General features: G+C 46.0%; 6 protein-coding genes across 8 annotated transcripts; 4 read left to right on the top strand and 2 right to left on the bottom strand.

The window, feature by feature from the left end:
• The first annotated feature begins 10 nt into the window (after window positions 1-10).
• Window positions 11-5,074, top strand: LOC133926413 (uncharacterized). The gene is made up of 9 exons (XM_062372347.1): window positions 11-210; window positions 1,858-2,619; window positions 2,733-2,825; window positions 2,917-3,012; window positions 3,121-3,288; window positions 3,417-3,482; window positions 4,068-4,133; window positions 4,216-4,284; window positions 4,447-5,074. Exons 2-9 carry the CDS (start codon window positions 1,966-1,968, stop codon window positions 4,681-4,683), a joined length of 1,449 nt encoding a protein of 482 aa, XP_062228331.1. The 5' UTR covers window positions 11-210; window positions 1,858-1,965; the 3' UTR covers window positions 4,684-5,074.
• Window positions 5,075-26,695: 21,621 nt separating this feature from the next.
• On the top strand, window positions 26,696-27,728 carry LOC133926411 (uncharacterized). Of its 2 annotated transcripts, XM_062372346.1 has the most exons (4): window positions 26,696-26,928; window positions 27,017-27,141; window positions 27,273-27,385; window positions 27,486-27,728. In XM_062372346.1, exons 1-3 carry the CDS (start codon window positions 26,767-26,769, stop codon window positions 27,364-27,366), a joined length of 381 nt encoding a protein of 126 aa, XP_062228330.1. In that variant the 5' UTR covers window positions 26,696-26,766; the 3' UTR covers window positions 27,367-27,385; window positions 27,486-27,728. The 2 variants fall into 2 exon arrangements, with proteins under 2 accessions (XP_062228330.1, XP_062228329.1); XM_062372345.1 differs by having other exon boundaries at window positions 26,697-26,928; window positions 27,273-27,728.
• Window positions 27,729-38,625: 10,897 nt separating this feature from the next.
• On the top strand, window positions 38,626-41,736 carry LOC133926410 (pectinesterase-like). The gene is made up of 2 exons (XM_062372344.1): window positions 38,626-39,875; window positions 40,803-41,736. The coding sequence occupies exons 1-2, from the start codon at window positions 38,750-38,752 to the stop codon at window positions 41,489-41,491; spliced, it is 1,815 nt and encodes a 604-aa protein (XP_062228328.1). The 5' UTR covers window positions 38,626-38,749; the 3' UTR covers window positions 41,492-41,736.
• A 9,722-nt stretch (window positions 41,737-51,458) lies between these two features.
• Window positions 51,459-52,865, bottom strand: LOC133927556 (uncharacterized). Its single transcript, XM_062374021.1, has 2 exons — window positions 52,446-52,865; window positions 51,459-52,315 (listed from the first exon to the last, which is right to left on the bottom strand). The coding sequence occupies exons 1-2, from the start codon at window positions 52,863-52,865 to the stop codon at window positions 52,214-52,216; spliced, it is 522 nt and encodes a 173-aa protein (XP_062230005.1). The 3' UTR covers window positions 51,459-52,213.
• Window positions 52,866-59,356: 6,491 nt separating this feature from the next.
• Window positions 59,357-63,650, top strand: LOC133926409 (ubiquitin-conjugating enzyme E2 34-like). The gene is made up of 9 exons (XM_062372343.1): window positions 59,357-59,735; window positions 59,833-59,887; window positions 61,402-61,440; window positions 61,555-61,618; window positions 61,759-61,820; window positions 61,907-61,946; window positions 62,421-62,448; window positions 62,690-62,781; window positions 63,149-63,650. The coding sequence occupies exons 1-9, from the start codon at window positions 59,679-59,681 to the stop codon at window positions 63,429-63,431; spliced, it is 720 nt and encodes a 239-aa protein (XP_062228327.1). The 5' UTR covers window positions 59,357-59,678; the 3' UTR covers window positions 63,432-63,650.
• Window positions 63,651-65,414: 1,764 nt separating this feature from the next.
• On the bottom strand, window positions 65,415-68,387 carry LOC133926408 (uncharacterized). Of its 2 annotated transcripts, XM_062372341.1 has the most exons (7): window positions 67,979-68,387; window positions 67,347-67,862; window positions 66,994-67,091; window positions 66,825-66,849; window positions 66,605-66,725; window positions 66,387-66,521; window positions 65,415-65,918 (listed from the first exon to the last, which is right to left on the bottom strand). In XM_062372341.1, the coding sequence occupies exons 2-7, from the start codon at window positions 67,816-67,818 to the stop codon at window positions 65,708-65,710; spliced, it is 1,062 nt and encodes a 353-aa protein (XP_062228325.1). In that variant the 5' UTR covers window positions 67,819-67,862; window positions 67,979-68,387; the 3' UTR covers window positions 65,415-65,707. The 2 variants fall into 2 exon arrangements, with proteins under 2 accessions (XP_062228325.1, XP_062228326.1); XM_062372342.1 differs by lacking the exon at window positions 67,979-68,387 and having other exon boundaries at window positions 67,347-67,972.
• Between the last annotated feature and the right edge of the window lie 1,410 nt (window positions 68,388-69,797).

Below are 69,797 nucleotides of genomic sequence, written 5' to 3'. Positions count from 1 at the left end.
CTGCTGTCATGCTGTGGCTCTCCTGCTAGCGCTGCGCTGCACCCCTCCCCTGGCTGAGCTGAGCATCAGCAGTCCCACGCGTCTTTTCCTCTCCGCCCCTCACCTCAGTCACCTCCGTTCTCTCCTTCCCCTTCTCCAGTCCCCGCGCCGACAGCTTCGCTACTGCACTCACCTCTCTCGCCGTCTCTGTGTTCAATCTCCGCCTCCCTGGTAAGTTCTCAGCTTGGTTCCCCCCTTTACCTTTCAGTGTAACCTTGTTGCATGCTTTTGTTTCAGAGGATATGGGTTCCTTGTTCGATCTCTTTCCCCGCTTTAGCGTGTCTTGGTGGGGTTTAGTTGTGTGGCAAAGGAGCAACAACAATGTCCAGAGATGGTCCAGATGGACGATCGTGTGAGCTTGATTGATGCGAGTGTAATGTTTGGATCGTGCTTCGTTTTCTTTGTTTCGAAAATTTCATACATGAATACGGGTGATTGCATTCCCTATGTGAAATTTTATCTTCTTGTTCATAACTTGTATTTATCTGCCTAATTTGTATCTTATACATTCTGGAGGGATAAAAGGAACGGAACTAAAAAGGAAGAAGCGATTTCTTGGTCTATAATCAGCTTAGCTGTAGAGCGCATATGATCGGCAGCTCTTGTTTGTTGTCTTGGTTTATTGGTTGACAAAAATTCTGTTTCTCGCTTGTCAGAACTCGGAAATGCAGAAAAAAATGATGTTACCTCTTTTGATTTTCTTGGTTCTTGATAGCCTAGTTATGAGTTTTATGGTGCAAATTCGGGGACTTCAAAGTGTTATTGTAGTGTTAGAGAGAAATGATTGTGGAAGTTTAGTTGTTATAATTATTGTTCTGGTTTAGCTTTTCTGACTACTGCTTAGACGAGAAAAGAGACTGTATAAGTATCTAGCAGAAATGTGAAGTACCATTTGAGCAATTGGTGGTAGCATAAGTCGGCTTAGACAATCATCATCTTGCTTCAAAGAGAGGGAAATATTCAGTGGGTTTAATTATAGTTTAAGCTCGTGTATATTCAGCTGTGCCAGTGGGAAGTAACAAAATGGAAGATAACAGTTTTAATTAATCTGGGTTTTTTTTTTATGAGTGAATGTCTGAATCAGTTGCCACTTTGTTTGAAGAGAATCAGTACTGAATTGGCTGTAGAGTAGAGCTGGAAAGTTATGTTCACTTGGCACTGTGATCAAAGAAGTATCATTTATTTAACATGATTGGTGAACTTAGGACTGCAGTTATGCTTTCAATTGTCATATAAATTTTGTTTATAATACAGAGCGGAAGCTTCTGTTCTATCTGTAGCTTTGATATTTTACTGTGATCTGTAGTTATATAAAGGAGATGCTTGATTCAACATTCAACTGCCCATCACAACTTGGCAATTTGTAAGGGAACAATTCAAATTATTGAATAATTCAGTTCCCCCCTCCATAGAAAGTTTCTATACTAGACTATATATGATGATGCATCCTGAGGAGCTTTTGTCAACTACATGCAGTAAACAATAGGGATTCAAATCATCCAGGCATATTTTAATACTGCTTACTGAAGCGGTTAACGCGTGTGCCCAAAATATGTTTCTTCAAGGCCCCTAACTTCACACAGCAATCTTATATTAGATATCATCTCTTTTCATTTGATTATATCTTTGCGTTATTGGTCCATGCATGCAATCTATGAATAGCTGACAGCTGTTCTTTGCTGCATAAGGTTTCTTCTGAGGGGCGCATCCATTAATAATGTTCTTTTGGCATCATAATTGTGCTGTCTTGGTACAAAAGGAAACATTCTGGTCATCGATTTTGTCTTCAAAATTAACTGGTTTTCTCTTTGAATGCAGGTATTACCAAATTATCAGCTGTGGACACTTTTTGTTTCGAGAAGCCACTCTTTTTAAAATTTTAACCCTGTTGGGCAGAGGTTGTGAGTGACATTTTTGGGGGTTAAAATGGACAACTCTTCTGGTTCCTACTTATCATCATGGCCTGGCAATTCTGCTTCTGAGAGCTATAGTTTTGCTGATGCTTCAGTAGAATCATATGCAGGAGAAGGAAGCATGCCACCTTCAAGCTATTTCATGAGAGCTAGATCAGATCACAATTTAAAATTCAGCGAGCATGAACATAACTCCACTATGCTCTCAGATGGATGCTTGCCATACAAGACCCAGTCTGATCTATTATCTGGTGAGTATCTATCTAAGGATAAGCTTCCTAACAGTTTTCTGGAGCTTCAACAACTGCAGAGCAATATCAATCGGCAGAGTAATTTAGTGTCCCCAGGGGTGCTTCAGGGCAATTCAACACCTGGAATATTTCAGCTGCAATTGGATACCCCTGGCCTCGCAGAACTGCCTCATACCTTATCCAGTTCAATTGATAGTAATGGCAGTGAAGCTTCTGCTTTTCTCACAGATGTACATGCTGTTTCTTCAGCTTCGACTTTGTGTTCCTCATTCGAAAATGGTTCTTCATTCATGGAACCAGTAAATCTAGAAGCTTTCAGCTTTGAAGGGGCACATAATGATGTTATGTTGAACAAAACAAGCCGTCCAAATGCGAATATCTCAGTATTTGACAATGCTGCCTTGGCATCACTACATGTAACGCTCACTACATAGACAGCTTTTTCCTCCAAAAAAAAAAAAAAAACTACAGAGATAGCTGCTACTCTATCTACTTCATTCAATCAATTTTGGTTCTTGTTTTAACACAGGATAGCAAAGAGTTTATCAGTGATAGGCTCCCTTCATTTGCTACTGTCCAGGAAACAAACCTAGCTGCCGGTGGTTTCAAGACTCAGAAGCAGGTTTTATTTTCAAGCAGTGTCACAACAATATCTGCAACTGCATCTTACTATTCATTTAGACTGTACCAGTAACTCAACTTCCATTCTGCAGGAGCAAAATGCAATGTGTAATGTTCCTATTCCTACTTTCATTGCTCGTAACCAGATGGCAGTTACCGCAACACAAGGAGCGCTGATTACTCCAAAGGTTTCTGCTTTTTCTCTTAAAAAATACATTTGTGCTCGTTCGCTGTGTTCCTTTTATGATGTCTTTCATCAGATTTTTGAAATGGGTTTCTTGTGTGCCAATGTTTAGATGCCATCGTGGACCAATGAAAATAAAAGTGAGTGTCCTGTTACTGTTAGCCATCCTTCTGATGTACAAACCGAATCAGATTCAGCTAATGGAAATGGTGTCGGCGTGAAGCCACGAGCAAGGGCTCGTCGTGGACAGGCAACTGATCCTCATAGTATTGCTGAACGGGTGAGTTTTTATTAATGAGATCAGTCCACTTTAGAACAAGTTCAACGGTTGCATAATCTTTTTGAATTTTTTGTTTTGCTATCTGTCTGTAGCATAAAATTTAACTGCAATTTCCTATTGTGCTGCAGCTTCGCAGAGAAAAAATTTCAGATAGGATGAAACATCTGCAAGACCTTGTCCCAAATTCCAATAAGGTACCTTTTATGTTTTTATTTAACTTGTCCCGTGCATTTTCAGATTGCAACCATAATCATGATTATTAGAATTGATCTCTAGCTAATAATCAAAGCTTTGTTACTTGTATGTTATAAGAACATGTGTTCTGAATTATGGTTTGGAATCTACCTGGTGAGACAATATAAGCAAGCAATTATTAATTTAGGTCCTTTTTGGAGTACATAATTTGCAGTCTTCAACTCTACAAATATAGTGGACTGAGTGCTTGATCAGTTGGGGCCAACTATAGTCATTACATGTTTTGCCATTGGTTCAGTTCCAGTGTGGTACTGTTTTAAAGAGATGGAGGTTTAGGGCCTGTTTGGATTAGAAGTATTTCATTGGAAAGTTTTTGGACCTAGTTCAAATTTGAACTAAATGCTATACATTCCAAGGAAATACCACTCTTCCAAACACCCCCTTACTGTTGATGCAGGCTGGTTTAAGACAGCCAAAGTATCATACCAAAGAATACAGCAGTTTTACCTTTCTTTAACGAGATTGATTTTGTTTAAAAATAACTCTTGAATAACATGGTGTGAAAAATATTTTTATGTGAGCAGGCAGACAAGGCATCAATGCTGGATGAAATAATTGATTATGTGAAATTTCTTCAGCTTCAGGTCAAGGTATGGCTGTAATTTTTTTTTTTTTGAAATAAGTACAGGTAGCTTCGCCAGATGATTAACATTCCCGATTACTTGGTTTCAGGTCTTGAGCATGAGCAGGCTAGGAGCTCCCGGAGCAGTTCTTCCCGGTCTCACAGAATCTCAAACTGAGGTGCCAAATCTTGTGTTTTCTACCAGTTCCCAATGAGTTGCATTTGATATAGATTTACTTCTTGATTTTTCATTGAGTTGCCTACAATTCACCTCAATGTACTGATATCCATGCGCTGACGAATTTGCTCATGTACTTGATACACTGTCACAATTCATGTAGGGCTGTAGCGGTCAGCCTCTGTCAGATCCAACCACTGCACAAGGACTGCTGAACGTATATGAATCGGAAGATACCTTGGCTTTTGAGCAAGAGGTTGTGAAGCTGATGGAAACAAGTATCACCAGTGCAATGCAGTACCTTCAGAACAAGGGCCTCTGCCTGATGCCAGTTTCTGTTGCTTCGGCCATATCCAATCAGAAAGGCATGGCTGCTGCTGCAATCCCTCCTGAAAGATGAAAACACATGCTCCTCTCATCAGCATGAGGAAACTACTCCAGATGACAGAACTCAATGGCTGAAGAATGTGCTAGACTCCACAGATTTTGTGAGAAGAAAGACACATGGTACACAAGATAGGAAGTTAATCTGAACGATTCCAGTTTTATGGCCTAATTAATCTACTAATTTGCTTCTCAGAACCTCTAGCTTTTCCATACCTGCTGCGCATCAGTTGTTATGTATTCCTTTTTTTTCCTTTCCTTTGCCGGATTGCATCAGGGTGCTCAGGGGATAGTAGCGTTTCGGAAACTTGAACTGTATCTGGTTTCTCTTTCGTGCGTACAAAATGTAAAACCTATCTGTCTGTTCGGTTTGGCTATTAAAGTTTATGGTCAGGATTACCAGTCTATCAGAAGCTTGAGCTGGTAGTTTCTGCTGGTGATCAAGCGCTAGAATGAATCTTTCAAACAATCACACTGTGGTGAACAACAAAATAGTGCGGCCAAACTGATTCTGTGCTGGTACCTGGTAGGCCTGGGACATCGTGCATGTGGGTTCCTTCCTGGCCGGTTGTCAGTTTGTTAGCTGTAGCCATCTTCGATCAGTTCCAATCATGTGGTGTTAAAGTGCTGACAGCGAATGTACGCCTTTTGTTTCTCCATGAAACTTTTCCTTGGAAATGATGGCGCTTGGATGGACGTACTATTGGAGAGCTTGCAGTGACAACCTATGTGATGCACTGGTGCTCAGAATCGATACCTGCAGACTGAATAGTGTAGTAGATGACAGTAAAGGCAGAGAGACGCTGATCATCCTACTGAAAAGCCCAGCTGATCTTGAAGGCATCCTTGTTGAGCCAGTGGCTTTACTCCTTCCGTTTGCAAATATTTGTTAACTTTTATTATTATTATTTTTACAAATACTTGACTACACGTATCCTAAGGTTTTATTTCTAATTTTACCTCTAATATACCCTACATACCAACATAGGCCCACCATAAAAAAAAGGAACGGCAGACACCCGTATTAGAAATTTCCAATATGCGTTCTAGAAATTTCATCAATGTGCTTACTCAGGGGTATTTTTGTTAATCCATTAAAAAAGATGACTGCCTTGGGGTTTGTGTCGTGATCAATATGGCCAATTAAATGGAAACGGATGGAGTATTTCAAAGGCATGTGAAGATTAAAACTAAGTAGTTTTTACTAGAGTTAGTATTAATTTTAGGGATAGCAGGTTTATATAAAGATATTAGGAAAATATGAACTAACTTCATATTTCATCGATGTATCTTTTATGCCTGAATCTGATGAAACTGTCTGATTATTCATGACATGACACGTCAACCAACATGTCCTGTCAAGAGCTTGAACAGAACGAATCATTTACACGCCTCTTGTTTCCGATGAATAAACATGATTTAGAGCATCTCCAAGAGCCCTTCTATTCCACCCTCCATCCCATCTTCTATCTATTTTCTCCAAAAAACTAACTCCAACAGACTCTTCATTCAACTAGCTATTTTGCAGCGCACGCCATTCATATCACCGGACACGCTAGATGTGGCGTGCATCTCCCTCCCACGCCATCCTGCTGTAGAGAGACCAGAGAGGCCAACAGCTAGCTTTTGCTTCAAAAAGTTATTTCTTCTCTCTCTTTCATAAATTCAAAAAGTGATTTTGTAGAGCTCCTAAAATCACAAAAAAATTTATACTAATAAAATAAATAACAAAGAATCCATTTTAACTAGTTCCCACTAAAAATATCTTACAAATTTTAAATGAAAAATCTCCAAATTTGACTATTTTTGTACTTTTCTTGAATTTTTAGGGCACAAATTTAATTCCCAAAAATTAGGTAAAATTCATTAATATTCATATAAACTAATGTACTAATTTATAAAATTATTGATAACCCTAAGTTGCATAGTATTTTTTTAAATATTGTTAGTTATAGAATATTATTAAAAAATAGGAGAGAGAATATAGAAGATGAAATATGGATGTGCTGTTGGAGTGATGAAGTAATATGGAGGGAGAATCTTTATAGATGGCAATCCATATGAGAATATAGATGATGTATTATAGATGTTCTGTTGGAGTTGCTCTTAGCTAGCATGAGAAGACATACGGATATACCTCAATCATCAGGACCGTGCCATGGAAAATAATGGATCTACTCGAATTAAGGCCAGTTATCACAATCGTTCTTGGGTTGTAGTCCAGCCTTCCGTTCCGTCGGTTACTGTGTGTGACTGTGGTGTTTTACGGAGAAAAGAAGCTTTATTCCAAGATGAAATAACGTTTCAGTTTCTACACCAAGCGGGTACACATAGCCATTATACAGAAAAAACAAAAAACAAATTTAGTATGTACAAAGCAACAACAAATCTTAAACCAAGACCTACAACTCATACTCAACACAGTAAATCGAAAGCTTGCTTGCTGCTATTTCCACGGGCTACATAGGAAGGGAAATACCAGTCTCTATTGTCTTCCACCACAGATTAAGAGGATCTTGATGACTCTTAGAAATCCGACGTCCGCCTGCAAATAGGAGACAAAAAAAAACAGGAGCACCTAAAACAACTCACAAGCATCCATATCCAAATTCTAACCCACCGCCAATTGGTCAGACCATGACCTCTTCGCAAAGCCGCACACAGCCGACTACCACTATCGAACGACGGTGGACAACCGATTAACACAACCAGCACAAAAACCATGCCAACCACAACCGATGAAGGCCTCTTCGCGCAGTCAGCCATCACCATTGAATGGTGATACTGACCAGCACGACAACTGTGGGCCTTGGTGGCATGAAGGTATGATCATCTAACACGTGAGCTTCAGTCAAGCATCCTCACTCTAAAAGTGCTCCAACGATTTGGAGGCTACTGAGGGTCTTGCCAGATCATGCGGAGGTGGAGCACCTCCCTGCGCACCGAGCGTGACACTTTCGATGCACAATCACTGGCATCTCGAATCTTCTAGTACACACATGTGCCTCGCCAGACCATGCAGAAGTGAAGCACCTCTCCGCACACCGAGCACAACGCTTTCACTACATGGTAGTCAATGCTCTTATATCACGGCACAATTACTGTATGACCCACATAAAGATCCACATGACATGCACTGAGCACACGATGGGCAGCACATCGACGATGAGGGAAAAATAAGTATGAGTTTTGGTAGCTAATTGATGTCCATGTAGGAATACTTCTCCACTGTCACTAAAAGAAGCGGTAATATCTTTTTCCCAAAGTGACCCTAGGTTTAAATTATCGTTCCCTCAGGAAAATGTGAAGATCTATGCCAAGTCATCGTGCGTACCATATCCTGCAAAATCTACTCAGTCATGTCGTAATATGGGGAGAATAATTGATTTAAATAAAATAATTGCATAATTTAAATAACAATTAGTTTAAAGGAAATAATAGCAAGAACAAAACTAGGGTTAGCAATATATATAATAAAAGAAGGGTAGGGGCACATTGCTGCCATGTAGCTAGTGTTTGATCTACAAAGACAAATACATTAATTAAATGCAACAGTAGAAGATATAAATGCTCAACGCTTGGTCGATATACCCTTATGTTCCTTGCAATCTGGGCTTCATATGTGTCTGTCGGAGGGTTAACTCCTGTCGCAGGGATCCTAAGGGACCCATTTTTAGAGATTCGGCCGGGGGATGATCCTGAATATGTTCGCCGGAGAAATAAATGGGTATAAATACGATGGCCGACGGGGTGGAATGATCTAGTGCGGAACGGAGTAAATGTGCTGGTGTTTAGACAGGTTCGAACCGCATGGAGGCGTAACACCCTACTCCTGTATGGATACTATAAATGCCCTGAGAATGTCCCTCAAGGATGTTGCTGGTTACAAGAATATTTGTCTATCCTAGAACCTGAGGCTCCTTGTTCTTCGGTCTGCGTGTATCTGTTGGCTTTGGGTGCTCTGAATCTTCTCTTCTCTTCGCTACTGACTTCCTCTGGGATTTTCCAACCCCTGAGAGATTGTCTAACTTGTTGAGCTTGCTCAGAGATTTCCAAGCTTCAGCCTGTACTGATCTTCTTAGCCTTTTTTTCTGTTCGCTGCTACCGGCTGCTTTAAATACCCGTCGGCAGTAGCATGCCCCGAACCGAAGGGCACGAGTTCCAAGGTACCATAAATGAAAAGGGCGTCATCGTAGCCTATGTGCGAAGTGACCGGGGGTGGAAAATGCGCCCCACGCCCGGTCATCCGTCACCATAAATGCACTGGCAACGGGCGCCGTGGAGAGGGCCCACCGGGCAGCCGGAGAGCGGCCCGGCGTGCCCGCCCTGTCTTGTTCTCCTGCCACAGCAGCGCGGCAGATGGAACGCCTTGGCCCTTACGACGTTATCCCGAGACGGGCCGGATGGCACGGGATGGGACCCGTGCATTTAATGACCCCACGCCCTTCTGCCAGAATGTCGCAGGAACTGACACCAAGCGTGGCGGGAGCAGTTGGGGGTGACAGGCCACGCGCGCTCTTTAAATACGGCCTTGGGCCTTTGACTGGCTGGCACCTCATCAGTGGGCCCCTGTGGGGGCTATTTGTCAGGAGGGCTTCCTGGGTCGTCGGGGAACTGAGTGCTCGGGGGTCACTGTTCACCTCCCCGAGCACTCTCTCCCGAAAATGCCCTTTCTTGATCCTTAGGGAACCGAGTGCTCGGGGGGTACTGTTCACCTCCCCGAGCACTCTCTCCCGGCCACACTTGTACGGACCTTCTGGGAACCGAGTGCTCGGGGGCCGCTGCTCGCAGCCCCGAGCACTCTCTCCCGGAACTTCTTTCAGTGGGTCCTCGGGGTACTTGGATGCCCAGGGGGCCACCGCTCGCGGCCCGGGGCACACTTCTCCCGGTACTTAGCTTTCCTGATCGTCGGGGAACTCGGGTACTCGGGGGTCACCGTATACCTCCCCGAGCACTTTCTTCCCAGCACTTAGACTTCGCAGATCATCGGGGAACTTAGGTACTCAGGGACCACTAACTGTGGCCCCAAGCGCCCTCTCCCGGGACTTAATCCTTTTTACCTCACGGAGGAAACTCCGCGGAATGGCGCCACGTGGTGAATTGCTGGCCTGGCCTCGGGGTTCAGGGACCCCTGGTTCCTGATTCACCAACAGCAGCCCCCAGGCCCATTGGCAGGCGATGGCCCAGAGACTGCGGATGGGCCCTTCATCGTCAACGAGGCCCAGGCCAGTACTGACACCACGCGGCGCGCTCTTAGATACTGGCCCTTCCAGTCCAGGCTTCTGACATGGCCCAACGGGGAGCCGAACGGACGCGCGTCCAACCGACTCCCGAGGCGCGTGGTAACGGGATGAGCGGCGCGTGATAACGGGACGGGAGGCGCGTGATAACGAGGCAGGCGGCACGCGTGGCAACCGCTCAAATCGAGGAAAATACGCCTGGTAACTGCTGACACCGCACGACCCGAGGGAGATTCGCCTGGCGGTTGCGCTGGCTGAGGAAACCGTCCCGTCGAGTGCGCCGCGGCAAGCGACGTTTGAATTTCCCTGGAGTATAAAAGGAGGAGGGGAGCGAACCGCGCCCCCCTTTACGCCATCTTTGCGAACAAGCCTTCGTCTTCCTTGCGCTCCTGAGCCCTAAACCTTCCTTAGGCGATCAGAGCACCCCTCTTTCTCCTCCATCCAGATCATCCCCCACCCTGACAAGATGTCGAGAGCAGGAGGAAGCTGCTGCGACAAGACTCCTGACAGCGTGCTGCCGGAGTCCCGTCTTGTGAACGAGGAGGCGGCGGACAAGGTGCGGAAGCTGATGGTGCCCGAGGGCCAGCGGGGGGCCTCGGTGGTGACGCCGGCGAACTTCCCGCCGGCGACGGACCGGCCAGGGTGCATCGTCCTCTTTACTTCCTTCGTGACGGCCGGGCTGGTGCTGCCGTTTTCGACATTCTTCCTTCAGATCCGCGGTTCGCGTCGCCAACGAGAACGAGTGGCGCGTGCTGGAGGAGGAGCGGGAGGCCCTGGAGGGCATTTGCACGGAGGTCGTGCGGGAGCAGGAAGAAGCCGCCCGCCTGGCTGAGGCATCGCAGCAGCAGGCTGCCGAGGCACTCGCCAGGGAGAGGCAGGTGCAGGCGCAGGAAGAGGCGGTCCTGGCCCGCAAGAGGACAGCGGAGGCCTCCCAGGCTGACTTGGCCCGCTAGAAAGGTGAGGCTGACCAGATCCGCGCCGAACTCCAGCGTCGGGAGGAGGAGCTCCAGCGCAGGGAGGAGGACATCGCGATCCGAGAGACCGACGTCGGCGGATCTAGAAGCCCGGGAGGAACTGCTGATCCTCCGGGAGATGGAGGCTGCCGAGGCGGTGGTGGCCTCAACCGCTCGGGAGGAGCGGGCCGCCAAGTGGGAGTCAGAGCTGACCACCCGCGAGCAGGCCCTCTCTGCCCTTGCAGAGCTGGTGAAGCAGGCTGAAGCCCAGGCGCCCGGTGCTGCCTCGGCTGGCGCGGCCGGGGGACAGAGCCTCGACGGGCGGCTGTAGAGCGTGATGGAGGAGCTCGAGACCGCCAAGACCGAACGGGCCAACGTGAAGCTGATGATGGAAGACATCCTTCGGCAAGCGCAGAGGTCCTTAAGGGTGGCCGGGCTCGGGCGAGTCCATGTGGAGGCGAAGGGGGCAGGCATCGGCCACATCGCCCTTGGCTTCCAGAGAATCAGCCAACGCCTCGAGGCGCTCCCCCAGGCCGTCCAGGAGCTAGCCGCCCGGGAAGGGCGAGGCTTGGCCCAAGCGGTGGCCGAGCATGTCCTGGCCTGCTACCGAAGCCGGGACCTGAACTTCCCGCTGGAACCAGCTCCGGAAGGGGTGGTCGAAGCCAAGGAGGAGGCTGCTCGGGAAGCAGTTTAGGGCACCACCGCCGAGGTGGCGGCCTGCTTCACGCGAGAGGCACCGCCGACTCCGGACTCGGGGAGCAGTGGCGAGGGCTCCGACTTAGATTAGGCTTTTGTAATTTTCTTTTTCTTTGACTTGATGTAAATATAGGAGTGATCCCTCAAAATAGCTGTCCTTTTTGTGAATATAATGGAAGCCTTTCTTTGGGGTCGCAACTCCAGTGTTCTTCTGAGTGCTTGATGAAGTTTCTGTTGTTTTCACTTGATGCCCCGAGGAGTACTCAGTCGGACCGAGCCCGACCTTTCCCTCCCCGAGAACGAAGTCGCCCCGACCACTCGTCGCCCGAGCGGTGAGGCCTTCTCTGCGCGTTCAGCCCCCGAGCCCTCGCGAGTCCACAACGACTAAGTCAAAAGACAAAGGCACGCACTTCCTTGCTCGGGAGATAGATCGATCCAGCACGGAGCACGCCATGACCAGTGAACACTTTCCCTACTCTGCGACCACTCAATCAGGTAGACTGGAGACACGTGCAGGCGGGAACGCGACCAAGAGTCCCCACGGTTTGGTGGTGCCCGGGCTAGGATGGACCGGACCGAGCACCGACAGCCCGCCCCTAGGGTCTAGGCTCCCGACCGCTCGAGCAGTGAAATAACCCGAGAACCCCAGAGGCTCGGTAGTGCCCGGGGCCTTTTAAGCGGACCGAACACCATGACCACCATGAAAGACTTCGGTCAGACATTGCTGTACGTACGGTACACCTTTCTACTGTCCGTTCTGTCGTTCCGGGAAAAGCGGACACGTGGCAGGGTTTTGTGCACGAGGAGACCATCTCGCCGAACAGATTAGAATACGAGGGCCCCGAGGACAACTCGGGAACAATATATTGCTGAATGTAAATTCATGTGAATTTAACCACTCACTGGACAGCTGTCAGCTTTTCGGCCAACCGATCCTGGAGAGACATGCGCTCTGAGCTCAGGGTGCCCGGGAACTTGGTTCCCACGGCTGGGGCGCCTGAGCACTGGGGGGCGCATGGGGAGCCCGGGGTCAGGCGATCCCGACCACTCATGCCCGAGCGGTAGGACCACCCGAGGACCCCTAGGGCCGAGCAGCGACCTGGGCACTAATGCCCTCGCGGTCGAGCTGCTTTCTCTTTTAATTGTCGATCTGTGACTTGAGAAAAATAGAAAGATTCTTTGCTTGGTGCGCTCTGTTAGTGCAGTAATCATTATAGACTGCTCTCGTTTTTGACCCGAGACCTCTCGAATACCCAGACCGACGGACAAAATAGGCAGAGGCATAACCCAGAGGTCCTATGGTTCGGTGGCGCCCGGGTATGACAGTCCAAACCGAGCACCGACAGCCCGCCCCTGGGGCCTAGGCTCCGGACTACTCGAGCAGCTCGAGCGATAGGATTACCCGAGAACCCCAGGGACTCGGTGATGCCCGGGAGACTGCCACGACACCGAACACCACAGCCTACCATGACAGACGTAAGTCAGCGGCAACTGCCCGCGCACATACCGATCGGAATTCTTTTATCAACGGGGAAAATGAGAGAGCGAACTTTTCTCGCACAATCGAGCATCTCACCAGACAGATTAAACATATGGAATCCAGAAAAATGAAATTTGACATAAGAACGGCATATTGATATATGTATTGTATTGACAATTTTTACAAGGTTGGGTGACTTACCCAGTTAGTGGTAGCCCCCGGTCAACTTGAGCCGGGGGGAAGCCCCCGGCCTGGTTGACCTGAGCCTGCATACAGGGCCATCTACGGGAAGAACTTGCGCAGGTGCTCGATGTTTCACGCGTTAGGGAGCGGCTGCCCATCTTCTGCAGCCAACCGGAAGGAGCCTTCTCGCGGGGCACTGATCATGGTAAAGGGGCCTTCCCACATAGTGGACAGTTTATTCCTTCCTTCGCGCGATTGGACGCGTCGGAGAACTAGATCCCCCACCTCGAGAGACCGGGCCTGGATGTGACGCTGATGGTAGCGCCGTAGGCTTTGCTGGTAGCGGGCTGCTCGGATGGCGGCACGCTGCCAGCGCTCTTCCAAATAGTCGACGTCATCTCGCCTTTGCTGTTCCTGTTCGCCTTCAGAGTAGGTATGCACCCGAGATGAGCCTAGAGTGAGCTCGGAGGGGAGGACCGCCTCAGCGTCGTACACAAGGAAGAAAGGAGTCTCCCCGGTAGCGCGACTTGGCGTGGTCCGATTGGCCCATAGTACAGCAGGCAGCTCGTCGATCCACCCTTTCCCGTGCTTTGCGAGTACGTTGTAGGTCCGGGTTTTGAGGCCCTTCAGTATCTCCGCGTTGGCGTGCTCGACCTGCCCATTGCTCTGAGGGTGAGCGACGGAGGCGAAGCAGAGCTTGATGCCGAGGTATTCGCAGTAGTCCCCGAATAAGGCACTTGTGAACTGAGTGCCATTGTCGGTGATGATTCGGTTCGGGACACCGAAGCGACTGGTGATACCGTGGATAAACTGGAGCACTATGTTCTTGGTCACCTTGACGACTGGAACCGCCTCCGGCCACTTGGTGAATTTGTCGATGGCGACGTAGAGGTACTCATATCCCCCGATTGCTCGGGGGAACGGACCCAGAATGTCTAGCCCCCAGACCGCGAAAGGCCATGACAGGGGGATGGTTTGAAGAGCCTGAACTGGCTGGTGAATCTGCTTTGCGTGGAACTGGCACGCCCTGTAGCGCCAAACCAGCTCGGAAGCATCCTGGAGGGCTGTAGGCCAGTAGAAACCTTACCGGAAGGCCTTCCCGACCAACGTGCGGAACGATACATGGCCACCACACTCGCCCTCATGGACCTCAGCGAGAAGCTCGCCGCCTTCTGCCCGGGTGATGCATTTCAGGAGGATGCCACCAGCGCCACGCCAGTAGAGATCCCCATCTACCATGGCATAGCGTTTGGACTGCCGAGCAACTCTTTCAGCAGAGGCATCATCCACGGGGAGGAACTTTTCCTTCAAGTACCCTCGGATCTCGTTCATCCACGAGGCATCTTGAGAACTGTCAGCAAGTGCAGCGCACTCGCCGGACGGCGGCACCCTGTCGGGGCTTCCCACTGAGGGCGCCGCCGGGGTCCCCTGAATTGAGCTCGAGGTTTCCCCTTCGTCCTGTTCGGCAGGCAGGACGGAAGGCTGTGTGAGTCTTTCTTCAAAGACTCCGGCAGGGACGCGCGCACGGGAGGAGGCCAGGCGAGAGAGGTCATCGGCCAGAGCGTTGTCGCGGCGAGAGATGTACCGTAGCTCCAGGCTGTCGAAGCGCTTCTCTAGCTTCCTGACTGCCGCCACGTACGCCGCCATTCGAGGATCCGTGCATTGGTATTCTTTCGATACCTGGTTGACCACCAGCTGAGAGTCTCCCTTAACCAGGAGGTGACGAATCCCGAGGCCCACTGCAGCTCGGAGGCCGGCGATGAGGCCCTCATATTCCGCCATGTTGTTGGATGCACGGAACTGCAGCTGCACGACGTACCGGAGTTCTTCACCCGTTGGGGAGGTGAGAACCACTCCGGCCCCCGCGCCTTTCAGCGTGAGGGAACCGTCGAAATGCATAATCCAGTACCCGGACGCATCGTGCCCGGGATATTTGGAGATTTCTTCTTGGACGACCTCAGGGACGGGTGTCCACTCTGCCACGAAGTCAGAGAGCGCCTGGCTTTTGATCGCCTGGCGGCTGAACAAGTGCAGGTCGAACTCCACCAGCTCCGCTGCCCACTTGACGACGCGCCCGGTGCCTTCTCGGTTCCAGAGGATGGGCCCCAATGGGTACGTGGTAACCACCGAGACCTTGTGCGCCTAGAAGTAGTGGTGCAGCTTTCGGGAAGCAATGAGCATGGCGTAGAGCAGCTTCTGAGCTTGGGGGTATCTTGTCTTGGCCTCCCAGAGGACTTCACTGACGAAGTACACCAGTCGCTGTACCCGGCGGGCCCGGGCTGCGGCTTCACCCGAGGGCTTGCTACAGCCCCCAAGCTCGGTGACGTGGTCGGGGCTGACCGGGTGCTCGGGCTCGACTCCCTGGTCGGGAGGAGCCAAGTGCTCGGGCTCGACCCCTTGCTCGGGGGGAGCCAAGTGCTCAGGCTCGACCCCCTGCTCGGGGGGAGCCGCGAGGACAGGGGAGTGCTCGGGGGCGGCCAGGAGCTGGGACCCAGCACCTAACCCTGTGCACTCATCGCGCTCCACCACCAGTACCATGCTCACGACCTGAGGAGTGGCCGAGACGTAGAGCAGTAGTGGCTCACCCTCGGAGGGGCCACCAGTACGGGTGGCGAGGTGAGGTACTTCTTCAGATCGCGGAAGGCCTGCTCGGCCTCCGGTGTCCAGTCGAAACGACCGGTCTTCTTCAGAAGCTTGAAGAGGGGGAGTCCCCGCTCCCCAAGTTTGGAGATGAAGCGCCCGAGGGCCGCCATGCAGCCGGCGAGACGCTGAACCTCCTTGAGTCGAGCCGGGGGTCGCATCTGCTCGATGGCCCGGATCTTCTCTGGGTTGGCCTCGATCCCTCGGCTGGAGACCAAGAAACCGAGGAGCTTGCCCGCAGGTACCCCGAAGATGCACTTCTCGGGGTTGAGCTTCAAGCGGGTAGTGCGGAGACTGTTGAAAGTCTCGACAAGATCTTCGAGCAGGGTGGCGCGGTCTCGGGATTTGACCACGAGATCGTCGATGTAGGCCTCGACGTTGCGGCCAACCTGCGAATCAAGGGTGATGCAGATAACGCGCTGGAAAGAAGACCCAGCGTTGCGCAAACCAAAAGCCATCGAGACATAGCAATAAGTCCCCACCGGAGTGGTAAAAGTAGTTTTTTCTTCATCCTCTATGGCCATACGAATCTGGTGATAACCAGAGTTTGCATCTAAAAAACATAAAAGATCACATCCCGCGGTTGCATCTACAATCTGATCTATGCGGGGCAAAGGAAAAGGATCTTTGGGCAAGCCTTGTTTAGATCGGTGTAGTCCACGCACATGCGGAGCTTGCCGTTGGCCTTTAGGACGATAACTGGGTTCGCCAGCCACTCGGGGTGGAGGACTTCTCGGATGAATCCGGCGTCAAGGAGCTTGCTGACTTGCTCCCGGATGAACTCCTGGCGCTCAGGTGCCTGACGCCGGACCTTCTGCTTCACCGGGCGTGCGTCCAGGCGCACAGCCAGGTGGTGCTCGATCACCTCCCTAGGGATCCTGGGCATATCGGACGGCTGCCATGCAAACACGTCGACGTTAGCCCGGAGGAAGGTGACGAGCGCGCATTCCTATTTGCCGCCCAGGTCACCGCCGATTCGGACGACCTGGGAGGCATCTTCGCCCACCACAACCTCCTTTGTAGGAACGGAGGCGTCGGTAGCGAGTCGGGGTTTGGATGAAGAGGGTCCCGGGCCCCCTGGACGACCTTCGACCTCGGCTCGAGCTGAGACCAAGGCCGAGTATAACTGCTCGGCGCAGGAGACGGCGCTGCTGGTCTCGGCGGACACGGAGATGGGGCCTGCTGGGCCCATCATCTTAACCGTGAGGTACGCATAGTGCGTGACTACCATGAATTGAGCGAGCGCCGGGCGCCTGAGGATGGCGTTGTAGGGGAGGGGGAGCTCCACGACGTCGAAGATGACGTTCTCCATCCGGTAGTTGTCCTGGCTCCCGAATATCACAGGCAACTCGACCTGCCTGAGGGGCAGGGAGTGCCCGGGTGTCACCCCGTAAAACGGGAGCAACGGCTTTAGGCGCCTGGAGGGCACCTGCAGCTTCTCGAAAGCCTCCTTGGAGAGGAGGTTAAGGCCTGCGCCCCCATCGATCAGCACTCTACTGACCTTCACATTGCAGATGGTGGGGGACACTACCAGGGGTAGTCGCCCCACGCCTGCAGTACTAGCGGGGTGGTCAGCCAAGCTGAATGTGATCGGGGCGTCCGACCACTTCAGGGGCCTTACGGCCTCTTCGCTCGGGGTTGCCGAGCACACCTCGCGCCGCATGGTCTTGACACTGCGGTGGGAGGAGGGCGTGTACGCGCCTCCGTCGATGAAGGTGACGGTGTGCTCAGGCTCCTGGAAGCCGAGCTCTGGGTTGTTGGGGGCGGCTTCATCGTCGTCACCCTAGCGGGGCTCCTCACGGTCCCTTTGGCGCTGCTCAATGAGGCTCTTGACCGTGCGGTACTCCGTGAGGTCATGCCACCTGGTCTGATGAATCGGGCACCACTTCCCCGGCTCGGGTCCCGCAGGAGCGGGGGCCCTTGCTGGAGCGGGAGCCCTTGCGGGAGCCGGAGCGGGAAGGACCTGGTTGATCGGCGGCGGTGTGCTCAGGGCGCGGAACGTGCCACGTCCGAGCTTCCGCCGCCTTGGCACACTTGTCAGCCAGCGCGAAAAGTTCCGCGGTGGTTTTTACCTCGTGCGTGCCCAGCTTCTCGAGCATCCGCTCGTTGCGGACGCCCTGCCGGAATGCGACAATGACATCATGGGGGGTTATCCGCGGGATGGTGCTGCGGACCTGGCTGAAGCGTTGAATAAAGCGCCCTGAATATCCGCGTTGAATAAAGCGCCCTCCTGCTGCTTGATGGTTTGGAGGTCACACTCCAAGCCGGGGCGCGTGAATGTGCCCTGAAAATTAGCCACGAACTGGTGGCAAAGATCATCTCAGGAGCTGATAGATCCTGGGGGTAAGTTCAAAAGTCAAGAGCGGGCAGAGCCCCTCAAGGTAACATGAAAGTAGGTAGCCATCACCTTTTCGCTACCACCAGCTGCCTGAACGGCGGTGGTGTATATTTTGAGAAACTCAACGGGGTCGATGGACCCGTCGTACTTCTCTGGCAGCTCGGGGCGGAACTTGGTGGGCCATTTGACCCGACAAAGCTCACTGGTGAAGGCACGGCAACCGGTGCCGTACCCTGTGGCGCGGGCAGCACCCTTGGGCGGTGAACGCCGGCGAGCCGGGGATCCCCGGCGATCATGGGCCGTCAAAGAGGAGGCCTAGTCCTCGGCTTCAGCCTCCTGTCGGGTCTCCCGCTGGCGCTCGAGAGTGATGCGCGCGTCTTCGATGCCCCTCCGCTCGTTGAGGTGTAAGCGGAGGTCCAGGGCTTCGGAAGTGGCCAGGGGGCAGCGCTCCGCCTGGAGGCCCCCCGGCCAGCGCGACCGCCACCTGATGATGGGCCGGTCCTAGCGGCGTCGCACTGGGAGGTGGCGCGGGAACTTTCGGCCAGCACCTGGCGGTGGGCCGTGCCGACTAGGGCGGCTACTTCCTGGAGCCAGCGGCCCTCCGGGGTTTCCCCCACCGCCTGGACTGGCGGGTGCCTGAGGAGAGCGTGCGACGCAAGTAGTGCGCTCCCGGGACTAGCCTCGCCGAAGGCGAGCCTACGCCATAGCGGCGCCCAGCGCTGTCCAGACGCGGACATGGCGGTAGGAGTTTCGGCCACCTGCTGGGGGTTGGATGGTGCACCGGCGACGGCGGCGGCGGCCCTGCTGGGCCCAGCGCTCTGGTCCCCTTGAGAGGGGAACGCCGTGCGTGCAGATCGTGGCTGCTGCTGGGACGCAGCAGCAGCTGGGGCCTCCTGAGCGAGGGGCTCCATTTCCTCACTGGAGCGGGAGTCGGAGCGCTGGAGACGATGACCACCGGCTATTTTTTCTGCAGAAGAAAACAAACAAATTCAGGGAAGCTTCCCCCCTACCTGGCGTCAGCTGTCGGAGGGTTAACTCCTATCGCAGGGATCCTGAGGGACCCCTTTTTAGAGATTCGGCCGGGGGGATGATCCTGAATATGTTCACCGGAGAAATAAATGGGTATAAATGCGATGGCCGGCGGGGTGGAACGATCTAGTGCGGAACGGAGTAAATGCGCTGGTGTTTAGACAGGTTCGGGCCGCATAGAGGCGTAACACCCTACTCCTGTATGGATACTATAAATACCCTGAGAATGTCCCTCAAGGATGTTGCTGGTTACAAGAATGTTTGTCTATCCTAGAGCCTGAGGCTCCTTATTCTTCGGTCTGCGTGTATCTATTGGCTTTGGGTGCTCTCGATCTTCTCTTCTCTTCGCTACTGACTTCCTCTGGGATTTTCCAACCCCTGAGAGATCGTCTAACTTATCGAGCTTGCTCAGAGATTTCCAAGCTTCAGCCTGTACTGATCTTCTTAGCCTTTTTTTTTGTCCGCTGCTGCCGGCTGCTTTAAATACCCGTCGGCAGTAGCGTGCCCCGAACCGAAGGGCACGAGTTCCAAGGTACCATAAATGGAAAGGGCGTCATCATAGCCTCTGTGCGAAGTGACCGGGGGTGAAAAATGCGCCCCATGTCCGGTCATCCGTCACCATAAATGCACTGTCAACGGGCGCCGTGGAGAGGGCCCACCGGGCAGCCAGAGAGCGGCGGGCCCGCCCTGTCTTGTTCTCCTGCCACAGCAGCGCGGCAGACGGAACGCCTCGGCCCTTACGACGTTATCCCGAGACGGGCCGGATGGCACGGGATGGGACCCGTGCATTTAATGACCCCACGCCCTTCTGCCAGAATGTGGCAGGAACTGACACCGAGCGTGGCGGGAGCAGTTGGGGGTGACAGGCCACGCGCGCTCTTTAAATGCGGCCTTGGGCCTTTGACTGGCTGACATCTCATCAGTGGGCCCCTGTGGGGGCTATTTGTCAGGGGGGCTTCCTGGGTCGTCGGGGAATCGAGTGCTCGAGGGTCACTGTTCACCTCCCCGAGCACTCTCTCCCGAAAATGCCCTTTCTTGATCCTCGGGGAACCGAGTGCTCGAGGGTACTGTTCACCTCCAAGAGCACTCTCTCCCGGGCACACTTGTACGGACCTTCGGGGGACCGAGTGCTCGGGGGCCGCTGCTCGCGGCCCCGAGCACTCTCTCTCGGAACTTCCTTCAGTGGGTCCTCAGGGTACTTGGATGCCCAGGGGGCCACCGCTCGCGGCCCCGGGCACACTTCTCCCGGTACTTAGCTTTCCTGATCGTCGGGGGATTCGGGTGCTCGGGGGTCACCGTATACCTCCCCGAGCACTTTCTTCCCGGCACTTAGACTTCGCAGATCATTGGGGAATTTGGGTACTCGGGGACCACTGACTGTGGCCCCAAGCGCCCTCTCCCGGGACTTAATCCTTTTTACCTCGCTGAGGAAACTTCGCGGGATGGCGCCACGTGGCGAATTGCTGGCCTGGCCTCGGGGTTCGGGGACCCCCGGTTCTTGATTCACCGACAGTGTCCCTTTTAGACAAAACAATTTTTCTTCGGCACTTGCTGAAACGCCATCTCACACTTCTATAAAGGGATTTCTCCTAAATCAACGCCTGAAGTGTGGTGGTTATGTAGTGGATCCCCTGCAAGAGGTCTTTGTTGATCCAGGGATCTTTTTCTATCACTGACTCCCAATCTCAACTCGGTCGTATTCGCAATTGTTACCTTGACCTGTGTGCCCAATCCTCGAATTTGTGACCAATCAAACCTAAAAAATAAAGGCAGACTAACAAAAGATTGCGCATATATAAATTACGTCCAAACTACACTATGATGTACACTAGTGTTGCGTTACATGTCGCCTAAGGGCCCCTGTCCCCAACCAATCTACTCGCATATTGCAGAAATGATAAAGCAAGACATAATTGCAAGGAAGACCATCATATTATTGATCTGAAATAAAGAGTAAATGATGTTTAATACAAACTTGATGTCTTCCTTAATTCCGATGATGAAGTAAACAGAGGGATGATCTCATTTGTGGCCTATTACAAGGGTTCTAATGGTGGAAATAGTGGTGACGATAAAGAACCCTAGAAAGATATGCTGAAAATTGATTTGGTGTGGTTGTGGCCTGATTGATGTGTCCTCCTTTGATCCAGATCCATGCCTTCTTTATAACATATTGATTAGAATTTTACACCACCTCTAAAAGATATTTGCCACGAAAGTTGTTCCTTTTGACACGGTGATTCCAACAGAGGTCGGTACGGTTAGGCAAACTGTACCCCTTGTTTGTTTCTCGAAACTCCAATGGGGGCAACGCTGGTATGATTGTCTTTCATTTTGCGCAGGCTTTACAGCAATAGTCCTAGATTTGCACAATTATCACATTTTCTTGCGGGTACAACAAAAAAACACAAATCTTAGGCACTTGCCAGTTAATTATGGGTTAATTGAGCAATAATTAAACAAAATATTAATTAAAAACACAAGATAATATGATACGCATTTAGGATGTATCACTAATACAAGTTCCGATAAAAACATGTTTGCTCTCATAGATTGATCCAGTGCTAGAAACTAAGCCTAGCTCATCTGGTGGCCACCTCTTATGTTCAAGCCATTTTCATCTCGCACTTGAGAATGCATTTCTTCTTTTGAAAATATAAGCAAACTAATTCCTCGTTGAACTATGCAAAAATAATTCTGCAAAATCGACTATAATACATCATCAATTTGTGACTTTTTTTAATAGGGCACCATTTGTGACTAACATTCATCACCAGTGGCCATTGAGGGGCCTTGGCTGGTGGTCCGAGCTGTTTCCCTATTGACAAGCCTATCTCCGACCACTCATGCTTATAATTTCTCTTGCGGAAGCAATTCGTTCGGAGAAGATGGTGGAAGAAGAGGGAGAGAAGGAGCATTGGAGGTCACCTTCAACTACTTCTCTCTTCTAGTCAGTCGAAAAATGATTTTTCTATTGAGTGTAGTGTATCCCAACAAATATCTACAGTATTAGATTGTCCTAAATCCAAACTACGTTCTTTTATTTGTATCAGCAATCAGCATAGAATTTGAGTGTCTTATATCTAATTCTTCTAAATATTTTTTATTTATTTATTTAGATAATAAAAGTATAATTTCTGATCTCTGAACCAACAAGATGTAAGACGTCTAGGATGCACATAACTATTTTTCAATACTAGGCACTTAAATTCGTGTCTAAGGCCTCTCCTAATGCTCCAACATGGATAATTTTTTTAAGACATTAATTATGTGTCCACACAAGCAAAAAAGCTGATGTGGTAAGTTATTTAAAGAGGAGAGAGATAAAGCTTGTTTTTTATCGAAGAAACTAACTTTTTGAGCAATTCTAATTGATCGTGAAATAATAAATTGCTTAAGAAGACCTCAAGAAATAAGCAACATATATACATGCATTGAAAGCTTATTTTTTTAACCCAATTTCTTACTTCTCTCCTCTAAGATATCACTTAAGAAATAAAATATTGAAAGTGGATTAAGAGAATTCGAAATTAGTTAGTCTAGACATAGATCAATACCCATAAGCAACTGAGCCAACTGCTTAAATATTTTTTTATGTCTGCCATGTCTCAACATTTGTTGTGACTAAAAATGCACAGTGCACAAGGACAAGAGGATTGCCAGCACTTGCTTTAGATCATTGCCCCGTTGAAAATTGGATGGCTAAGCAATTGATTAATGAGTATCTTCCACATCACCAAAGAAGATAGCCAAGTGGTCATTGCTGTCTGGTCGACTAAGAAATATATTATTATAAACTTTGATGATAATGTTTGTGAGGTAATGGCAGGGCCCACTAAACTCAACCAGGCAAAAGATGTCAAGTGGCGACAAGCAAGGCCGAATCTACATTGATTCATGGGTGTTCAGCTGAACACCCGCCAATTTTGCCAAAAAAAAACAATGTTTCCGAACCTATCTTGCATATACAATTTAATAATGAGGAGTAGGAATTTTTTGTGTAAAATTCGTTTTTAGCTCATTATTTTATATATATCCATTATTTTGTAATTTTCTAGATCATTATGTTATTGTGTACCTTTAGTTTTTACAAGGAACAATTCTTCGGTGTCATCGTCGATGACTCGAACACCCGTCTAAAATTCTGCCTCCGCCACTGGCAACTAGAAACCATTAACTGAGTATTACTCTTTTTTATGAATAAACAACTTAAATGAATGGACCGGCATGCTAAGTGAACCCTCCTGGTTTCTGAAAAAGAATGAACTCTGCCTGTGTACACAAAGTTGAGGGCTAAACGGAAACGAGGGCTGTTTCTATGCTCTTCGAAAAATTAAATAGCTCAAATCTTAAAAGCAGCGATATTAGTAGCCGAACCAGTGAGTGGATACAAAATTGGACTCTCAATGTGGTTATGAAATTTCACTTTTGTGGAGAGGATAGAAACACGGTTAAAACTTGTAGCTTTTTCTGAAGATGGAATTGTTTGTAGCTATAACAACAGTGGCTTATAAAATGCTACTATTTTGTTTGACATGAACCGGCCAGCGACAACAGATAGACATATCTACAAGAATAGGCCTTGGGATGCACCAGGTCTAGTATAACTTGCAGCCAAGATAATTGAAAGCTTTGGTCCATCCTAGACATATAGACTGAAACCGAAAATGACTTCCTAACAGCACCTTTCACAGAAAGGGAGGTCAGAGATGTGGTGTTATAGATGAAGCATAATAAAGCTCAAGGTCAGATAGATTCCTAGCTGAATTCTTTCAGGTCTTTTGGGAAATCATTAAGTGGACCTTATGACAATGTTCTACGATTTACATTCGGATCGTCTGCAAATCCAAAACTCAACTTTGGAACGATCACCCTCCTACCAAAATCCAAAGAAGCAAACCAAATTCAGCAATATGACCCCATATGCTTGTTGAATGTTAGTTTCAAAATCATAACAAAGGTTAAAACTATCCGAATTAATGCAGCAGCGGATAAGATAATTCGTTTGACCCAAACAACTTTCATGTAGGGGAGAAACATCCTTGAAGGGGTTTTAATCTTGCATGAAACTATCCATGAACGCCACAATAAAAAGTTGAATAGGGTCATTTTAAAGATTGACTTTAAAAAGGCGTATGACAAGGTTAAATGATCATTCCTTCTGCAATCCCTTCGGATGAAAGAGCTCTCCCCCAACTGGTGCTCTTGGATTGAAAAGATCATCTCCGGGGGTACCGTGGCCATTAAAGTAAACGATGATATTGGACCTTTCTTCCAGACCAAGAAAGGAGTCTGCCAAGGCGACCCGCTCTTCCCGCCACTCTTAACATCGTAGCCAACATGCTCGCTACTTTGATAGAAAGGGCAAAAGTGCCAGGCCAATTTAAAGGAGTAGTTCCACATCTGATTGAAGATGGACTCTCAATTCTCCAATATGCAGACGCCACAATTCTCTTTTTGGATCATGACCTAGAAAAGGCAATGAATTTGAAACTCCTTCTTTGTGCCTTCAAACACCTATCCGGGCTCAAAATCAACTTGCACAAGAGTGAACTGTTTTGTTTTGGGGTGGCACAAGATGAAGCAGAGAATATGCCCAGCTTTTCGGTTGTGCATTAAGAAACCTACCTATAAAGTATCTAGGTCTTCCAATCCATTATAGGAAGTTGAAAAACTACGATCGGAAAGGAGTAGAGGAACGGTTTACGAAGAGGCTGTCCGGATGGATAGGTAAAAACCTATCGTCGGGGGATAGATTGGTCCTTATTAATTCAGTCATCTCCGGTTTACCCATGTATATGATGTCCTTCTTCCAAATCCTCGGGGAGTGGTTAAATGTTTATATTACTTTAGATCCAGATTCTACTGGCAAACCAAGGGACATAGAAAGAAATACCACCTTGAGGCGCAAAACACTTCACTCCTCTGCAAATGTCTTTAAATCTTTTGAATACAGAGGGAAAATGGGAAGAGTTGTTGATGAATAAATATTTGGGGTCTAAAGCCTTATCTCACATTAGATGGAAATTGAGAGATTCCCACTTTTTGGGCTGGGCTTATGAAAATAAAGCAATAGTTGTTCTGTTTTGGCATGTTCGCCATTAAGGATGGATCGCAAATTAGGTTATGGGAAGACACATGATTGGGAGACTCTCCTCTGTGTGACCAATACCCTAGCCTTTACAGTATAACCTGATATAAAGATAAAACTGTGGCCAAGGTGATCCAGTCACCCCTGGCGAATCTCTCTTTTATGAAATCTTGACGGCTCTTGCCTTTTGGCATTTGAAGAGATTTTATCAAAATTAAATAGCCTTGCCCTCACAAGCTAGTGGGACGAATTCCACTGGAATCTGACCAAAGATGGTCAATTTTCGGTGAACTCTCCCTACCAAGCTTTAAAACAAGTAGTTCCTCCGAAAACAACTAAAAACCTCTGAAAGCTGAAAATACCTTCAAAAATTAGGATCTTCCTATGGTATATTAAGCAGGTAGTCTTACTCACAAAGGATAATTTAAGAAAAGAAGATGGCAAGACAGTCAGAAGTGTTGTTTTTGTCACAAAGATGAGACAATTAGACACCTCTTCTTTGAATAGATGGTTACAAGCCTTTACCCACCACGAAATGCTACCCATATGTTTGGAAGCTAGTTACAAGGTCTTAGTAAAAGCATAAAAGCTAATATTTTGGTCAGAGCGGCAACCATGTGCTGATCTATATGGCGATGTAGGAACAACATTATTTTTAATAACAAGAAAGCTTCTTCTACTTTGTAGGTTAGGGAACGCGATGATAGCGTGTTGGTAGAGCACCCAGGTGTGGCGCCGCCGACCCGGGCTTGAACCCGGATACCCATGAAGAAACCCCCCTCGCTATGTTGGTTGTGCGCGGTCCCTCGTGCGATAGCGCTGTTGCGCGGCGTTCGGGGGTTTCTCGACCTTAGCTAAAAAGCCCTTGGGACGTATCACCCAGGGGATCAAGTTTTTTTTTACTATGGTTAGTTTTATTTGTACGTACTAGCTCCGTACCTGGTTTGTGCTTCTACGGTAGGACTTGCGGGAGATAGTTGCTACAGCATGTATGATGCTAAAGCATGCGGCCAGGTTTTTTAGCAGCCTTGGTTGGGGTTCTAGGTTTCGGATTCGGAATTCTTAGTTACAGGGATGACTTATGTTTCTACCGAGCTTTTGCCTCATTTTCTAAGTGTTTCCCCTTGTTTTGATCCTTTGGGTTGTGTGCATCTTTGTGATGTAGAGGTCAGGAGCGGCTTGTATTAATCGTAATCAGCTTGTTATAACAATATAAGTCAATAAATCTTCCCTTTTCAAAAATAATATGATCGGCATCTCCTACCCTTTCATTTGCAACATGCTGCCAAGTACTAACACCTTCCCTCTAGCGTTTTACAATGAAAATATAAAATGGTAGTAGTAGGTTTGTGAGCCCCTCTGTCCTGTCCATTTCCTATAAATGCATTCTTTTCAGCATAGTGGAAGCCCCTTTGCTCAACACCTTGCCTCTCACCAGAACCCAAATCAATGGCCGTCAGGAGCTCTTGTTACCATCACCCTTCTTCCTCCATGGCCAGGGTCAGCCCAAGGTTTGGCACAAAGAAGGCAGCCTTCAGGTGCAGCACCTCTGCTCATGGCAGCAGTTCTTCATCACACCTCTCCTTCGCTGCTGCAACTGACAGGAAGAAGGTAGCTAGACACATAGACATGGAGTAGCGATCAAGGAGGTATGTATAGAGACTCTTGTTCTGAACTTTTTTTCTCTTGTAATTGGTAGGTGTTTGAGGACCAATTGAGAGGGATAGTGTGCTACAGAGATGAGAAGGGGGAGATGATCTGTGAAGGGTATGACGAGGGCCCGAGGCTCGGAACGCAACTGCCGGAGAAGGCCTGCTTCCCATGGTAAGCAATTGAATTCTGAATATTTTGCATCTTGATTCTTGATATGTTGGCAAAGTTAAGAAAATGAGTGTTTTCTGATAAAAATTCCATTGTCTGATTAATTTGATCCTTCTTATGTTGTGAAATGGTAGGCCTGTGGAAGTTCAGATCACTGATTTCATCCAGCTGGCAACGCTCCGGGTTTTTGAGGACGCCGATGTTCTTCAGCTCAAGGGTGATCTTTAGAAGAGGCAGCTGTGAACATGTAAGCAGATCTGTCTAGAATGGTGCTTCGTAAGAATAACTGCAAGAGGTGTTGCACTTAGTTACTCACTCATTCTGCTTCCCCTGTTCCATCCTCCTAGTTCAGAAGGGGATGGACCTGGGGAATTGAAGACGTATGTTGAAGAGGCAGCACTGCAGAGCGCATAGTTTGGTTAATTTTATCAGGATTAACACTATGTTTCATCAAAATTACTACTGTTCTTCTCAGTGTAGTATAGAAGCACACTTATGAAATGGTGAAGTTGTTTGTGCAGAAGCACTTCTGCAAGGATGAGATTGTGTGACTTTTCTATCCGTAGAGTGATTAAATAGAGATTTGCATATCTTTCTTCTTTGAGGAAACAGAGATCTGGATACTGATCGAGGCGTGCCATACACCACAATTTTTTTTAGCTTGCAGAGTGTCAGACCCATCTTTTGGGTTCTACCGTGCACGTCGAATCAGTCAATCAATGAAATATATATTTAAATATATAAATACTTGTATGTATATATTTAAATATATTATTTTGGTTAAATATTTCAAAGAGTACCAAATTAATTTCTAAATTAAGCCCTGTAATAATTTAAAGCATATGCATTTTGGTTTATTTATTTTTATGGTTGTTTGAGTGGAGATTTGAATTTGAATGTCTCTTAAATTCAAATCTATTTCTTAGTTTCGATTCAGTTGAAATCCAAATTAATTCAAATCCTCTCCTAAATCTCAGAGCTTCAAATTCAAACCCTAAATCTAAATACACTTATTTGAATTGATACCAAATCCAATTCTAGATCCAAATTCAATTTTCCCATTTGAATTAATCCCAAAACCATTTCATTTTTCTTTTCTTACCGGGCCCATTCCTTTTTCTCCCCTAGGTTCAGCCCCTCTCTTCTCACCTCTGAGCAGCCCAGCCGTGCGCCAGCCCAACTCCCTTTCTCCCCCCATGTTGGTCCAGTAGCTTGCCCAGCATCGCTCCCTTTCTCCCCCCCCCCCCTCCGGGAACAACAGCAGCCCGACACGCGGATAGCCTGCCCACGCTTCAGCCATCTGACCGCACACTTTCTCCTCGCGCTTTCCGCTCTCTTCTCGCACCTCCAGCTCACCGCGCTGCGCTGCTCCTAGTCAAGCCCGACCGCCGCTTTCCCGCGCCATTAAGGCATCAGAGACTTCTACGTCTCTCTCAGTGCTCCCGCTCTCTCTCTCTCTCTCTCTGTCTCTCTCTCTCTCTCTCTCTCTCTCTCTCTCTCTCTCTCTCTCTCTCCCTCTCTCTACTCTCAACACGTGCATCGAGGCCTGACACCGGTGACTTCCTCGTCCTCTTTCCCCGGATGGACGGTGCCCTTCGTGGCCACACACCTCAGGTTTTTTGGTATGCGCCGCCGGCCGTCGCCCTACTTACCTAACCGCGTCACCACGTGAGGACGGCACAGCCTCAAGCCAAGTCACGAGGCTCCCCTTCTTCCCCCAAACCCGCTGCCACCACCCAAATCCTTCATCATCGCCATTAATCCCCACTACTGGCAACCTAGGAGAGGAGGAGCACCACCCGAGGAGCTCGAAGGCTGCCAAGAGCCACCCTTCCCCACCCAGTGGTTGCGTGAAGCACGCGTTGCATAGCCAAGCTCGCCACGCCGCCACCGTGATCCTTGCTGCCGTTAGCCCCAGCCTTGCTCTGGTAAGCTCTCGACCACCCTCACTCTCTTCTCCTTTCTGGCTCTCACTTAGTAGCACACTGTGAACTGCATTCGCGTGGCATAAGCCAACCAGAACATCCTTCTCGCCACCTCCGCAATGAGATCATCGCTAGCCGCCTTCCCCTTCCCTCATAGAATGGTGTAGGGTTGCTCTGGAGGTGGCTAGAGAGAGTATGTACCAAAGGGAGGTGTTGCCCAACTTTTGCCCTGCCACCATCTTCTCCAGTGCCGATCTAGGCCCACTCCAGTGGTCGGTTGCCATCATTGACCCCCAAAACGGGTTCATGTGCCCATGTAGACCATCGGCCCTAACCCTTGACCCAGCCTGTAGCCCCTAGTGCAACTCCAGTGAGTCTCCGATGCGGATCCACCGCAATTGCTTGCCGCATCCCTCTCCACCGCCATTTCGCTTCGCCGGCAAGCCAGCGCCTGTGCGTGGCTTGCCTCTGGCCTGCTGGTGCAGCCCGGCCAAGGCAAGTGTAGAGAAAATGGCCCTATTAGGCTATGATTGTAATTTTAGTGATTAATGACAACATAGTCAATAAGACTAACATGTTTGTCTAAGAATATATGTTAGTAGGTCTCATTGATGCAATACATGAAGAAGCCACCGAAGCAGGGAAAAAATTTGGTTGAATTGGAGAAGTCCTAGAAAAAAATGATTTCACCGGATGGTCCGGTGTTCACATGGTTGAAAACACCGGAGCATTGTGTCCAGAGGTATTTAACCACACCAGATGGTCCGGTGCTCAGGGGAGGATACACACCGGAGCATTTCCACCAGAGAAGGTTGCAGCTGTTGAAGATCGAAGGTCAACACGCCGTAAGGTCCGGTGATGAAGAGAAGCGCACTGGATAATACATCGGACAATAAACAGTGCAAAGACGAAGAAGAAGCAGAAGACCCTGCCGTATAGTCAGCTGATTGATTTGAACACACCGGAGGAAAGCACCGGAGCATTGTTGACAAATGGGAGAATGCAATGACCTCACTGGAAGGTCCGGTGATCTGAAGATGTGTACACCGGAGCATATTTTCCAGAGAGGGTTGCATTGGCTCGGCTGGCTGAAGATTATTTACCGGAAAGTCCAGTGATGAAGATGGAGTATACACCGGAGTGTTCGGTGTTCACAAAGGCTTGAGTGGGGTTCCAACGGCTAGTTTGTGAGAGTGTACTCACCAGATGATCCGGTGTTAGTACTATTATTCTCACCGGATCATCTGGTGTTAAAAACTTTTTAAAGCCGTTGGGTTAACGGCTAGTGCGTGAGTTTGAGGCTATAAATACCCCTCCACTCAGTCATTTGAAGGAGCTGGAGTCCAGAGAAGTTCATATACACATGATAAGACATCTAAGCCACCAAAGTGCTTAAAGTGATCATCCAAGGAAAATTAAGCACAAGATTAGAGAGTGATTAATGCATATAGGCCTAGAGAGTGTGTTGCTAAGTGATTGTTGCCTATAGAGTGGATCAAGGAGTGATCCAAGATTGTACCTCTTAGTACGCCGGCGTCTTAGAGTCTTGGTGACTGGTGACTCGCCGGCAACTTGAGCCGGAGTTGCTCAACCTTGTTGACCCTCCGACTTGGTGTGGAGAGGCGATGAGAAGCGTGTACGGGGGCGCGAAGACCCTTGCCTTAGTGGCTCAAGCTCCGAAGTGATCACGATGGGAAGGAACCGGAAGAGAGGCTAGTGGTGAGACCTTGCCTTGGTGGCTTGGTGGCTCATCTGGGTGGAGACCTTGTCTTTGTGACTCGGTGGCTCAAGAATCGTGACCGGGTGTCAACCGGAAGCATATCCGTTGTGGAGCTCCAACGTGGACTAGCGGTGGCATTCATACCATCGATACCATGGGAAAAAATCCTTATGTCGAGTTCGCTCTCTCTCTACTTTATTTACTATTTACGTTTCCACATTTACTTACTTGCAAATTTACCTTCTTAGATAGATTGCAAGTGCTTTGATCGATAGAGTAGACACACTAGATAAACCTAGAGCACATTTAGAAATAAATTGATATAGATTTATCTTGTGTTGTTTTTAGAGCCAAAATAGCTCTAAGTGTCCTAATTCACCCCTCTCTTAGGACGTCACCGATCCCTTCAGCAGACCACGGCTCGGGCATGGTGGGTCGGCCTGCTGGCTAGCCCAGCTACCTTAGCCCTCGAAGCCAGTCAACCTGACCGTAGTAGGCCAGCCACTATGGAACCTGGCCTAGGCCCATATCCAGGCCTAGATCCAGCCAAACATAAGTACTGTGAAGTGAGCCCAACCAATGCATTGTACAACATGCCTTAGTACTGTTATATGGGTCCCACCTGTGGGCCCACCCTTGAATAGTGCCTTTTAGTATTTGCTTGATTTAATTTTAAATTAAATCTTCTGGGAATAACAATTTCTCCATTTTGACTCTGATTTTGGTGTTTCTTTTGCCTAAATTCATCTAAATTCGATATCTATCTTTCTATCCAAGTGTGATATCCATTAGGGCTCATTTGGTTTTCTATTTGGTGTTATTTGATTCTTCTCTAGTATAGGACGTCGTTAACCGTAATCGCGTTTACAGAACCGGAGGGATTCACTCAGGAACTAGAGAACCCTGACTTTGACCAAGGTTTAGAAGAAGACTTCGGAGAATGCAAGTCCTATCTCCTTGATTATTTTGAACACATGTTTTCAATAATCTACATGATCAACTTAAAACTGGACTTATTATTGCATGTGCTATATATTATTCTATTTCAATTGTTTGCAGTAGCTAAATCCTATCAAAAAATTGACATGCCTTGAATGTCTTATCCAAAATACATATCACCTTAGAATTTACCTATCATTATCTATATTGACATCGGACGATGCTTTGATATCTAGCATGCTTAGAATGGATACATCTCTTCGGAGATGTCGCTTTGGAATACATCTCTTCGGAGATGTCGCTTCCCTGACTAATTAATTCAACTCATATGCCATGAATCTTTGGTGATTGTGGAATCCTTGATGTCATGTGGGATATGATGGATGGTGTGTAAAATGGGTGAAAACCATTTTGGCGGGGGCATCCGATGAGAATGCTCTTGGGGGCTTGAGTTACCCCTGTGGTATTCATTGCGAGTTGAAGATGCTTGCCCCGATCGTATAAGTATCAAATCAATGCGTCGTCATGCTAAGCCACCCCAGTGCAACCATGCATCTTGTATGGGCAGGATTTGACCTTTCTATCTCCCGACCAAACTGGACATTTACCTGGAGGCTAGGGGAGCAATTAGCACCCAAGCATGTGTCAGGTGTTTCACGGAAGTTTAACCAGACTCTTTTTGATGGTTCCAGTGGTACCTTGTCATCCCTTGCGTAGACCTGAATCACTTGAGGTGTCTCGTAGTATAGTTCAGCAAGGGAAGGTGATTGAAGCATCTTGGTATAATTCGCTCATCTGCTTGCAATAGATGGAGACTGAGCATATCATGTGGGTACAGTGTATAACTTTTATAGAGTGTAAATCTATTTGAATAGTCATATCCACGATCATGGACATGCAAAGCAATGACCTCACTTGGCTAGACTCGGGGTGTGTGTATCTTTGATGAGTGAGTGTGTGGACTACATGTCCATATGATGAGGTTGCTGGCTCGATCTGCCAGGAGCTATGTGGTACTAGAGGTATGCCAGATATAATTATAGGGACTGCGGAGTAAGATGTAGCCCCTCCCAGGATTAAACCCCCCTAGATATACATTGTTACCTTGTTTACTCCGTTTCAAAGTTAACAGTAGAGAATATAACTAGATACATGTATAAACTGCTTTACTCTTAAAACTAAACCATAAAACCTTATCCTTTAGTCATCCTTTATGCATCTATCAACCTCGTGCAATAGTATATGACTTGTTGAGTACCTTCTATATTCATTCTTACTATCATTTAGATAAGGAAGAAGATGCCGACTTCGTTGGAAACGAATGCATGGATAAGGAGTAGATTAGTGGTGGCGTTCGCACCCTAGCTGCCTCTAGCTTTGGGTTGCTGTTCCGCTGATCTTTTATTGGCCTGTTGTCCAAGCTTGTAATACTCTATGGTTTAAGACCTTTGGTATCGTTGTAACCTTAATACTTTTATATACGATGTATGACTATGATGCCACAATTATTGTACTATACATATCAGCTATTTGATCCAGGTACTGATACAGGAGGCATAGAATATCCCTGGAAAGGGTCTCACAATAAGAGTCTTACATACGACATACAACACAGAGTTCACTACAACAAAGGTCTATAGGACTTTTGTTGAAATACTGAAGGTACCTCATGGTATCCCCACTCTCATCCAGAGGCCTCAGAATAAAAGGATGGCACCTTCTACTCCACAACCCAAAAAAAAATCTGGAGACGTCTGGTAAAGTCGGGGAAGGAGAATGATTCACGACTTATCACAGAAATGCCACAAGGAAAGAAAGGGAACCATTTAAGAGTAGAAATTGGTAAATAACCTATGGGAACAGGCTTACCAGACTTGAATATTCGTGTAAATAAAGTAACGAGCGATGAAGCGCACGCAAATATCAGTGCTGGTAAACTAAAGGAACTCGTTCCCATAACAGGGGATAGCGGTGAGAAAATAGAAGCCCCTGAAGTGGCATCCCATGATGAAATGGCCATAAACTATGTAAATATGGGTGAGACTTGGAATAGAGCAACAACCAATATCGATATCTACTTCGCCAAGAATATTGCTACAGTCATGGGCCTCGATCGAGAGCCCACGTCACTCATAGAATGCAAGGAAAGGTTAGTTTGAGAACAATGGTAGAAAGCAATATCTGCAGAATTGCAATCTCTGAACAAAAGAGAGGTATTTGGTCCAGTATGTCCTACATATCCTCATATACTCACTGTATGTTACAAATGGATATTTGTTTGGAAAAGGAATGAAAACAATAAAGTTGTAAGATACAAAGCAAGGCTTGTTGCGCAAGGTTTTACTCAATGACCAGGAGTCAATTATGAGGAAACCTACTCCCCGGTCATGGGTAGAATTACCTTTAGATATTTAATCTCAATGGTAGTAAATTTGAATCTCATGATGAAATTAATGGATGTTGTGACTACTTATTTATATGGGAACTTGGATTCAGATATTTACATAAAGGTACTAAAAGGTATTCCTATTCCAAACCAAGATAGAGCCAATCAAAACATATATAGCATGAAGCTAAAAAGGTCCTTATATGGACTGAAACAATCAGGTAGAATGTGGTATAATCTCCTTAACGAATTCTTTGGAACAAAAGGAAATGAAAACAATCAAGATTGCCCTTGTGTATTTATACGGCGATCCCAGAATGGATTCTATATAATCTCAGTGTACATAGATGATCTGAATATCATTGGAACACCTAAAGATATTGAAGAACCAAGTGCGTACTTGAAGTCCGAGTTTGAGATGAAAGACTTAGGTAAAACCAAGCATTGGGCTTACAACTTGAACACGTCCCAGAAGGAATCTTTGTACACTAGCTGGCCTACATTCATAAGGTATTAGAAAATTTTGGTTTTGACAAAGCATATTCTGCTAAAACCCTGATGGTTGTAAGGTCCTTGCAGGTATATAAGGATCCATACAGACCTAGACAAGAGGGGGAGGAAATCTTGGGACCAGAATTCCCATATTTGAGTGCAATAGGAGCACTTATGTATCTCGCAAACTACACGAGACTGGACATTGCTTTCGCAATGAACTTATTGGCAAGGTATAGTGCAGAGCCTACCAAACAGCATTGGAAGGGCATTAAGGACATTGTCCGCTACCTTCAAGGAACTAAAGATCTTGGTCTATGTATAGAAAGAACCAAAATATGACAATCATAGGATATGCGTATGCTTGGTACCTGTCAGACCCGCATACAACAAAGTCATAGACTAAATATATTTTCCTATGTGGTGGAACTGCAATTTCATGAAAATCGTCCAAGTAAAATCTTATATCAACTTCGACAAACCACTAGGAAATTATAGCTTTGTACGAAGCCTCTCGTAAATGTGCATGGCTTCGCAGGATGTCATACCACATATTGCAATCATGTGGCCTGAATACAATAATAACCCCAACAATTATCTATGAGGATAATACTGCATGTGTCGCACAAGTGCAGATGGATTACATGAAGAGCAACCTCACCAAGCATATTAACCCTAAGTTTTTCTATGCTCACGCATTGCATAAGATGAATGAAATCAATATTTTGTACACTAAGTCCTGTGAGAATCTCGTAGACCCATTTACTAAGTCTCTCCCAGCATCAAGCTTTGAATGATGTGTCCGTGGAATTGGGATGATGAGGCTTAGAGAAGTGCAAATTTCAGGGGGAGAATCTTTGCTAATCCGTCAATGAATCTTGGTTATGAAGATCAAGTACCCAAACGATCCGCGAAGGATTTAATGCAATATGTGTGAATTGTACTCTTTTCCCCTAAGATGAGTTTTCGATGAAGTTTCTCATAACTTAGGTTTTTAACGAGGCAATTCGTGCTCATAGCAAGCGTATGCTATATATTCTTTCTCCTTATTTTTCCCATTGGATTTTTAGGAGTTTTAATGAGGCATGTGCATCTAGCGAAAACCACCCAAGAGGGAGTGTTGGGAAACCTCTTAATTAGACCCATGCAGGTCCATTAAGGTTTCCTAATAGACGCTTGTCGGTGAATCAGGAACTAGGGGTCCTCGAATCCAGAGGCCAGGCCAGCAGTCTGCCACGTGGCGCCATCCCACGGGGTCACCTCCGCGAGGTAAAAAAAGACTAAGTCCCGGGAGAGGGCACTTGGGGCCACAGTCAGTGGTCCCCAAGTACCCGGGTTCCCCGATGATCTGCGAAGACTAAGTGACCGGGAAGAAAGTGCTTGGGGAGGTAAACAGTGACCCCCGAGCACCTAAGTCCCCCGACGACCAGGAGAACCAAGTACCGGGAGGAGTGTGCCCGGGGCTGCGAGCAGTAGCCCCCCGGACACTCGAGTACCCCGAGGACCCACCGAAGAAAGTTCCGGGAGAGAGTGCTCAGGGCTGCGAGCAGCGGCCCCCGAGCACTCGGTTCCCCGAGGGTCCGTACAAGCATGCCCGGGAGAGAGTGCTCGGGGAGGTGAACAATGGCCCCTGAGCACTCGGTTCCCCGAGGACCAAGGAAGGGCGTTTTCGGGAGAGAGTGCTCGGGGAGGTGAACAGTGACCCCGAGCACTCGGTTCCCCGACGACCCAGGAAGCCCCTCCGTCAGTGGCCCCCACAGGGGTCCAGCGATGAAGTGTCAGCCGGTGAAAGGCCCGAGGTCGCATTTAAGAGCGCGCGTGGCTTGTCACCTCCAACTGCTCCCGCCACGCTCGGTGTCAGTTCCTGCCATATTCTGACAGAAGGGCGTGGGGACATTAAATGCACGGATTCCATCCCGTGCCATCCGGCGTGCCTCGGGATAACGTCGCAAGGCCCGAGGTGTTCCGTCTGCTGCGCTGCTATGGCAGGAGAACAAGACAGGACGGGCACGCCGGGCAGCCTCCTGCTGCCCGGTGGGCCCTCTCCACGACGCCCGTTGCCAATGCCATCATAACGACTAATGACAGGGCGCGGGGCGCGTTTTCAACCCCCGTCACTTTGTACAGAGGCTATGATGACGCCCTTTCCATTTATGGTGCCTTGGAACTCGTGCCCTCCCATTCGGGGCACGCTACTGCCGGCGAGTATTTAAAGCGGTCGGCAGCACGGACAAAGACAGGTCTTACAGGAGAAAAAAGCTCTAAGCGCTCAAGCTGAAAAAGCTCGGTAAGCTCTGCACGGTTGAAGAAGTTAAGGAAGTAGAGAAGATCGAGAAGTCCAAGAGCACCCAAAGCCAACAGATACACACAGATCGAAGAACACCTTCATACGAGCATAGAAACCGAAGAACAAAGAGCCCCAGGCTCTAGGATAGACAGATATTCTTGTAACTAGCACATTCCTGGGAGACATTCTCAGGACATTTATAGCATCCACACAGGAGTAGGGTGTTACGCCTCCGTGCGGCCCGAACCTATCTAAACCCCTAGTGCATTTACTTCATTTCGCACTAGATCATTCCACCCCGCCAGCCATCGCATTCATATCCATTTATTTCTCCGGCAAACATATTCAGAATCATCCCCCCGGCCGAATCTCTAAAAAGGGGTCCCTCAGAATCCCTGCGACAGGAGTTAACCCTCCGACAGCTTGGTAGCCAGGTAGGGGGGGAAGCATCCCTGAATTTGTTTGTTTGTTTTCTCCTGTCAAAATTCTGATTTTTTTCTACAAATAGAAAGGAGCACCCTCAATGTAAGAGACAAGGATTCAGCTGAATAAAAGAAAGAAAGGAATAATTCCGATATTTGTCTCTTGTGTTCATCTATTGTGATTTACATGAGATTGAGTGCATTAGCGACCCACAGACCACACTCGGTGGCGTGGGTTGTTCAACAAATTATATAAGGTCAGTTCAAGACCGATGAAGCTTGCCGACTAGATTGAGACTAGGGCATTTCTTCTTGCAATCGTCTTGCGTTTGGTGGCTGTGCATACATACAACTGAACTTGTTATAGCTCATGTCGTGTGTGCACTGCTGGAGCAGTGAAATGTGCACGCCTCCTAGAGTACACGAGCTTGAAATTTCTCGAGATTTTAGACAACCGTGTGAACACAACGGCCACCGGCGAGTTTAGGGAAGGAAGTTAGGGTTCGGGGTTTCGGAGTTCATCAGCGACCCTAGGGTTAGAGGGAGGCTTGGGGAGGTGGTCGGACCAATGGTGGGTGTCCGTGTGGTGGTGCGGCAAGGTGGCGGTGGCACTGTCGGAGCCGCAAACGGTTGGCGGGTGGTGGGAGGGGTTGACGGCGAGGGTGAGAAAAATGAAGTGGTTAGCGCGACGACGAGCGGTAGGCAGAGACGTTAAAGGAGGTGTCGAGAGGTTAAAGAAGGCACTATGCATGCTGGATTTGGATCGAACAGCTCTCCTCCATCAATTGAGAGAAGGCTGAAAATCTCCTCCATCATGATCCTCGTCTTTTAAGTTGTGAAGCTCCGCCACTTCCCCAGCAGGCATATAAAACCATTGAGGTATGCACTAACCCGTCGAGATATTACAGTCATAGACTCATAGTAACCGAAAATACCGCGTAAAAAAAGGTAACAAGGATATGAACAGTGTGATGTCGATCTCTAGCTCATAAATTACTACCCAAAACTCAGCCAGAGTTTGGAGCTGTATAGCAAGTAGATAGAACTGACACATCTATCTATTTTTTGGGTTCAAATTTAGGCAAGAGAGCTGCTTATTATACGGAAGAAGCAGGTAAATTAATGTTTAGTAACAGAGTCACCAATCTGTGCATGCATTCTTAAGTGGGAAGAAACAAGCACACAAAATTTACTCGGTATTTCTGATATTTCTCGCACCTGATACTTATCTATCTATTAATTTTCTTATCTATCTAATAAGTTTTTATCTATATTTTTAATATAAATCTTAATACAAATGAAATTTTCGTGCACCAGCAACCGCTAGTGGAATTTTCGTGTTCCAGTTGTCGGCGCGTCGCAGTTCACGATCTTATATACTTCCATATCTAGTATGTCTCTCGCTCACTCCAACACCACACACTCACACTGTCCACGGCCATGGCTGCCGTCACGCTCTCGCCGCCGGTCCTCCTCCTCCTCGCCGTCCTCCTCCTCACCACCGTCGCCACAACACAATGCCACGGCCACAAGCGCCACCACCACCACTCCAGTGCCACAAGGCCCAACAAGACCGCCGGCGCCGCGGCCGCCAACCCACTGGTCGACACCGTCCACGCCATCTGCCACACGACCCCGCACCCTGTTTCCTGCCTCGCGTCAGCGGCAGCACCCCTGGACGCCGTCGCCGGAGCGAAGGTGGTCGAGTCATCCGCTCTCTCTGTCAGCCTTCTCCCGCCGAACGTGCTGTCCGTCGTTCTCGCCTCCCTCCGCGGCGCGGTCTCCGCGCTATCCTCGCTCTCCCCCGCCTTCTCCACTACCCTTTCCGCACCGGTCACCTCGCTCCGCCGCGGCGCCGCGCAGGACTGCCTGGAGCTCCACGCCGCCACGCTGGGCTCGCTCTCGCGCTCCGCCTCGCTCCTCGCGGCCCCCGGCGGGAGCCTCCCCGCCGTGCGCGCGAACCTCGCGGCTGCGCTCACCAACAAGGCCACCTGCCTCGACGGGCTCGCCGGTGCGTCCGGACCGCGGATGGACGGCCTCCTCGCCTCCCTCGACGACGCCTACGAGCACGTCTCCAACTCGCTCGCCCTCGTCGCCCGGAGCAGCGGCGGCGGCGGCGGCTTCTCGGCTGGCTTCGCAGCCGTTATGGCCCAGATTCACAACCGGCGGCTGCTCCAGGACGACGACGACGACGACAATAGCGGGGACGGCGACGACGACAATAGCGGGGACGGCGACGACGACAACAACGGTGACAGCAACGACGACAATGGAAACGGCGACGACGACAGTGGGAACGCTGACCAGCCGGCGATGGTGGTGATCACGGTGGCGAAGGATGGGACAGGGAACTTCCGGACGGTTGGGGAAGCGGTTGCGGCGGCGCCGAACAACAGCGAGACGAGGACGGTTATCCACGTGAAGGCTGGGACGTACGAGGAGAACGTGGAGGTGCCGGCGTACAAGACGAATATCGCCCTCGTCGGCGAGGGCCGCGACGCTACGGTGATCACCGGCAGCCGCAGCGCCGCCGACGGCTGGACCACCTTCCGCACGGCCACCTTCGGTAATTTCTTTTTAAAAAGGGTCTATCATTAGAGATCATAAATAAACTGACTCCATCCTTAAAATAATCTAGTAGAAAATCTCGAGCTTATTCGGTAATCGATTCAACATCGTACTCGCAGCCTTCTTGATTACTCTTTCATGCATCCATTCACATCGCAAGGTGCGAAGCATGTCTTGCTTGTTTCTACTACACGATATGCAAAGTGTCTGTGTCAGACCGGCAGCAACTACATTGCAAACGCCTCGTGATCGAGATTTGTTGCCTTGTACGCCTTGCGTCTCTCTCTACAGTGCAGTGTATGCGTATGTGTCTCGACGCATCTAAACATATTGCAACAATGCAAGCATGGCCGCCGTGTCAGTGTGACGAGTAGGTGTAGCAGTAGCAGCATTATAGGACAAGTAGTAAATTGCAAATTATAGGACAGGTTGCATGGATAATGACCAGATAAGGAACGTGAGATCTAGGGGTCTGAATGTCTGATAGAGAATCTGTATGTATGGGAGCATGCATGCATGGGTACAGATTCCAGAGAGTTGAGTCAGATATTTGGCCTACTCATCACATGAACATGGCTCCTAGCTTAGATAGCTCTCTTCCGTCCGTCGCCGTCGGTTGGCGCTAAGATCCGAGACATGCCCATGGACGGCATGCAGAGCTTTATCGCCGTGACATGGCTGTCACTTGTCAGAGTCTTTGGCTGGTCTTAACCGACTGCCTAGCTGAGCAGTGAGCACGTACGTAGCCATCTTATCTTGCCAATTCAATTCGACAAGGAGTCGCTGACAAAACAGCTTTTCTTTTGGCCATGCCCATGAGAGGCCGGCACTGGGGCTGGACCGATCGAATTGGACTAGTGCTAAACGTCATCGTGCTGTTCATTGTGAAACTAACGGCAAACGTGGATGTGATCCTTCCTCGCAGGCGTGTCAGGCGAGGGGTTCCTGGCGCGCGACATCACGTTCCGCAACACGGCAGGCGCGACCAAGGGGCAGGCGGTGGCGCTGCGCGTGAACGCGGACCTGGCCGCCGTGTACCGCTGCGGCGTCGACGGCCACCAGGACGCGCTCTACGCGCACTCATTCCGGCAGTTCTACCGCGAGTGCGCCGTCTCCGGCACCGTGGACGTCGTCTTCGGCAACGCGGCCGCCGTGCTCCAGGGGTGCGCGCTCGTCGCCAAGAGCCCGGTGCCGGGCCAGTCCAACGTGCTCACGGCGCAGGGCCGCGGCGACCCCAACGAGGACACGGGCATCGCGGTGCACAACTGCACGGTGGCCGCGGAGGCCCCAGGGCTGCCCGCCGGCACGCGCACCTTCCTGGGACGGCCGTGGGGCGCGTACGCGCGCGCGGTGGTGATGGACTCCTACCTGGGCTCGCTCGTGGACCCGGAAGGGTGGGTCGAGTGGCCCGGCGCGGAGGCCGGCCGCGGGGACACGGTGTACTTCGGCGAGTACGGGAACGGCGGGCCGGGCGCGGACACCGGCGGGCGCGTGGGCTGGGCCGGGGTGCACCGGATGGGCTACGACGAAGCGACCCAGTTCTCCGTGGAGAACTTCATCTACGGCGACGAGTGGCTTGGCGCCACCTCCTTCCCCTACGACGACGACGTCTAAATGATCTTGCTGTGTTACACTCGCATCATTACCGCAAATCAAATCTCAGGAAAGAAGCGGTTAATCAGAAGTTACCGCGTTGCATGAGGTGTTTAATTGCGTGGCATGCAAATACACTTCCATCAGCCAGTAATTTATGTTTTTGTGCTTGAATCTAATGGAAAGAATGAATCTCTGTTTGGTCAATGTCAATTGTAAAGCCGTTTTGGTGATGCTGATTGTCAATTGGAAATGTAAAGTTATCATGCCCTGTTTGCAGCTCATGGTCCTCTCCTCTTATTAGGAATTTCGTAAGAAACTTCGCATCAGCTAGGCCCCATAATTCAGAGCGCATGAAATTTTATTATATTTTGTCCCACTGGAATTAAATTGTTTACTTATGAAATTTCTGCGCTAATGCATCACATTATATTTTTCTTCTCCTCCAAATAAAGAATTTGATGACTCAACGATGCAGTTGCTGCAAACTCTAGATCGTTTAGTCTTTTAAAGTCCAAAAGCTTTCTTCTTTAAGCTGGCAATTGATGCTGACAAGGTATGGAAGGATAATGAGGTTGTCTGATAATGTCTGCAATGATGTCGACATACACAAGGCCTCCAGCGTCAGAACCACACATGGCCAGATGAAAGCGTTGCATTAACAATGGACTGCGGCATGTTGATCATTTTGATTAATTTAATTTTTTTCCCCGTGCATTCCATGGTTTAGCGATGCTATTGACGTCTGAGATGCATTGGAACAAGAAGTGTTTATTCACGGTCAGATCATGAGCAACAACAAATAGAGGTCACATATTGCTGCAATGAGTTGCAACTCTGGTTCTGCAGCAAAAAAACGTTTCATGTCTATGGCTTATATTCAACAAGAAATTCAAATTTCTTTTACTCGCTTTTAGTATAAACAATCTCATCCTTGCAGAAAGTGCTTCTGTTTCAACAAGCCACCATTTCATAAGTGTGCTTATATGTTAAATTGAGAAGAACAGTAATTTGATTAAACATAGTACTAATCCTGATAAATCAACCAAACTATGTTCAGAGTATATGGTACTACTGCAGTGTCATCTCTTCAACATACGGCTTCGATTTTGATGGAACAGGAGGAGCTATATAAGAAACCAAGTGCAACACCTTCATCACTCTAGAAAACTATGCTTAAATGATCACTCTAGAAAACTATGCTTAAATGATCAGTACCATGTTCAGAGCTGCCTCTCCTGATCACTCTTGAGCTGAAGAGCATCGGCGTCCTCAAAAACCCGGAGAGTTGCCAGCTGGATGAAATCAGTGATCTGAACTCCCACAGGCCTACAATTTTTCGCAACAAAAGTAGGAGGGTTAATCAGGCAACGGAATTCCCTCGGGCCTTCGTGGTACCCTTCGCAGATCATCTCCCCATTCTCATCTCTGTAGCACACTATCCCTCTCAATTGGTCTTCGAACACCTACCAATTACAAGAACAAATAATTAGAACAAGAGGCCCCTCTTGATCTTATACTACTACTCCATGTGCATGCGTCTACCTTCTTCTTGTTTGTTGCAGCAGCAAAGGAGAGGTGCGATGAAGAACCGCTGCCATGAGCAGAGGTTCTGAACCTGAAGGCTGCTTTCCTTGTGCCAGACCTTGGGCTGATCATGGCCATGGAGGAGGAAGATGGGCGATGATGACAAGAGATCCTGGTTGCCATTTTTGGTTTCTGGTGAAAAGCAAGGTGTTCACCAAAGGGGCCTCCACTAGACTGAAAAGGACAAATTTATAGGAAATGAACATGGCAGCAGAAAGGGCCACAAACCAGCTACTACCATTTTATTGTAAGGCTCAAATAAGGAAGGTGTCGATTCTTGCAAGAGTAGGGTAGGAGATGGCGATCATATGCAGGAAAAGGCCGAAGCTGTCAATTATTTTGGTTGCAAGTTCGACTGCGGTGAGTAAGGTACCCCACGGTGTGGCATGATTACCTTAGTAGCAAGATTTGCCTATATGGTGGTCTTGTTAGGAGATAATTGCTTCGGTTGTATAAGGATTGGTTTGTTGTGATATATTGCCTAGTGTTAACTGTACAACCACATATCATGTATATGGCAGGACTTGACTCCAACCCCTTTGACTTAGCTCAATACCCACTCATAGGCTGGTAGTAGCAACAAGAGCTAGGATAAAACTCGGGCATTTTTTGTGATGTCCCGTATTCTGGCTAGGAGACTCTCTAAGTGAGTCATGTTTATATGAGCCCTTGGTTATGTGTCTCATGGGTGGATATTGTTGCGATATTATAAGGGTGCAGTGTCTTGTTACGTTAGCTTCATCAATTATTAAGGTTGGAGTATGTGGATATCTTGTGGATAAAATGTGCAACTTCTGTATAGTGTAAATCTACCTGGATAGCCGTGTCTATAGACAAGGACATGCTATGGTTCGATCACAATTATCAATTCTAAGGTGTGCATACTTCCTTGATGTGTGAGTGGGATGTGTGGCCACGATTTGGAAGTGCAGGCTGTGTGCGTTGAGTTGAAGAGGATTGGGTGTTCACCAACTATAAAACTTACGAACTAGCATGATGGATGAATCTCTCACAGAGCCAATAACCCATAATGTTAACTTAACAGTGCTTTCCTCAAATACTTGAGTATATTTTGCAAACTAAACCCCTGCATCAAAACTGTCTTTCCACCGAAACATAAAGATCTATATCATTATCCTTGGTGTACCTCTTATACATAAATTTATTCTTTGAAGTAGGACTTGTTAAGTACGTTATATACTCATCCTTGTTTTGTTGAATTAAAATAATGGTCCAGAGAACAACTACGCTCATATTGGTGATGAAAAATAGAATATTAAGGCTTCGTCCGTACCCAAGTTGCATGTAGGTATTGGGTTTAATGATCGGGAATTTCATTTGCTAATTTCTGAAAATCGGTAATCTTATAGACTTCCTGATTTGCTTCTCTAGTACGTGGGTCATATGCCGGAATTCCTGTTTCTTGCCACGTAATTTCTCAACATTTATCATCCATAGGTTGATTTTCTCCCCCTAATGATGGGAAATTATCTTCATAAAAAATGCGATCAGCAAAATGGGTCATATGTAAATTTCCAATCATGGGTTCCAAATATCTAATTATAGATGCAGTCTCATAATTAACATATATCCCAAACTTACAAAGAGGGCCAATTGTGGTTCATTGTGGTGGTAGAATAGGCACATAAACCCTGCATCCGAACCTTCTAAGATGGGAAATTTTCAATGAAATGCCTTGTACTAGTTGCATTGGAGAATGAATGTTATATGATGATGGCCTAAAATTGATGAGGGCCACGGCATGGACAATTGCATGGCCCCAAAATGAAGCATGCAAATTGTAGCTCTCTAGGAGCGGTCTAGTAATAGATTTAATTCTTTTGATTAATGCTTCTGCTAGTCTATTATGCGTGTGGACATGAGGTATTAAGTGCTCTACTTTAATTCCCAGCGCCATAAAATAATCATTGAATGCCTTTGAGCTAAATTCTCCAGTGTTGTCCATTCTGATGGACTTTATATGATGATTTGGGAAAGAATTACGGATTTGTATGATCTGTGAGATCAACTTCGCAAATACATAGTTTCGTGTAAACAGAAGACACACGTGCGACCACTTCGATGACACATCAATGTGCACCATAAAGTACCTAAACGGCCATGATAGAGGATGAATTGGGCCACAAATATACCCCTATATGCATTCCAAGAATGCAGGAATTTCATCATGCACTTTAAGGATTGATGGTCCTATTACTAATTTTCCGGTGGCACATGCTGAGCACACATAATCTTCAGGATTTGGGAAATTTTTTATATTTATGCCATGATCTTGTGAGTTGTTTATTATATTCCTCATCATTCTTAATCCAGAGTGACCTAATCTACCATGTCAAAGGAAGAATAGCTCAGAACTTCTAAACACAGTCTTTAAGGTAGTAAACACTACATGTGCTATTATTCTAGTGTAGTATAGCTCAATTTCAAGTATAGGAAGTTTTTCCAAAACCCGTTTCTCGCATTCCGCATTCGTAGTAACGAATAGGATTTCATGATCATTCTCATCATTAGTTTATACGTGGAAACCATTTGTGTGAATGTCCTTAAAACTAAGTAGGGTTCTAGTTGATTCGGGGTACAACAATGCTTCTTTAATATACAAAGTTGTTCCCATAGGTAATACGACCACGACTCTTCCTGAGCTGATGATACATGAATCGCTTCCAGCGAGAGTTGTGATATTCCCAGTGTTCTTCGTGATTGACTGGAAGTATGGTTTTTCTCTTAGTATGGTGTGTGTCGTACTGCTATCAACTATGGATACTTCCTCCATCTAGGCAAGATTCTATTACATTTAAAGACATTCAATCATAATAATGCGTGAGGAAGAAATTAGAATGATAATAAATGCTTCAAATAAAATTCCTTATTATTAATATTCCAAATGTTATTACAAGAGTGAATGATATGTTCTTCTAGATCTTCCAACCTTCTAAAAATAAAATAAATTGCACTTTATTTTATGACCGAACTAAAGTTAGAAGAACATCTTCTAGATGGAATCTGTGAAGAAACTGGCCACTTCTGCGTTGATTTGCTCTAGTATCACCTTCTCCTCATTAGGAATAACAGTTGCAGCTGATGTGATGATAAGGGGTGGGGCAACCGGAGTCTCATTCACGTCCATTGCAATAGGCAATGGATCTTTGACCATGGGTGTCTGCTTGTCACCCACGAAATCAGCGATAACAAGGTTTGTTTTCAGCTGCCCTTTGCCATTCTTCTTTGCCTTGTAAGCATCAATCATGTGTTGGGGCTCTCGACATATGCGCGTCCAATGCCCCCATGTGCCACACTTGTAGCATATCTTGTCTTGCTGGCCATAAGGCTTCTGGATGTTCTTCCCCTTTGCACCCTTCTTAGCATGGATGTTGGACTTTTCATTGTCTACCTTGACCTTCTTCTTAACCCCCCCCCCCCCCCCCACACACACACACACACCTTTGACCCTCTTCCTCTAGAGGGGCTTGTGCACCTGGTAGCTACTAGCATTGACTTCCAAGGAAACACCCTTATCAGGGGGTTGGGAGACGAAGTTCTTACGAAGAACGTCGTCTTGAGCTTCCACAACCTGCATTATATCAATCAATTCGGCATACTCCTTATACCCATCTTTTGTACTATTTAATTAACTAAAAGATTATAAAATGCGTAGAAAAATAATTAGAGCTCGGAAAAAGATGAAACTAATTTTGTTGTGTTTACATTGATGTAATATACATGTTAAAAATTCATGCGCTACTGAAAAGTGTACTTAAATTCTTTTATTTTTTTAATTGTGTTACATAACTAATTAAGGAGAAATCCAAAAATGAAGAAACTAACTTTGTTAAGCTTTTTTTATCATCCTCTCTAAAAAAAATACCATCGAGACATGAAACAGATGATTAACATAATTTCTTGATTAATATTTAACTAACCCTTTATGTTTCATTAATTTCTATAGAAATTGATAAAAAAAACATAAAATGGAAAAATATTGTTTTAAAGACCTCTCTAGATGTATCTTACACATAAAAAGTACATATTGTCATGTATGGTATGACTACCGTCACCCTCAGATTCGTCGGATATAGAGAAGAATCATTTGTGCTTGTCAAAGATGTTACTCAAGTCTTCTATGTAAAGGACACAGACGCAGTTAACAAGAAGGAACACCAAGTGGTTCTTCAAGGAAAAAGAAAGCTTATCGGTGTTAAAGATATTGTCGATGAGGAAGACTACAATCAATTCGATGACCTACCTCTTTTCGGAGAGAATGTCGACCTGCCTCTTATTGACGACACTAAGGAACCTACCAACATACACTGCGATCATAACGAAGCTATAATCGTTAAATGAAAGCAACTTTGATGTAATAATTAATTCAGGATTCGCTGTAATTTGTATCAAGGACATGTATTAAGTAAGAATATGCTTTATTGTGTATTAAGTAAAAGTTTACATCTATTATTTATATTTTAATTAGTACAAATAAAGCCATTATATGATAGTTATAGATCTAATTCGTATCTACTAAGAATATACCTTAATTTGTATTAAGTAAAAAGCTTTAAATTTTATTGCATTATATAACGAAGATGTACTACAAAAATTATAAACCTAATATAAATGAGTGTCGGCTATAGTAAACAACCGGCACTAGTAGTCCAGTATTAGTGTCGGTTGTTGGCGCTAGATTTTGCAACCCCGTGCAACACACAAATCCTTGAATCCTGCATAACTATCCCAATTTCACAGGGAAATCGTGACTTGTTTATGAGCAAACAAGCAAAAGATTTCTAACAACAACCGTAAGAGTCGTTGCCCGGTTGATTTACAAGCAAATCAACAAAGACCACTGCCAAATCCGTGGAGAATTGAAGCAACAGCGAAGAACTAACCCTAATGTGCAGTAAAATAAAAGAGAATGAAAGTAGATGCAATTTTTGCAGTTGACTGATGTGTTGCAATCGGCCTTCACTCCCTTTGCTATTTATAAGGGTGGCTTGGACTTGACCTTATGGAAATATGACTCTCAACCCTAAAACCTATGCAAACACGCTTTGTTCGGGCAAAGATACGAAAACAATCGGAACAAATATGAGAATCTAACTCGATTCGGTTTTGGACTAAACATCGGATGGTTCAGTGAGAACAAAAATGAGAACACTAAACCATCTGACAAGTTCAATTCGGCTGAAACCTAAATCCTAGTCCCATGTTCACCGGACATTCCGCCGACCAAAATGTGCTCACCAGAACCTTACGCCGGATCAATATTTCCAGAGAGCAAAGTCTCTGCAAGAAATCATCTTTACATTCACCGGATGGTCCAGCGATCTTTTGGTATCTTCACCGGATGATTTTTTTCCAGCGATCTTTCCGTCGTCACCTCCACATCTACCCAGAACCTCTCCACCTCCTATGTCGTCATCTCCACAGTCACCCAGAAGATCTCCACCTCTGGAGTCACTTTCCGTTCCGGAAGGAATGAAAAATTGTAACAGACTTTCTTTATAGGCTTCAGACCTAGGGTAACAATTTATGTGAATACTATGTATATAACTTCATGCATGGAGAGATAAAAATAATTATAGTACTATTACCAAAGCTGAGGTAAGTGGTATATATTTTGATGATTAATTTTCAGTTTATACTCGTGTTCAAATAGATTGATTTCTTCAATTATGGTAACTGCAGGACCTCGAGCTAGAAACATGTATCGTCATGCCGTAGAGAATCAATGCAATTCAGGAACAACTCTGCGAGTTAATCAATGACCAAGTCATTCCAGAGTCCGGATGGTACTATATTTTCAAATGGTATTGTTCGGACGCCGTCCCTTTACCTAACCTGTGGTGTTCGTTACCTGATTCTTCAAAAGGTAAAAAGAAAGGTAAAAAGCGTAGTTCATGGTCTTCGGTCAATAAGAACAATTGAATATTCTGTTAATTATAAACTTTTGTTGCAAACTTGTATTAGTTATGATATCTAGGCAATGGCATGTGAAATAACATGGTTACGTATGCATGAATGAGATTAGATGTGAATGAATTGTGTATGTGTGTGATATTATATGAGCTAAGATAATTATATGTGGACGTGAAACTTGAATGCATATTATCTTATTGTATATGTTGTATGTGATATTATTTGTGCTATTACCGGTAACGGCTAGATTCTATACAGGGAGAGGGGCCATCAGTGTGGCTCATAACTAAAAATTGTCACTGATAATCTTAACACCAATGCCGATTTTTTATAAGCTGACACTAATATTTATTATCAGTGCCAGTTCAAAAATCGACATTAATAATTCATAATTATCAGTGTCAAGTTACCAATACCAGTTAAAAACTATCATTAATAACTATTTCTATACTAATGGATGAAGACCCTGAACGTTGCTTCAGTAGATATATATATATCATGACCGGCACTAGTTACCTTATAGTCATCTAAAAAATCTAAGAAGTAGTACTCAAATACATCAGTACTTGCATGCATGATGCTGGGGAGTACGTACATGCATAGGGGTGGCCAGTACATGCATTCATGATGCATAGGGGCGGCCTGCCCCGGCAGACCCTTTGTCTCCGCCCCTGCATATGTATTTACATTTTTATTTCAGGACGATTGATTATATATATTAAGATGGTTTCAGTTTTATTATTTACTATTGATTCTTCATTTCATACTATAGTCATTGCATGACATCTTTTTATATTTCGTTTAGCAATATAAAAAGTCCATTGTAACTTTGTTTTGTGAGTTACAAAACATACTAAAAATTTCACTCTATACTACTGTACAAGTAATCATATTTTCACCGTATATCACTGTTTACGACGGATTACTTTGCACCAACTTTTAACTGCTTCAGTAATATCTGAAAGGGAAGATGACTTCTCTGTCTCGGTCATTAATCGTTATCTACCAGTTTTTTGTCAGGTTAAAAATTTGTTACATGTTGGACTCTCTTGTGCAACATCCAAGTACATGGCTTCTCTATCGGGGAGCAGTATGCGTCATCCGTATCCGCGAGCGAGCCGCTGAGGTCCGAGCGCTGGAGGCAGAGGAGGCGCTTGATGAGGCCCTCGGCGAGCAGCGTGTCCACGGCCTCCTTGCGGCCATAGTAACCGACGCGGAGCGCGAACTCGAGTGCGAGCGCGCGGACGCGGGCTCGGTTGCGCAGAGCAGCGCAACGAGACGCGGGAGCTCGCCACGCATGGAGCTCGTCCACGAGAGGGCTGCGGATGGCGGCGACGAGCCCGTTGAGCGCGCGTAGTGGCGCAGTCGAGTCAGACGCGGACGCCACCAGCGGGGTCCATCAGAACCAGCCCCCACGAACACGTCCCTGTTGAAGCGGACCAGCGCCAGCACCGCGGCCGCGCAGCCATCGCCCACGGCTGGGTCCCTGAGCTTCGCCTCCACTGCGGCGAACGCGCCGTGCTGCAGCAGCGCGCGATGGAGCCGCGGGTCGAACCGGCCGACGGACAGTAGCCGCACCTCGAGCTCCGCGAGGAGCGCGCGGGCGGCGTCCGCCCCGCCATCGGAGCGCCGCAGCGCGGCCACGAGGCGTGCGATGGTCTCGCCGTCGGTCCATGCCTGGATCTCGCCGGCGACGGCACCGGTCACGTGCGCGATCTCCTTCTATGCGGCGTGCCGGCGGCAGCGCGTGCGCAAGGAGCCAATAACCCTGCCTCCCTCATCCCCGCACAAGTCAACGGAGCACGAGAGGGCTCTAAGCCGGTAGAGGAGACGATGCAGGGCGGAAAGATTGGGGTCGCCGCGGGCGCCGTCGCCGCTGCCGCCCTCGCACCGTGCCTCGTCGCCGCTGCCGTCCTCACCGCGGCTCGCGTCGCCCCTGCTGTCCACGCCGCCGCCCATCTCGATGGGATCTGCGGTGGAACGGCTTGGGCTTCTGTTTTTGACTGAGGGCAGTAGGGTCATTTTCAAACTGACTGACATGTTAAACGGTGTTGCAAAGATAAATCACGGTAATAATATAGAGTAAATTTTTTTATTACCAGTAGTATATATTGAAAACGAATTTTATCGATGAAAAATTGTGAATTGATGTGATTATCGATGACATATAATCAATTTATTCTTTTATTCCTAAACATTTTTTATGACGTGCCCCATGAGGATAGGAAACAAAGTGGCTTTTTGTGTCGGCAGTGAACAATTGAACGTGAACAGGACGCCAGGGTCATACTTGGCCCGCCACGTGGGTTACAGTGGCGGATCCGGTATTTTTTTAGTTATTTAAATTTTTAAGGTCATAAATTTGGTAAAAGAGTATAAGATTTGACAAAAGACAAATTAAATTCGGTAATTCGGTATAATATCGTAAATTCAACAATAAATCCTAAATTTGTAAAACCGTAATATAAATAGTTCAAACATAACATAAGGTCTTACATAAGTGGAAGATATAATCATAACATCCCAAAAGTCAAATTCAAATTGCACACCTTAAATGATTACTATAATACAGGCAATCAAATGATAAACCGATTGGTGATAGAGCTGCATGACTGCAAGAAGGTAGAGATATTTGGTGCAAAATAAAACAAGATAAATCCAACCACATAAGCATAATGAGAGAGCCATCGACAGATCAAGGAACAAAGCTTCAAGTTAAGACATGGAAGTTTTCGGATGTTCAGATTTAAAAGGTGAAAATGTATAGGTATCATACTATTTCACAAATTCTCCTACAGAATCCCCATGTCCCACTTTGAGTTCAGGAGCTAAAGGTTTAACAGTCATCACAGCCAAAAAATCTAGAGTAGACAACTAAACATTCATAAATACTATCTAGTGAATGAGCCGTGAAGTGGCACATACATTCACAGTTGCTGGCATTTCTCCAGTAACAATCAAAAGCAAGCCAGTAAGCACAAGTTGTAAACAACCGTGCAACCTAATATTCAACAGTCTTTGCTCTACTTAGGGTTGGAATTTATGGTATTAGTGCACACCAAGCCGTACCGATTTCAACAAGTATCAACACAATCATAGAGTGCATACTTAAGTAGACACAAATAATGATACAGGATTACACAAAGCTTCCTACCAAAGCATGCCCAAATCACTGAAACCATCACAAAAACAACAGTATCGCACCACAAGAGCGGAAGCATCTTATACCTGGATTTCTCTCAGCTTCTCAACACGCTTCCTGACCTTGAGCTCGAGGCTCTCGAGCACGTCCATATGTCGCGACGCCAATCCCTGCAACGTGTTCTAAACAAGCGCAACAACATTGAATCAGCATTGGTTTATCATAAGATCCCCAAAAGCAACCACGAACCCCCACCAAAACACGACCAAATCACCAAAACAGAACAGCTAACTGCCACAAGAGAAATCTCACCTTGATCGACGCCACGAGGTTGGCCTTGTCCTCCACGCTGAGCTCTGCATCAGAACCACCGCAACCAATCAGATACCACACCCCAGCACCAGCAGCAGCACCAACGGAGGAATGGAGATCGAGGGCGAAGCAACTGTGCTGGAGCACGAAGATGTGGGCGACGCAGCCGTAGATGGGGTCGCGGAGTCGTGCCTGCGCCTCGTAGGAGATGGTGACGGCGACGGGCGGCCTTGGGGACGAGAGGGGTCGCCCGTAGCCCCGTAAACCGGCGGCAGCGGCGTGAGGAACCGAGGCGTCGGGGCGAGGAGTCGAGTCGTGGCGTGACTGCGTGAGGAGTCGAGTCGACGTGAGAAGACCGAAACGGTCCAGTACTCGAGTGGGCTCCCTATGGGTCCGCCCCCGGTGCGTCATCACCGGCATCGTGCGTGCTCTACAGATCCAAGACGACCTTGCCAAATTCATTTTTTTTCATAGCCTATACACGTAGGAATACAAGTATGTACCCAATGTGTAGTTATGGGTCACTACTTAATTTATTTTTTCTTTAATTTAATTAGGTGGAGTAAATATTTAGTTTATTTTTTATCTATCTAACATTAAAAAAAACTATTTTTATAGGGGTGATAACTCATCTACAGAGACACTTAACTACTCGCATCTTGTCAAAGACTTGTGAAAATAGATGATTTTCATAGGCGTAAAAGAGATCGAACGTGAAAACTGATTATCACAGGCAGCGCTTGCGATAATCAATCCCCGAATCGATATTTTTTTAACAAAAAAGCAAAAAATTTAGCACGACCAAGCAACTCTCAGCCGCGACATCGCAAGCCATAAGTCACGCGATTTTTTACGTAAAAATACATGCACGTGCTGTTCTTAGCACTCAAACCCGAAAGCTCTTAGCTCGCACGAACCCTCTTACTATCACACAATAAAACTACTAGTGATATTGATAACATATGCAATCTTTTTTATATCTTATATCTAAAACTTCAAACGATTATTTAAACATCTAAATAACTTTAAAAAAATTAACTACAAAGTTGTAGATCTCATCAATGACTATAATTTTCATATAAAATTTATCATCATCCAACCTCATATGAAAAAATTATGAATTTTTAAAGTAAGATATCATTCATTATTAAAGACGGTTCATATAATGAACCATCCTCCTGTGATAATCACCACATTTTCGGATACGGTACATATGCAGAATCACTTTTAAAAATAACCTTTAAACTAAATGGCTCACATAAGAAATCGCATGTGATAATTATCTTATTTTTAGAGATAGTTCACATAAGAAAATCGTATGTTTCACAAACAACTCAAAAACACATGAGCCCTGATAACTGTTCCAACTGTTTTTCATATAAACCGTATATGAAAAGATATGTTGATATTTTAAAAAATAGTTTTTTTATAGTGCAATGACCAAAAAGTATAGAACTTGCATCCTTACCTACAACAAAGCTCAACGACTCGAGCTCTATACTCGGTCGCGCATCCTCTACACATTTAACAATTGGTAGCGCGTTCATCGGTTGGTTGCATAGCAATGTTTGTAGCACGTTCGTATGTAGCAATTGCTTTCGTATGCATACCTTAGTTTCTAAAGTAGCTTGGTATAGCAACAGCAGTCGATGAAGAACCCTTTCCTCATGCGCTGAAGGATATTGTTCTCGATGAGTTCTCGGTCAACAATGGCCACAACGTTGTAGATCTACCCGATTCATGTTGGAGCCCATTCCTTCACATCACGAGGTGGGTTCGTGTTCTTCCTCATCTTATTTTGTAGTTCTGAATCTGAAACATAAGGAGAATCGCATGTCTGAGTCGGCATCAATTTGCGCTTAGACTCGATGAACCACGTGAAATCTCAAACTTTTTTTTTAAAGAACCGACATGAGCACCACACCAAAACATCTTATTAGTATCGTTTCAAAATCATCATCTACAAGAGGTAGTTCACTCGATCGTGCCTAATATTCATAAAGTCATGTGATATTCACTCGTATGCGACAATAAAGGCTCGAACTCAAAACCTTACAGTCTGTGCGTACAAATGATCCTTCTAACCATCTCAGCTATCATCCGTCCGTGAGTATAATAGCAAAATAAATTCTTTTGATATCTTCTGATCGAACATTTGATTAGTTATTTGGATATCTAAATGATCTCAAATAAAAAAGTGATTAACTACGAAGTTATAGATCTCGTTAAGAGCTACAATTTTCATATAAAATTTTTTCCTATCCGACTTCGTGCGAAAAAGTTATGAATTTTTTAATGTGAGCTATCATCGACCACTGCTGCAACTTTATTATAATTATTTGGACATTTAAATGACCTCAAATTAAAAAGTTTTCAACTATAAAGTTGTAGATCTCATCAAGAACTATAATTTTCATATAAATTTTTTCTACATCCGACTTCGTGTGAAAAAGTTATGAATTTTTTAAGATGAGCTATGACAGTAACAATCATCAGTGGCGGTTCGTGACTAAAATCGGCATTGATACTGATTATCAGTGCTGGTTCGTGGCTAGAACTGGCACTGATGTATCAGTACCGGTTCGACTGTATCAATACCGGTTCTTATCTACTCGGCTGTTGTTCACACGTAGGAGTTTAAGAACCGGCACTGATACGTCTTTAGTGTCGATTACTGTTGAATCCGCATTGATGTGGCGCTTACATATGTGCTATTCTGTAGTAGTGGAGAGATACCCGTTGTATCTATATCTATACTCTTATAAAATACACGAGTTATACTAGATCCGATCAATCTCTATCGTTCAACCGAGTTAATCAAATTATCACAGTACAAAGATGAACCCTATTTCTCCTTAAAAATATATTTAATATCTCATTATTTATCTTTTATACCTAGACATTCAATATTTACATTTCATACATTTAAAAGATACATTTAATACTTTATTATTTGTTTTTCACACTTCTTCGGATTGCTATATATAGAATTGATTTCACATGTGTAAAGTATATATACAGTTGCTAGTTAAATAGAAAGAGAAGTCCAACAGGTCGAGTACAAATCGTTACAATTTTGAAGATGATCCTAGAAACTGCTATGGTTTTGTGGGTTAGTGAGAAGCAAAAGCCTACTCTCACAAAATTAAGCGCTTAATGGCGTGCTCTGCAAAAGCCTTGGTAGAGGTTTTATTTTTAATTATAGATTTTAAAAAGCTGGATTATAAAAAGCTAAGAGCGGTTTAACATTTTGGATTTTGGGTGGGTTGTATGTTTATTTTGATTGTGTAATGTCCATAATATCTATAGTTATTCTGAATGCATATTTATGTTTATTTAATATTTTCTTTTATTATTTTTCATTTTTGATCTTAATTATACGATAATTGAGCTGCATGGTGTGTATGTATTTGTAATTATAATATTTTGAACTTGTAGCAAGGTGAGAAATACAAATTTTCGTAATAAAAACCATCTAAAGTAGCAAAAGATTAATCTACCCTCTTATATCTTCTTATATACAACATGAATTATCAATCTATCGTCTCATGAAAAACAAAGCATTAGTAATATTATCACTAAAGATATTCATTTGATTAGAAATTGACTAACTAACAAATACAGAGACATGTGCAGCCACTTGGTAGGTGATAAAATCATCAAATGGATCATGTGTTCCCCACCATCGCTAGTCTTTTGTGTAATTCTTATAGAATTTTTGGACAAATCTTGGACCGCTATAAAAAATCATGAATAAAAAGAAGAAAACAAACTTTTGTGCACAAAAGACAACATCACATTAACTACTCTATCTTGTCATAAATACTTAAGTTTTCATCAAGATTCGATCAGACTTTTAAAACTTTGACCACCATACACATAAATTTGTCTTAAAAAATATTTTTATAATATTATATTTTTATTAGATATTATAATTATATTCTAATATAAAATAGTGGTCAAAGTTACCACAGTAAAGATAAAATATTTTTATATATTTTTTATCGAAGGGAGCATCTTTCTTCTTCAACCTCCCGACCACACACAGGAGCCATGCGCCACACGGCCGAGCTCGCCTATGCTCATTGTGACGTCGCTTAGCGTCGTTCCACCTCGCTCTCTAAGCCCTCTCTGCTCCTCCTCCGTGCAACGTGACGCCATTCCTCCGATAGTCAAGAAACAGCTCCAAACCAGCGCCTCAACATGTTTGTTCTCTCTCTTCCTCATTTTCTTTCTCAATTGAGCTCCACATTGAAGGGAATCGAGGACGTCCTAAGAGAGGGGATTAGGACACTTAAAACTATTGGTTCCAAAACTTTCACAAGATAAATATATATCAATTTCTATCTAAATTTGCTCTAGACTTATCTAGTGTGTCTATTCTACCGCTTAAGAAATTGTAAGGTAAATTACAAGTAAGTAAATGCGGAAACGTAAATGAGGTGGAAAGACAAACTCGGCACAATGGATTTTGTTATCCCGTGATATTAGTGGCACACAAGCCACCCCTAGACCATGTTGGAGCTACACAAAGGATATGCTCTCGGTCGCCAAGTCTCTTCCGGTCACGGCTCTTGAGATACCAAGTCACCAAGATAAGACCTCAAGCACGATGATCTACCAAGCCATCAATGCGAGGTCTCACCACTAACCTCTCTTTCGGTCACTTGTACGCCATTTTCACTTCGAAGCTTTAGTCACAAAGACAAGGGCCTTCGCGTCCCCGCACAATCCTCTTGTCGCCGCTCCTCATCAAGTCGGAGGGTCAACAAATTATCAGCGAGTCACAAAAACTCCAAGGTGCCAGCGTGTCTCTTGGTACACGTTTAGATCACTCTTTGATCGACACTCTAGGTTGCAGCACCTAACAACTCTTCTCTCTAGACATATAAACACTAATCACTCACCAATGGTGTGCTTAATTGCCTTAATTAAACACTTTATGCTCTTGGATGGCCTGGGTGTCTTCTTAGGTGTATATGAACTTCTCTAGACTACAATAGCTTCAAATGAATGGGTGGAGGGGTATTTATAGCCTCAACCCCGCGGACTAGACGTTATCCCAACAACTCACATATTCTGTGAACACCGGATGATCCGGCGTTAACAGAGGTACAACCACCGGACCATCTGGTATGTACATTCTCAGAAACTAGCCATTGAAACTCCACTCTAAGTTCTTCTGAACACCGGATTGTCCGGTGTAATATCCATCTCATCACCGGATCATCTGGTGTCTTATCATCTATTTTCTCCGAAAATACCAAATTTCTATTAAATAGTCTGGTGAAGCCTCCGGTGTGCACTGCCTTCATCACCGGACCTTCCGGTGTGTAGAACTTCTTCTTTTCTGTGTTTTTCACACCTTCTGTTAAATGCTCCGGTGAAACCTCTAGTGTGCACTTCTTCATCACCGGACTATCTAGTGAGTAGATTTTCGATCTTATGTGGTTGGATTCTTCTCTGCAAGAATTAGTCTGGTGTATATCTCTTCTGATGGGCGGACCTTCCGGTGAGTGCAATCCACTCTGACTCCTTCTGACAGAATTGCTCCAGCGTGTACACTCTTTATCATCGTATCATCCGGTGAGGCAAACTGCCTTTGTATATAATGCTCCAGTGAGTGCAATTCTTCCAACGTCAGGCCTTCCGGTGAGAACAATTTCTCTGAAACTTTTTCCAATTCAATCAAATTTTATCCCGGCTGTGGTGACTTCTTGATGTATTGCATCCATGAGACCTACTAACATATATTCTTGACAAATATGTTAATTATATTAACTATACTATCATTAATCACCAGAATCACAATCTTAACATAATAACCATTTTCGCTACACCACACAGAGCTCTTCCCTCCATCTACAAACTGCCCCTTGCTCAGATCCACTACCTAGAGCATCACAGTGAGTGTCTCTGTCCATTCCCGACATCCACTCTGTCTTCCTCCCCGTGGAAACCGAGTTCGGGTGCCGTCTTTTTCCCCACGACCGGCAACCATGTGGGCTCCTTTGCCATCATCGATCTTCCATCCTCGAGTCCTTGTGCGATGACCTGCACCGGTGTGAACTCCCCCACTCCAAAGTGAGGCTCTCCGACCACTTCCCACCTTCCGCGTGCACGGCCGAGCACTGACGCCATTGACACCACTGAGCTTGCTCTGCTCGCTGCACGCCACTACGACCACTTCAAATCAGCTCCCTAAGCTTGGAGCCGGCCTCGACCGCAATCGGGCGGAGAGGGGGCGACGACTTGGAGTGGCGCATAGGCGCTTCAAGGTGCTGCGGCTCGGAGCATACCAAATAGGATAGAAGGACGGGGAGGAAAAATAAGAACAGTTTAGAAATAGTAATGATATTAATGGATAATTATTTTAAGATTATATTGGTACTTTTATTTTTCTTATTATCATAATTTGTAAAAAGTAATGGAAAGTAGTTTGTGAATTGTGGTTGAAAAAGATATTAGAGTTTAAAAATAGATTGTATAATCTACTTATTTGTTTTAGTACGTACCAACTTAAATATCAGATCGCATTGCTAAATTTTGGATTTGTATAAGATCATCTTCAATTATATTCTCTTCATTTTATTTCTTTTTCTGTTTTTATTTATTTTATTTTCTCTTATCTCTAACTGTTTCTTTTGAAGAGAAATCACGAAGGGAAAGGAAAGAGTATCCCGTCCAGAATAATTTTAAAATTTTCTTTATAACAATCGTGAAAAAAATTATTATAGCGTTGAAGAAAAAAAAAACCTTCACTAAGGATTGATGTAAATATCTTTCGCTAACACACGAATAGAAAACGAATATAAAGCGAGTGCCCCACCGACCTGACCTGACCAGCTAAGCCGCGCCCCCACGAATCTCGAAGCAGATCACGCGCCGTTAAAACCCCCCTAAAAAAAATCCCTACCTCGTTAGACCACCCGTTGGGATTGGCTTGCTTTCTCCCCTCGCGGCACCTGGGAACGCGGCCGCCGATCCGCTCCCGATCCCCTCCCCTCCTCTCCTCCTCCTTCCCGCCGCCCGATCCCACCAAATCCGCGCCCAGCCAGCCCCCAACTCGATCCCCGAGGTCGATTGCGCTCCCCCCGCGGGACTGGGCCGGATTGGATTGGATTGGATCCCCGCGCCGAATTCGATCCCCAACCGGGCGGGCTCGTGCTGGCGGGGAGGATTGCGCTAGGGTTTCGGCGGGTGCGGTTGCCGTGCGGGCGTTAGGGTTTTGCCATGGCCGAGAAGGGCTGCTTGAAGCGGCTCCAGAAGGAGTACCACGCGCTCTGCAAGGTGAGCACCTGCTCGGTCCGGTTCACTTCGGTTGGATTGGGTGTGATTGCGTCGGTCTGATATCTGATGGTTGGTATCGTACTTTTTGGGGTTGCAGGAGCCGCCGCCGCAGATCGTGGCTCGCCCGCTGCCCAACGACATATTGGAGTGGCGTAAGTGGCCTCTGCTTACTGCATGCACCAGTAGATTCGTCGCATTTTGAGCTTAATAATGCTTCGAGTGAAGTGCATGGCTGATGCACTTGCCGTTACATTGCGTAATTGAAGCAGTTGAATTTTGGACGGAGGTGCTGAGGAAACATGTATGGTTATGTTACGTAAGCGATCATGTAGTTGAGTTCTTGACGTTTCTAGATCCATGCAATCACCCTGAGCATGTTGCGGTGTGCTCGATCGGGTTATTCTCGTGCCTAATTTTGCTGAGTGTTGCGTAGAAATTTATTGTTTAAACAGTGCATCATAATTCTGTGTGGTCAGTTGAATTGAGTATGACAATCAGTAATTTCTGTTAGAATTATGAATTATTCTGCTGATTTCGTGGAAACCATTGGATAAGCTCAACCTTTTGTTTAGCTCCTTAGAAGGAAAGGTCAGGCAGAGATCGCAGCTCATAGAGGTGCTATGCTACTGCTTTCAATCTATTTACAAAAGCTCCAGAATTTCAAACACCGGCTCCCGCATAACTGATGTTCATTGCTATGGAGTGGCTCCTGATAGTACTACACTTAACAAGAGTCAAATGTTCCTTCTAGTTGGGAGGGTCGATCATTACACATATAGAAAGTTTAGTGCCAGACTTCTGCAAATACAGGGCATTTGTGTGATTGATGATTGATTGTTTCGGCCAAGGCATGGGCATCAAGATGGGCACGTGCCACGCTTGTTGTCCAATATATATTTGATGCATGCTCGGGATATTTTTTCAACAATCATCGCGATAACTGATTTAGCTGCACCATTGCCTCGCATCGTCATCTGAGATGTTGCTTCATTGCATGTGCTGCTTATGGAATAGGGCTCCATATCTCTCATATGTTTATTGATGTTTATATTTTGGCCACAATCAGGGTTGCATTGGCATGACTGTAATGGCTCCTATTTAGTACAATGATAATAACCAGCACTATACATGCTGACGGATGGTGCTGCTAATGTGTATGCATCTACTTGTCTAATAGATATTGTAGGTTATTGGTCAAATTTAAATGAATAATTGAGCACGATTAATTGGTGCCCGAAGCCGGCAACTTGCTTCTTGGACAGCTGATGCTGAAGTATAGTTTTTAGTTAGACATTTTACCTTCTATGCATTAAGGAAAAAATTGTAGTAAAACTATGTAGTTGCTATAATTGTTCATGGAAAGTTTAAACTTTTGTAGTTATGAATTATGACTTATCCGGATTTGATTGATGTGATTTTAATAAGTGATGCACCTATCAGTGGTACAAAATATCCTTGGTCTTGTATTGTTGCCTCATGCATGCCGTAATGACAAAGTTTATTTACTCGTTTGAAGCTTTGTTGTACAGTCCAAACCGTTTGCTGCTTCTGATTGTACATCCTATGCATTATTATCATGTTTATTATTGATGTGATGACTGTTTTTGCCTTCTTTCAAGGTTATATTTGGTACCAACTTTTGTGTTTTTTTCCCTTTGTATGCCAGACTATGTACTTGAAGGAAGTAAAGGCACACCTTTTGAAGGTAAAGTTCATAAATAGTATACGCCATTATCTTTTACATTATCTACTTCATCCAATATTTGTTTCATTACTTAATCTTCAACAACGTTTTAACATTTCATTTTTTCCCCTGAAGGTGGACATTACTATGGGAAACTCAAGTTCCCATCAGATTATCCTTTTAAACCTCCAAGTATCAGGTGCATAACCAAAGGGTTGCTTTTTGATGGCATGCTGTTTCTTATTAGGGTGTAAAGAGGGAAAACCAGATTTTTATAGATATATAATTAATGAAAACATTAAATCTTGGTTTCTTTCTCTAACTTATTTCATTGTTCAGCATGACAACCCCCAGCGGCAGGTTTGCCCCACACAAAAGAATATGCCTGTCAATGAGTGACTGTAAGTATCAAACTTTTTATGGATCTTAGATGCTTTTGTATCATATTAGGTCTGAAATAATCTCTGTTATTGCTATTCTTTTGCAGTTCATCCTGAATCTTGGAATCCAATGTGGTCAGTAGCAAGGTACGCATACTCTGATTACTAGCTCATTACATGAACATAATGTGCTTCTCCTGTAGATAGTCGTAGAGAGTATTTCTTCAATTCTTTTTTTTTCTTTTTTGGGGGTGTGGGCCTGTGGGGGGAGGGGGGAGCTTCAATGTCTGAGCTATCTAAGCCAATCCACATCTTTTCAGTCCTTTAAGTTTGAAAACATGGACTTGTACCCATAGCATGTTTTTTATTTTCAGCTTCTGTACAGTGTACAGACTGCTGTTCAAATCAATGTGTTTTTATGGAGAAAATCGTGTTCTGTTGGTAGTGATTTCAACTTTTTTTGTGATAAGATGGGAGTACTTGCAATCAATCTATGTGTAGTTCGGCTGTTCCAGTGATACAATTGATCTTTCACTATCGAGTTGTGTTATGTTTTTCAGTTTAAAATGCTTGTGTTTTCTTTTCTTTGCTTGTCTGACATGTAAAATTTTTGTGCTGCAGCATTCTCACAGGGCTCCTGTCATTCATGGTAAGTTGTTGCCTGTGCATCCTTATGAGCTAGCCTTACCAAAAGAGAATATCTGGTTCCAGTCATATTTTCTAGCGCGCATATAGAAGTTGGAAGATTAATTGTTGATCAGGGCTAGCAATTTGATTGTACTTGCCCAATGCCACAGCAAGTGATGCTTAGATAATTTGGCATTCTACGTGCATGAACTCCCCTGGTTTAACGTGTTATTTCTCACCGTGGATAATTCTCGTGTTTGCAGATGGATGATGCTCTGACAACCGGAAGCATCAAGACTTCAGATGCCGAAAAGAGACGTTTAGCAAAAGCTTCCCTTGCATACAATTGTGAGAGGTAGATGCATTTCCCTGCAAGTTAACTTATTCTGGATGTTCTTTTTGTAGCACTGAGAATATTGTTAACTGACTACCCTTTCAGAAACGTAACGAGCATAAGGTTCTGTACGCATTGTGTAGGAAATATATTTTTACATGAAAGAAACAACACATTGTGTAGAAACATAATGAGCATAAGTTTTGATCAGGACATTGTTCTTTCCAAATTTCTACATAGAATTGTTAAACTATCACTTCATTTATATATTTTACTTTTAAGGTGGTCACATTCATTTGGTCATGCTAATATGATCTTCATACTTAAAGCCATGCTCTGAACACCATGTTTCCTACTATGTGTGCCTCATAAACTTTTCTCTTCACAGCAAAAACTGCCCGCACTTCAGGAAACTGTTCCCAGAGTATCTTGAGAAGTACAACCAACAGCAACGATTGGACCATTCTGTTGCAGAACCGGAGCCTCGGGAGAGTCCTACCCCGGCTCCATCTCCTGCAGCCCAGCATGCTCCAGTTGTGGACAATAAAGCAAAGCCAGTGGCGGAGGCGCTCCGCCAAAAGAATCAGAAGAAGGCAGTGCCCTTCTGGATGGTGCTGGTTATGTTTTCTGTTTTTGGTGCCGTGATGGCCTTGCCCCTAATGCAACTTTAACAATAAAGACTACGGAAAAGTGTGATACCGGGGGCGTAATTTTGTATAGTTCTATTGGTTTGTGTGACTCATTCTATAGACTACCACCTTGGAGTCATGTGATGAACCTGCGATGTTAAATCTGTAGAACCGTATTCAGTTTCTCACTCTTGACAAGCAGCATCACAAACCTTTTCATTTGTGCTGTAGATTGCTGATAACATACGGTTTTCTTCCTTACCTCGCCTCCGCTGCCACCCCTACATTTCATGTTTAGCTCGCTGATGTTTGTTTGCTTCAGAACACAAATTCCTGGCCCATCAGATGCCATATCGAGCTGTGCTTGTGAGTGGTAAATATGTGATTTATGATGGGTTTTGTCGTGTGCCAACTTTAAAAACCAGTCATTGCCTCCTTCCAAGTGCATTTGTTCTTTCGAATTTTCCGCCCAGATGCTTCGTTTGCTTGCCTGAGCTGTTTTTTTTTTCCTTTCTGAAATCTGCAATTTTTGTATAAACCGACATGAGCCGCTGTCACGGCTCACGACTTTTGGGTGAGCGATTTGTGTCGCTGCCTCGTGCACGCAAATGATATGACCCTGCAACCTCACCTTGTGGCCGACAATGGCCTGGGTCCAAAGCTTCTATAGCTTCTCGCTACTATCTTAAATAAATCGCAACCAACATCATTATTGGGACCAGCAAAGCAGATCGACTAGACCTATCCTAAATCACTAGATTTTTCCAATCAGGATTCGATTAAATGGAATTTATTCATCATCCATTCTCTTCTCTTGTGAGGAAGATCTATTCCTGGCCCATTCGTGATGAGTTGATGATTCAGAAATATCATACGGTAAGGAATCAGCTGATGTCAGAAACAATCCAAACAAATTCTGATATGTACATATGTACATAGTGCACCCATTTGGGAGTGTCAATATGTACATAGTGCACCCTGCAGGGTAAAACGATGAAAACAAATTCTGATCTTTGGCATAGACGCTCAATTAGCTGAGTTCGAGCGAGCCTGCCACCTCAAGCTTAAGCTCCACAGAAACTCGAGTCGAGCTCAATCCGAGCCCAAGATTAGGCCGAACTTGCAGATGGGCTCGAGCTTGGCTCGACTAAGGCTCGAGGGCTTGCGTAGGCTCGTTTACAGAGAGCATCACAGGTGATTGTGGAGGGAAAAGGCGTTGGCGCTTAGTGGGGAGAGAGAACAGCAGCGGCGCCGGCAGGCGATGGCGATCTGGCAGCCGAGGAGATCGATTCCTCTCCATGTTGTTGCTGCGCTTGTGCCTCAGGACGGCATGTAGTCACCAGCTCGGTAGCATGCACACACTGACAACAAAAACAAGCTCAGGCTAGTACAAGAAGCAAAAAGGTGGTCACCCGTTTGGCCCTCGCTGTGCTTGTGCTTGGAAATTGGAGAGACCAAAGCCGTACCTAGCTAGATGCGGTCGAGAGGCAACGGGGGAGGCCCTTGGTGGCACACCGGTGACTTGCAGCTTTGGTGAGGAAACTATAGGGAGAGGAGAGGATGGGAAAATGCATGGAGGCCGAGAGGGCATTGCAGCTTGGGGATGATGTTGTGAGGCCAGATAGGAAAAGCACAGGGTGGGTATTTTTTGGCTCATGCGGGATAGGGACTAAAAAATTGAACCTGCTTAGAGGGTAGAACATGCTGTATTAGCTGAATGCTTGGGTAGCTCACAACCAAGCCTTAACGAGCTACTCTAGCTCGGCTCGTGAGGTTTATCAAACTCGTCTCTAGGCTCAAACTCGGCTCGTTTTTCAGTCAAGCCGAGCTCGAATCGAGTTTTTATCGAATCGAACGAGTAGCTCATGAGTGTTAGAGCTTTTTTTACAACCCTACTCGCTTAGGACATACTAAGGGCCTCTTTAGAGCGTAAGATTTTCAAAATATAGGAACAGAGAAAACACAGGATTGGAATTGCTTCACACTAGCAATCCTACAGTAATCTAGAATGCAGGAAAACTTCTAATAGGAATTTTTCCTATAAGATTCAAATCCTTTGAAATTCCTCCATTTTTCCTTTGTACCGAAGGGGCCTAGACCGGTTTCCTTCCGGGCCTACAAGCAGCCCGTAACACTAAAGCAATGTTCAATGGCCAGTCTCTAACTAAATATATGGAATATCCTAGTTTACTCTGACACATCTTCGTGTGTAGCGTATTGAAAATCAAGCTCTAGGAATCAAGCAATGTTCGCCCGAACATGTTCATCCGAAATCAAGCAACAGGAGCCATTTGCTGATCTCAAATGGGGAATGAACGTCAGCTCTCAGGTACGACCCATGAAAGAAGTTTCTCCTCGACTTCATCCCAGTTGTGGACCTTGGTCACCAGAGGATGCGACTGATCAACTCCAGTTTTGCACCAAGGATACGAGTTATCGTAATCAAAGAGCAGGACCCTCATGCCGTCCTCAGCACACTCTAGAGCATATCTTGGGTTGTCATCTATTAAAACCTGAGCACCGAAAGATCTACAAGGAGAAATTGCCATAGGAAACAAAGTCATATTAACAAGGACAGCTTAGCCACTGCTCGTAAAAGTAATAGTTAGCTGATAACATAAGATATGCAAATTTTAGTTGAGACATGTTGCCTCCAAAATAGTCGAAAACACAAAAGGAAAAACGGACAAGCCCGCCACAGTTTAAACTACTGTTGTACTTTAGTGTATGTTAAGCCACCTACAATGCTGGCACAGTCCCTAACATGATTGGGAAGACTATGTTCCCTCAGTAACAGTAACAGTTAGCTGATAACACAAGATACACAGAAATTAGTCGAGGCATGTCGCCTCCAAAATAGTCTAAAACACAAAAACAAAAACAGACAAACCTGCAACAGTTTAAACCACTGTTGTGCATGTTAAGCCATGTTACTCGTACAATGCTGGTACAGTCTCCTAACATGATTGCGAACACTAGGTTTCCACAGTGTCTTACCTGCAAATCTCTGATTTTGGTCTTGATTGACCTTCCAAAGCGAAATGATTTCCGAAATGGATCTGCTCAAATAAGCCTGGATAATACTTCTCGATCCATTGTAATGTGTGATTTCTAATTGCATCCTGCCGAGATCTTTTAAACGAAGGATATCATTAAGCAAAAATCGTATAAGAAAAGGTAAATTTAAAGTCTCTAAAACCAAAGTAAGCACTTACGTTACTACAGACAAGCTACAGAAAGAAGAAAGATTTTGCAGAGCATCTCGTGCGCCCGGGATAGGATGTATACCATCTTGGAAGTAATGGGTTGTGAAGAACTCGTGGACAAGAAAATTAGCTGCAGCGTTTCAGAGCAGTGCTTGATTTCATAAAGTGAATTTAATGTTTAAACACCACTGTTCCAAATGAAATAAAGATAAGTAGCATCAAGACACACCTCTGTCCCGAGAACAGTTCCATATCTGCATAGAGTTTTGGAAAAAGATGTAAGAACTACCTGGTGGACAAAACATTCAGCTAGAACAACTCAACTAAAATGTGACTGATCAAAGTTAACAAACTGCAGGACTTCCAGATTTTTTAGGGAAACATGACTTCAAATTCACCTTGAAGAACTCATATACATGGTATTCTGATACTGAATGATTCCAAGAATAGCGATCTGCAATGAATTTGTTCAGAGCCGCAAGAAAGCTTCCAAGAACTGCAAACAAGATATACAGTGCAAGTTAAAGAGAAAGGTCAATTATAAGAACTTTAAAATGATGATGCAACTTCCTTGACCAGACGTATGTTTTTGCAATGCTGTTCATTATTCAATTCATAGTTTGGTTCTAGACTAAGGACCATGAATGAAACCAACCACTGAAACAGTCAATGCAATGGACTAGAAACATTAGCCCTGCAGAATTGAGAATTCAGACATGAGCAACTCTGTGCTGTAATCATTTCACATTACCTTCATCCACATCAACAGCAACCACCATCTTAGCCGCCACAGCATGCTCAGGGAACCCCAGGGGCTTCCCTCGCCGGCATGCGCCGTTCCCGTTCAAGGTCTTCGTGCCGGCGTCCTCCAGCGGTAGCACCTCCGGATCACAGAGCAGCTGCCGCTGCGTGGTGAGCACCTGCGCCTTGATCCCCGCCGCCTCCCCGTCCACCCTCCTGAACCCGCCGCCGCCGTCCTGCCATCCCAGGCACCCCTTCAAGCTCAGCGCGCCTACCGGCGCAAACCTCCTCCCGGCCCCCAGATCAAGAAACCCCTTCTTCCCCGGCATCATCCTGCCACTCTCGCCGTACGCACTGGAGTGGCTGAGACTGCACAAGCAGGCGCGATGGGCGGCCGCCGACGGCGGCATGGCGGGGTTCCAACCCCGAGGCGGCAGCCGGAGACGAGCCAACAGCGACCGCACGGCTCCGCGGCTTAGCATGTCGACTCGACACCAGCGATCCCTCCCCGGCCAGCCAAATAAACCTGCACGCCTCCCATTCCGCAAATCAGATTTTGTTACCCACGCAAGAACCGGAAAAAATCGGCAAGATTGCCAGATCAAGAAAAGGGAAATCGCAATTGCCGACGGAATCGCTTGCCTGAACACGCGAGATCAGGATCGGGAAGAATCAAATCGCCCAACGAGCCTGGCGCCTCATCCCTCAGCCATCACACCGTCCCTGTGATCTGGGCGGTTGGTTGTGATCTCGTCTCTAACGAACCATCGAGTCCTAAGGGGTGGTGACCCCACCACACACGCGTCCTCGGGTGGAAACTAATTGGTTTTGGTTCAATTCACCTGCGCCACAATAAAAAAGATCCAGCTGCTTATGATATGAATTAATCGCTCATGTGATCATCTTCATCTCGATACCTCATAAACCTTAAAAATCGGATCTAAAAAGGGTGCTACAACAACTTGAAGGCTAGCATCGTTGTCGACGGATTACTGGTGATGGCTTCGATGCTCGTCTGCCTGCATCGACTACATCTACAACTTGTCTTCTCTGAAGTACAGTATCCTATCGTGACTCTACAACGTTCCGAGAAAATCTAATCGATGGCATCTCCAAATCAAATTCAATGATGATTAATTATGTGTTCATATTATTAAGCTATGCCATCTAAGAAAATTGATCTAATACGACGCATCTCTTTCAAGCGAGATGGCGGGTCAGGGCGAGGGAAAAAGGTTAGGAAAATTCGTGTGAAAATTCTCCTGGCGTACGCTAAACGGAGATGCTGAAGCGGATTTCTTGGTTGCCTCTAGTATTTTCTTTTTCCGTTCTTGCTATTTAATTTTAGGGCTTGTGAGAAAAAGTTATTTTGGCGAATTGGTGTGTGATTTTTTTGTGTATGTGGAGTAACTTATGAATAACATCGTTTGTGGTAAGAGAACAAATATGTTTTTAGCGAATAATAGAATAGATAGTTTTGAAGTCACAACTCATCAAAGATACCTCCTCTCTGGTTAACTTATGATATATCCGATTGAATGCATAAGATATATATGTTCCTCTTCTCGAAAATGCCTCCTCTCGTTTCCCCTTTTACCATTTTGGTGTAAAGATCTTAGACAAAACAACTCAAAAACTTATTTGGGACCATCTTTTACCGTTATAAGTTTTGAGGAATTAAGATTATGTTTGTTTGCCCCTTATTATGGATTATGCAAATAAATAATCAGATTTTGAAAGTGAATTTTGCAAATATATGTATGAATTATAACACAATCCACAGTACACTCAAAATAAACTTTTACAATTCACAATTTATAAATCCAAAATTCAGAGGAGAAACAAACAGGATCTAATATGAAAAGCCCCAGCACGGAATTCTGCTCCATGCTTTCGGGTATTCAGCTACATTTTGTTTTGGCCAAAGGTTGTCTAGGGATGCGGAATCCTTGTCGGAATTCCTGATTTTTCATGGCCCTCGCTTCTCCTCAATGAGTCAGCATTTGGCATGACACGCGTGCACCTTTTAGTCGTGGGGAATTTCTTTTTGTCTTATGCTGGGTACCTTATCTCTTGTAAGGTTCCAGAAAAGGATCCAAGGAAACAATCTTGTAAGCGTAGAAAAAGACAGAATTGGTAGTCCAGAGTGACTGCATTCAGCAGCAATTACCAGTAGGTTATATGGTATCACATCCAAAAGGAAAAAGGGCAGCACGTAAAAAAGAGTTCCATCGAGGAAAAAATCGCATAAAAGTGCAAAGCAGGAGTACGTGTCACGAAAAAAAAAAGAGCTAGTAAAATTCGCAAGTTTGGCATCCGTTCGAGGCTGCGAGATGGATCAAGTAATCAGAATTTTTTTTTTGTAGTGTACAAGTAATCAGACTACGAATTCCATGCATGGGTCTACCCGTGAAAGGCCGGCAAATCGCCGCGGGACTTTTGGCCCATATTGAGTCGGTCC

This window comes from Phragmites australis, chromosome 8 (assembly GCF_958298935.1).
Source record: "Phragmites australis chromosome 8, lpPhrAust1.1, whole genome shotgun sequence".
Lineage (NCBI taxonomy): Eukaryota > Viridiplantae > Streptophyta > Magnoliopsida > Poales > Poaceae > Phragmites > Phragmites australis.
Note: the sequence above shows the minus strand (reverse complement) of the source record. Positions and strands in the feature narration are given on the sequence as shown.

Excerpts from the sequence above, each read along its gene's own strand:
- LOC133927556 (XM_062374021.1), bottom strand. The coding sequence starts at position 52,865 with ATGCCGGTGATGACGCACCGGGGGCGGACCCATAGGGAGCCCACTCGA. Across the intron at positions 52,316-52,445 it reads ACCTCGTGGCGTCGATCAAG|AACACGTTGCAGGGATTGGC; the intron begins GTGAGATTTCTC and ends GCGCTTGTTTAG.
- LOC133926410 (XM_062372344.1), top strand. The coding sequence starts at position 38,750 with ATGGCTGCCGTCACGCTCTCGCCGCCGGTCCTCCTCCTCCTCGCCGTC. Across the intron at positions 39,876-40,802 it reads CTTCCGCACGGCCACCTTCG|GCGTGTCAGGCGAGGGGTTC; the intron begins GTAATTTCTTTT and ends CCTTCCTCGCAG.
- LOC133926408 (XM_062372341.1), bottom strand. The coding sequence starts at position 67,818 with ATGCTAAGCCGCGGAGCCGTGCGGTCGCTGTTGGCTCGTCTCCGGCTG. Across the intron at positions 66,850-66,993 it reads ATGTATATGAGTTCTTCAAG|ATATGGAACTGTTCTCGGGA; the intron begins GTGAATTTGAAG and ends AACTCTATGCAG. Across the intron at positions 66,726-66,824 it reads GAACTGTTCTCGGGACAGAG|CTAATTTTCTTGTCCACGAG; the intron begins GTGTGTCTTGAT and ends GAAACGCTGCAG.
- LOC133926413 (XM_062372347.1), top strand. The coding sequence starts at position 1,966 with ATGGACAACTCTTCTGGTTCCTACTTATCATCATGGCCTGGCAATTCT. Across the intron at positions 3,289-3,416 it reads CTCATAGTATTGCTGAACGG|CTTCGCAGAGAAAAAATTTC; the intron begins GTGAGTTTTTAT and ends ATTGTGCTGCAG. Across the intron at positions 4,134-4,215 it reads TTCTTCAGCTTCAGGTCAAG|GTCTTGAGCATGAGCAGGCT; the intron begins GTATGGCTGTAA and ends ACTTGGTTTCAG.
- LOC133926411 (XM_062372346.1), top strand. The coding sequence starts at position 26,767 with ATGGCCGTCAGGAGCTCTTGTTACCATCACCCTTCTTCCTCCATGGCC. Across the intron at positions 26,929-27,016 it reads CTGCAACTGACAGGAAGAAG|GTGTTTGAGGACCAATTGAG; the intron begins GTAGCTAGACAC and ends TGTAATTGGTAG. Across the intron at positions 27,142-27,272 it reads GAGAAGGCCTGCTTCCCATG|GCCTGTGGAAGTTCAGATCA; the intron begins GTAAGCAATTGA and ends GTGAAATGGTAG.
- LOC133926409 (XM_062372343.1), top strand. The coding sequence starts at position 59,679 with ATGGCCGAGAAGGGCTGCTTGAAGCGGCTCCAGAAGGAGTACCACGCG. Across the intron at positions 59,736-59,832 it reads AGTACCACGCGCTCTGCAAG|GAGCCGCCGCCGCAGATCGT; the intron begins GTGAGCACCTGC and ends TTGGGGTTGCAG. Across the intron at positions 62,782-63,148 it reads CTTGCATACAATTGTGAGAG|CAAAAACTGCCCGCACTTCA; the intron begins GTAGATGCATTT and ends TTCTCTTCACAG.